This window comes from Chionomys nivalis, chromosome 7 (assembly GCF_950005125.1).
Source record: "Chionomys nivalis chromosome 7, mChiNiv1.1, whole genome shotgun sequence".
Classification (NCBI taxonomy): Eukaryota; Metazoa; Chordata; class Mammalia; order Rodentia; family Cricetidae; genus Chionomys; species Chionomys nivalis.
This window is the reverse complement of record NC_080092.1, coordinates 97450291-97509109: the sequence shown is the minus strand read 5'-3', so window position 1 is coordinate 97509109 and position 58819 is coordinate 97450291. Positions and strand designations below refer to the sequence as shown.

Genomic DNA, 58819 nt, shown 5'->3' with positions numbered 1-58819 from the left:
CTCTGGCTACACACATGCACTCTCTCTCACACACACAAGAAAAAAAAATTAGAGAAAAAATTCCCAGCATGCATCACTTCTGTCATTAAACTGAGAGTCAAGAAGTAACCATGAGTGAGATCTGCCATCATGGAAGGGCTCTCACCGCAGGGTTTCCAATGGTTTTCCCCTGGGGGAGACAAGGAAAGACACCTGGCGGGGATGGATGAGTAGACCACAGCTGACTTGGTCCACAGGCGCTGACCATGCGTCCGACGGCTTCCAGGTTTGAGTATTTGCAGCCGGTCAGAAGCAGCACTGGCTCTGCATGGTTGGAGGCGGGACCTTTGCTTCTGGTCCCCATTTGCTTGGGCTTTTGTCTCAGGAGCCCCTGAGGTCCCACCAATGACAGGCCGCTGAGTGGGGCAGAGTCGATGTAAGCACAGAAAGCACAAACAAAATGTTTGTGTTTGAGACACCGTAGATAACTGTCAACTTTACAGAATCTAGACTCACCCAGGCGAAGCCTCTCCACGGGCCTGGCTGGGATCATCCTGACCACCTTAACTGCTGTGAGGAGCCTGGTTATGAGTGTGGCAGGGCCACTCCCTAGCTAGGATCCTGGGCTGTATAAATTCAGAAAGGGCACTCTGCAGCAGCATGCAGCCATCTGCTCTCTGATGGTGAGTGTGATGTGGCCAGCAGCTTGACTTCCCACCGTGACGGACTACTGCACATTGAACCAAGGCTGAAATAAACCCTTGGCCCTCCGGGCTGCTTTTACTCAGGGTATTTATCACGGCAACAAGGAAAGAAATAGAAACCCATGAGCTCACTCTGTAGCCCAGGCTACCTCAAAACTGTGTAGCTCAAACTGGCATCAAACCTGTTGTGACTCTTCTGTTTCAGCATCCTGAGTGCGGGGACAACAGACTGCGCCACCACGCCTAGCTTTCAGCTTATGCGGGGGTGGGAGGGTGGGGGTAGCTGGTATTTAATTGTGGGTGTCTTTTCTAGAGCTAAAGAGATTCATGCAGGGCCTCTGTGAACACCTGCAGTCTCAGAAATTGCTGCGTGGGAACTTGCCTTTGAAGGGTACTCAAAATCAGGCGCATCACACCTGCCTCAGCCTTTGCTAAGGATGGAGAGCAGTCTGCAAGCCCAGAACCAGGGGCCCAGAGCCAACACCACAGTCCTGGACTCACCGTGTTCCTCTGGGCAAACGTCTCAACCTCCTTAGGCTGTACTTCCTTCCTCGCAGTGACAAGGGTGTTGGATTTCATAAGTGAGTCTCAATTCGGGGGCAGGTTTGTCTACTTAGGAGCAGCCCACAGGACCCAGGGCGTCCCCGTACCCCAGATGATAGTGCCCAGGGTTCCAGCAGCTCCAAGCTGAGAAAGCCAGAAAGGACATAAACCCCACCCACCAAGTGGGGAGCCAGATGGTGTTCCTGAGGGGCAGTGATATTCCAGTGGGGAACTCAGCCCACCTCTGGGGACCTTAGGGAGGAAGGAAGGAGGTGCTGGCCAATCTGGAGCTCAGACAGTGGACACTGGGAACTCAGTGCACCAATGAGAGGGCTAACAAGGGCTCCCCCAAATGTCCAGGTGACCACGTCCTGCATCCACCTCCTCTCTCTCCCTCTTCTGTTTCCTTGGTAAAGCTGGCCAACTACAGAAGTGCTCATTTATGCTTTCCCTACACTTTAAAGTTTTTTATGTGTGAGGATGTTTCGATTGCACGTATGCCTCTACACTGCATGCATGCTTGATGCGTCCACCCCACATGCATGCCTGAGGCCTCTACACTGCATGTATGCCCATGCCTCCACCCCACATGCATGCCTGAGGCCTCTACACTGCATGCATGCCCATGCCTCCACCCCACATGCATGCCTGAGGCCTCTACACTGCATGCATGCCCATGCCTCCACCCCACATGCATGCCTGAGGCCTCTACACTGCATGCATGCCCATGCCTCCACCCCACATGCATGCCTGAGGCCTCTACACTGCATGTATGCCTGATGCCTCCACCCCAACTGCATGCCTGAGGTCTCTATACACCATGCATGCCCATGCCTCCACCCAGCATGCATATCTGGTGCCTCTACACTGCATGCATGCATGCCTGAGGCCTCCACACCGCATGCATGCCTGATGCTTGCAGAGGCCAGAAGAGGGTGTTAGATCCCTGGGACTGGAGTTACAGAAGGCTGTGAGCTACCAAGTGGGTTAGAGTCTAGAAGAACAGTGAGCGTTCTTTACTCTTGAGCCATCTCTCTGGCTCCTTACACGTCTCAATAGAGGAAGCAACAGTCATGATTTCTACACACACATACACAGAAAAAGAGAGAGTTCTGTGTTTCTGAGACAGGGTCTCACATAGCCCAGGCTAGACTTGAACATATTATGTATCCGAGGTTGGCTTTGTACCCCTCATTCCACCTACCTCCATTTCATTTTACTTTATTTTTTGTGTAGTGGGGTGGGGTGAGGTGCACATTCTATGACATACATGTGAAGGACATCTTGGGGGAGTTGGTTCTCTCTTTCCACCATGTGGAATCCTAGGATTAAACTCAGGTCATCAAGCTTGGTGGCACATGTCTACCTGGTAAGCCATCTTGTCAGCCCCAGCCTGCATTTCTTCAGTGCTGGTACACACCCCCTTCCCTGGTGTGATTTTCTGTTCATGTATCTCTATTTTTACTTTTTGAGGCAGGGTTTCACTATTTAGACCAGGCTGGCCTCAAACTCATAGAGATTTGTCTGCCTCTGCCTCTTGAGAGCTGGGATTCACAGCATGCCTGTTTTGGTTTTGCTTCTAATTAAATCGTGTGCATGTGTGTATGCATGTGTGAGTGCGTGCGTGTATGTGTGTGTGCACGTGCATGCATGTGTGGTGTATACCCATGGAGAAGAGGGGTGTTTGATCCTCTGGAGCTAGAGTACCAGGTAGTTGTGAGCAGAATGACATAGACGCAGGAGCCAAACTCCAGTCCTCTCAAAGACAGCAAACACTTTTAACGGCTGCGCCATCTCTCCAGGCTCTGGATTTAAAGTAAAAGCTCACTAGCCTCTTCGAGTCTGCAGGGTGGAGCTCCATGCAGAGCAGGCGCTCCTCCTCCAGAGCAGGCGGCAGCAGGGCCAAGCTGGGGCTCCACAAAACCCACTGTCAAAGCGTGTTCCTCCCCGTTTTTCTTTAGAAAATTTCAAACCACACAGTTCTCTGGAGGCATGCTGACGCATTTAAAAAGGAAGTCAAAATAAATCATTTGTTCCCGGAGATGGTATGGCGTCGCTTGCTGACTAAACGCTGGCACAGGACCCACAGGGTGGCCGGCAACTTTAGTGTGAGGACCGCTTGGAAAAGAGGCCCCTCGCACGACAGAGGGTGTTCCACCACTGTGGGTCACAGGGTCACAAGGGCAAGGCTAGCCTGGGCTCTTAATTGGGATCCCGATCACTATAGACAAGGCTTCTCCTCCAAGCCGAAGCCAGCTGACCCCACATCTGCATTCAGCAGGGTCAGACAGCACAGAAACCTGCTTCTCTGGCCTGGTCCATACCAGCTGTTTCTGTGGCCCCAGGCAGGGACAGGCAGGGCACCATCACTCCCTCTGGCCTATGCTGTTTCTGGACTGTTCTAGATCACAGGCAAAGGACTGTGCCCTGTGTCCTCGGGAAGAAAGGCAAGGTCAGCTCTTAGGAAAAGCTTGGGGACTGGCTGAGGGGGGTGCAGGGGTGAGGCCACTGTCAAACCCTCCTTGCGAGGCATGCCCTGCTTTTTCCGCTATGCTTCCTCCTCCACAGTCAGTACCGTGGGTGACAGTCTTCCCTCCATCTTGCTCTTCTGGGGTAAGCACTGGATAGCACTCAGTGCCTACACTTGATGAGCAGAAGGAACAAAGGGCAGGGGTGGGAGGGGTCGAGGGGTGTTTGTTTTTAGAATCTGAAGGAAAATGAAGTCAGCCCTTCATTTGCCTGAAGTGGAGACTGTTCTGAGGTGAGCAACCATGTTAGCTGGGACAGGGCTGGGCTCCTGTCTCCCAAGCAGGCTTGTCCCCTACTAGGATCTGCGCTGGCCTTCGGGGGTATCTAGTTTCTTTCTTTCTTTCTTTCTTTCTTTCTTTCTTTCTTTCTTTCTTTCTTTCTTTCTTTCTTTCTTTCTTATATTATGTGTACAGCATTCCTTCCATGTGTGCCCGCATGCCAGAAGGGGGTGCCAGGTCTCATTATAGATGGCTGTGAGCTACCATGTGGTTGCTGGGAATTGAACTCAAGACCTCTGGAAGAGCAGTCAGTGCTCTTAACCACTGAACCATCTCTCTAGCTCCAGTATCTAGTTCCTTGGGCCTTGGTGGAGCAGAATGCCATGGCCAGCAGTCCCAAGGCACTTCCTGGCCAGTTCTTGCTTTCTCTTTTATTAGCTGAGACAGTGGGCACAGTCCCCAGGCCCTCGGAGCCTCAGTTTCCCCAATGTGTAATAAGGTTGGATCTGGAACAATGAGTTCAGGGCAGGCCTGGAGAAAGACTCTAATGAGCTGGTAGGTTAGGTTGTCTAATAGGCCATGTTCCTGACAGGGGCCTGGGGACAGCCAGGCTGAGCAAGGTGGTGCTCCAGGTGATACTTTGACAAGCCAATTTCCCAAGTACCTTTGGGCTGCACATAAGTCTGTGCAAGGCACCGGGGGACATAAAGAGACACTGGTCACTGACTTACAGCGTCATGGTGGCAGAGCTACTGGGGGACTCACCAGGTGCAGGGCATGGCCCCTGCAGGGAAGGGGTGAGCACTGGACTGTCTGAGCTGGAGTCAGTGCTGATCCAGCTCAAATCCTTTTACAAACACCACGAAGCCTTCACAGACAGCAGAGATTAGTGGAGGTCCTCTGAGACGCCGGGCAGTCAACAGAAATGAACTTATCCATTGCTCCTTTGGGGAGACCGGCACACCTTTGAGGTGAGGAACGAAAGGGAGTGGCTGAGCAGCCAGTGTGCATCTTACACAGATGGTGTTGTAGAGGTCCCCTGTGTACCAACAGTGGGCAGCAGTGACCCTGGGAAGCCTTGGGCCAGGCTGGCAGGGACAGCTGTGAGAGGCAAGCCATGATCACTGCCCCCAATCCCTCTTCCCTGACCAGCTTGGCTTCCCTGACCAGCCTCCTCTCCAATCTGGTACCTGAGTCCTGACTGGAAGCCCTGATGTGTTAGGCATCTTATGTAGACAGAAGTGGGGATGCTGAAGGAGATACGGAGGAACCAAGTGGACGCTAGCTAGGAAGGAAGTGCGTCTGGCCTTCAACACTTCATAAGGAGGCCTCGCCAGCCCCAGCTCCACTGGAGAGTCTGTGGACCACCAGCACAGGCCCACCACCCAATTTTCCTGGCTTGTAGCTACACCCAGCCATTTGGAGGGTGAAGCTTGACCCCCGTGTAAATCTCTAAAGCCTTCTAGAAGCAGTCTTGGGCTCTTCAGATGCTCACAGTAGGCTGGGGCCTGGGTTTCCCTCTAAGACGATGGTCCTGAACCTTCCTAATGCTGCAACCCTTTAATACAGTTCCTCGCATACAATTATTTACGAATAATTATTTTATGTTGTTACTTCATAACTGTAATTTTGCTACTGTTACGTATTTTAACGTAAACATCTGTGTTTTCCGATGGTCTAAGGTGACCCCTGGGAAAGGACCATCTGAAACCCTCCCAAGAGGATCGTGACCCACAGGTTGAGAACCTCTGCTCTAGGGAGTACTAAGTCTGTGGCCAGAGGTGCAAGGGTGATCGGGTCCCAGAGAGAGGCTGCTGGCTAGCCACCCTGCCCCACTGGTGGGGAAGCCCTACTCTCTCTGTCTTCCCCGTGCAGCCAGCCACTGGGCACCGTTCCCGTAAAGAGCATGGTGCCAAACTTTACTCCCACCCAGGTCGCTACAGGTAGATAAGAAGCCCTGCCAACACCTGAGGTGAAGGAGACATGAAGAGGGGGTGCCTCTCTTGTGGAAGAGTCTCTTTCCACCCAGTCCTTGCTTAGAGCTGAGGGTATGCATGGGTAGCAGGCAGAGACAGTTCAACCTTGTTCCCCATAGTGGTGGATATAGCCAATTTGACAGAATCCAGAGTGACCTAGGAGATGGGTATGTCTTCAAGGAACTTTCTAGACTGTACAAACTGAGGGGAGAAGACCCATCTTGAACTTACATGGCACCGTCCCACAGGCTGGGGTCCTGAATTGCATCAGAATGAGAAAGTGAGCTGAGCACCTGCCTTCATCTCTCTGCCTCCTGACTATAGATGCCACGTGAGCAGCGGCCTCACGCCCCTGTTACAACGGTTTCCTGTCATCACAGACTGCACCTCAAACTGTGAGCCCGGGAAAACTCTTCCTGCCTCAAGTCACATTTGCCAGGCATTGGGTCACAGCAAGAAAATAACACCCTCCCCATGGCACCTGCTGCCGATCTTGATGCAGACTGGCAGGTGAACCCACCTTCCTCCAGGGGGCCTCCAGGGGGCTGGGCCTTCCTTCCCCAGCCTTGGGATCTGCCTGCCCTCTCCGTGGGGCCCATGGTTCTCTTAGGAGTCCGTGAAAATATATTCATTTCTTTTCAAGCCAGAAGAAAAACTTAGTTTGTTGAACGCCCAGTGTGTCATGAGTTCAGCCTGGGTGACAGGGCCTTCTACAGACACCAGTAAAACACACTCGCTCACACACGCTGATGGAAGGAGGAGCCCCGGAAGGCAGAGGTACCTGGTCCCGAGGTCAGACCACCTCCTGCTTACAAGGCTAGGGCCTGTAAGAAATCATTCAACTTGATTCCATTGGAATGTCAGGGCCGCTTCCCCAGGGCAGAGCATCTCTGGCTCTAGACGGGGACAGAGCCACGAACAAAGCAGATACCCCAGCTTGGTGAGTCACACACTCCTAGGGGGGCTGATGCCCAGTCTGGGGGAGACGAGAGGCGGAGCCAGAAGCCGGGGTACAGTTTTCCCTGGCCACCCCACCATCTTCCTGTAAGCTCCCCCAGCTCTGGACCTGGCGCTCACCCCAATAAATGACCTGCCCTTTCATTCCCAGGGGCTCCGGAACCAAAGAGCCACTCCCCATGGCCATTTCATGTCTTCCCCTGAAGAGAAAGGAAACAACATCACTTTCCTGTGCTGTGTCTGACGGCTTGGAAGCTAAGAGGAGCCGGCATTCCAGTCCAAAGGCAGGACTGAGATCTGGTTGGGAGGGGTCAGGAAAATCACAAGGGAGGCAGGGGCGGGGGGCTCGTGCCAGCTTTTTAGTTAGATCTTGGCCTGATGGCATGGGAGGATATCTGATTTACACAATCCACCAAGAGAGATTAGTTCTCCTTCACAGATCCCCCTGTTGGCGGTGGGATTTGGGTCATGATCCTGATAGACCTGTGGTAGCAACCTCAGAAAGAGGCAAGTTTCATTTTGGCTCAGAGTTGTGAAGGCTTGGCCCAGAGCTGACAAGCCCCATTCCTTTTATGGCAAGATACAAAAGTACTCACTGATGGCCGGGAAGCAAGAGTCGGGGTGGGGACCCCACCATCTTCTGGAGCAGATCTCCATCACCTAAAGACTTCCCAGGAGGCCCTACCTCCTAAAGGCTGGCACAGACTCAGAAAAGCTCATGGTTGGTTGTTCCTGGTTAAGCCCGAAGGCAAAGTCAGGGTGAGCAACGATCCAAGCCTCCCCCGTGAAGAAAGGACAGCCACTGGCAGCACACGGCAGCGAGGCCCAGCTCTAACTGGGGCAGCCTGACGCCCTCGGGAACAAAAATGAGGGATGGCTCGCTGCCTCCACCCCAGCTCCTGCCCTGCACTGCTGTCCTTGGCAAGGTTGGGACATGTGCTGGGGCCACACTGGGTTGTTTCAGAGCAGCTCCTGTCCTGTCCATAACACCTGAATTGTGTGACTGGGAGAAGAGAGGCTGTGTTCCTCCTTCAAGACACACTGACCTGTCCAAAGCTCATACGAAACAGGCACGAGAAACCCACCCTCGCTATAAGGTAAGAAAGGAAATAGGCTCTGCATCATTGAAGAGACAAGTCACGGTGTGCCGGATCCACCTTGTGCCAATCACAACGGGGTCTGGACGGAGGCACTTGTCCTGGTTACCATTGGCGGCCACTTTGTGGGTTTTGGTTGTTTTTAAGAAGACAGGGTCTCACATGGCCCAGGCTGGCCTCAAACTAGATTCATAGAGGAGATGACCCTGAGCTTGTGACCCTCCCGCCTGTCTTCCAAGAGCTGGGACTATGAGTCATACATGGCTTTAGTGGTGCTGGGGACGAAACCCAGAGCTTCCTTCATGCTAGGCAAGCTCTGCCCACCAAGCCACATGCCCAGCCCCTTCTTCCTGTTTTAAAGTGGTGGGGCTTTGTTTTGTTTTGGTGTGTGTGTGTGTGTGTGTGTGTGTGTGGATGAAACAATCCAGTCTGGGCCATTTGTTAAAACGTTGGTAAGTCTATTTGACTTGCAAGAACTCCCTGCCCCACAGCTCATGACTCCCTCTTAACTGTCTAGTGCACATCGTGCCTAGAGAGCCCTTAGCTAGCCTCTCCCTGCTGCGCCTCCACATTGAAAACTGTGCAAAGAGCAGAGGGAACCTGACTTTAAAATATACCATCATTATCTGAGCAACTCGGGAGGCTGAGACAGGAGGATTGCTGTGAGCTTAAAGCTTGGTTCACATGCTGAGTTCCAGGCCAGCCCAGGTTAGAACCAGACCCTATCCCAAAACAAAACATTAGAGGTTTTCTTGTGGTTGCCTTATTATCTAATCAGGACACCGCAGAAGCTCAGAGCATTACTAAACACAATGTTTGCACACCCCCGCCCCTATTCTAAAAGGCTGTTGTGGAACACACCTGCCACCAAGCATCCCACCCACTTCTCCAGCCATTCAGTGCTCCAAGGAGACACCAGCAGCTTCTCCAGAGCCCTGGAAAGGCCCTGGGTGCAGGATTCCTGAGTCAGACCCATGACCTGCTTCCCCAGGGCCCTTAGGTACCAAAGTCAGCGTGCTGGCCATAAAGTGTGCAGTTCATTCTTTCCTTGAGAAATCGTCTTTCATTGGCTCCTGGCCTAAGTTCAGCCCTCAAAAACACCAAGCCCTCACCCACGTGTACCAAGGCCTTTTGTTAATATTTAAAGTATGTGTGTGTGTGTGTGTGTAGGTGCCTACATATGTGTAACAGAGTACGTGTGGAGGTCAGTTGATGTCTCCTTCTGCTATGTGGGTCCTGAGGATGGAACTCAGGCTTGGTGACAAGCCTTTGTCTGCTGAGTTTTCTCAACCGTCCTCCAAGGATATGCTTCATTCTGTACTTTCCCTGAAGTATTTTTTTTCTTTTTTTATATTTATTTATTTAGGATACAATATTCTGTTTTGCATATATGCTTGCAGGCTAGAAGAGGACACCAGACCTCATTACAGATGGTTGTGAGCCACCATGTGGTTACTGGGAATCTAATTCCGGTCCTTTGGAAGAGCATGCAATGCTCTGAACCGCAGAGCCATCTCTCCAGCCCCCTCCCTGAAGTATTTCTTGACTTCTGTTGTTTGAGGTCCTGGCTCCATCCCCACCCCCACTTCCATCTTCTCAGCTGTCAATCACTCTTCGCTTGGGATTATCTGTTTTTCCTCCTCACTGTGTGCTTCTGGAGAGTCAAGTGTCTCAGCGTGGAATAACTTCTTCATTTCCAGTGTCTCATAACCCACTTCTGAGCTCCTTGTATTTTCATTTACTGATCATCTCAATTCCTAGTGTTCTCATGTTCTAGTTCATTTTTTTAAGTGGGGGTGGTGGTGGCGAGGGAGAGCCACGTGTGATGGCGCACGCCTTTAATCTCAGCACTCAAGAGGAGAGGCAGCTAAGTTCAAGGCCAGCCTGGTCTACAGAGAGTTCCAGAGAAACCCTGTCTTGGAAAAACAACAAGGGGCTGGAGAGATGGCTCAATGGTTAAGAGCACTGGCTGTTCTTCCGGAGGTTCTGAGTTCAATTAATAATGAGATCTGTAGGCAGACATGCAGGCAGAACACTGTATACATAATAAATAAATAAAGCTTTAGAAAAATGTGCTATTCACTATAATGTCCTCTGTAGCACAATTAATAAAAACCCGGAGACAGATATTGGGGGTCAACCTGAAGGACAGAAAAGCAAAACAGTCAGCCACTGGCTCTTACCTCTCAGTCTGAAATGGTGATTCTGCCTCCAGGAATCTCAGAATGAGACTGTGTGTGGGAGCTGACTCCTCCTGTTTTATATTCCTCTCGAGGATTGGGATTAAAGGTGTACACCACTACCTCCTGGTTTCTATGGCAAACTAGTGTGGCTACTAAGATTAAAGGCGTGTGTCACCACTGCCTGGTCTGTAAAGCTGACCAGTGAGACTGTTTTACTCTCTGATCTTCAGACAAGCTTTATTTACTAAAACTCCAAATGAAATATCACTACAGTCCTCTAGCAGGAAAAGGAGGTTTCCTTCCTTTCCTGGTTTGTGTGGTTGGCTGTTTAAAAAAAAAAAGGAAGGAAGAAAGGAGGAAAGGAGGAAGGAAGGAGGGAGGAAGGAGGAAGAAGGAAGGAAGGAAGGAAGGAAGGAAGGAAGGAAGGAAGGAAGGAAGGAAGGAAGGAAGGAAGGAAGGAAGGAAAAACAATAATTTGGTGTGTGCTAGTTCTCAAGTCAAGGTCTCCTGTAGCCCGGGCTGCCTCTTAACTCTCAATGTAACCAAGAAAGACCTTGAGCCTCCTGGTCCCCAGTGCCTGAGATCACAGGCATGTACCACCTCACCTGTTCCATCTGGTGCCATGGATGGAAGCCAGGGCTTCCAACAGGCTAGGCCAGCACTCCTTGAGCCAACCCACATCCCAGGCCTAAAATTCAATGGTTTTTGTTTGTTTGGGGGGTTTTGTTCATTTTTTCAAGACAGAGTTTCACTGTGCAGCCCTGGCCGTCCTGGAATTTGCTTTATAGACCAGGCTGGCCTTGAACTCAGAGATCCACGCACCTCTGCCTCCTAAGTGCTGGGATTAAAGGTGTGTGCCACCACCTTGTTTAGGGTTCAGTTTTTAATGTGGGGTCATCTGCTTGGTGGATGGGGTTGGCGGGTGCCTTCTGACACCTGTTTTTATGTGGGTGTTCCAGGCGCTCACAGTTCACACAGATCCCTTTCCTGCTGTTTTGGTGGCGTTCACAACGGTAGGCCCATCTGCTCCTAGAGCCTGCCACGCAGCCACCCACAACCCTAGCTGTTCAGTGGACAACAGGCCAGGTACGCCAGTCTGCTGCTGCCCCCAGACCTGTCCAGCAAAACCCCGTGTAGAAGGAGCTGCGGGCTGCGTTCCTGCCACCCAGCTCCCGGCCGCCTGGCTAGCTTATGCCCCAAAATAAGGACACACAAACTGTATTCATATAAACACTGCTTGGCCATTTCTATTAATGTGTGTAGCACCATGAGGTGCGCTTACCAGGAAGATTCTAGCCTACGTCCATCCTGGGTCGGAGCTTCATTGCATCTGCCCTGGAGAGCAGTGGCCTAGCATCTGAGCTCACTTCCTCTTCCTCCCAGCATTCTGTTCTGTTTACTCCACCCACCTATGTTCTAACCTATCAGGCCAAGCAGTTTCTTTATTAAACAATGAAATCAACAGATTGATACGACACTCCCACATCAACCCTGGGCTACAGAGGCATTCCTGTCACAGCATCTGCCTCTGCTTTCTCCCGAGTGCAGGGGAGTCTCGTGTTTCGGGCATTCTAGCACACCTTAATATACAGTTTTGTGGCAGAGTGATAGTCACAGGAGCTATTACTGTGGGAAAGTAAAACAAAAAAGACAAAAACAAAAACAAAAACATCATTCTAGCATTTGGAGCATAGGGTTAGTTCTCCGCCAGCTGTAGGTTTTACCTTCACTGTATTTATGTGGGAACACCGTTTCTGTCTTCTCAGAATGCCTAGCTCTCTAAATCCTGTTTTCAATTTTCAAAATGACATTTGTATGTGCTGTGTGTGGGTGCACGCATGACACAGCACATGCATGGAGGTCAGGGACAGCCTGAGGGAGTCCATTCTTCCCTTACACCAGATGGGTCCCCACAATGGAGCTCACAACTGCACCAGAGCCGTCTCGCCAAAGCCCTTACTCCAAGCAGAGCCGAGTTCAGCTGGCTTGTTTCATGACGTGAATGTCTCCTCTAGCCCTGAGAACTGCAGGTACCCCAAGATCTATTGACAAGAGTGCCTCCCTTGTCCCTTCAGAACTGCAGGTACCCCGAGGTCTAGGTTTGGTCAGAGTTCCCCAGGGATCTGGCATCAAAGATCCAGGTGTGGGTATGGCGGTAAATACCTGTAATGCTAGCACTTGGGAGTTTCAGGCCAGCCCAGATTGCAGAATGAGTTTCAGGTTACACTAGGCTACACAGCTCCCATTCAGGACGAGAACAGGCTGGCAATCTGGCCTAGTTTAGGGCATGCCACTTGAAGGTGGTCCTACCTGTACAGGAAGTCCTGCTTATCCTCAGGTCGCCTCATTTCCCCAAGAACGTGAGCCTGGAGCCAAGGCTAGGAGAGACATGTTTGCCTTGAGCAACCATGGGAACCTCGGGTTGTAAATTCAGCCATGAGGGTTGGATTATCAGGGCACTGCCCAGCCTGACTGCCCAGGGAAATCATTCCCCAGCAGGACCCCCATGCCAGGTTATGAACCACACTTGGAAGCCTCCTATCCCATGTAGAAGCACCCAAGTAGGCCAGAACTCGCCCTCCCTTTGGGGAGGTTCCCGTTTTCACCCTGGCATGCCTGTGATGACCTCCCAAGCTGTGTGTGCCCTGCTGTCTGGGCTCTGCTGCCTCTGCAGACCTCTGAGACAGGAGAGCAAGAATGAGGTCACCCAGGCCTCCCCAGGTCCTGCCCCGAGAAATCCATTTGCCACTAACAAGTGTGAGAACAGAGGGAGCCAGGCTGGGCCAGTCACATCTGATACGCTGAACTGCAAAGGGCACAGCAGGACCTCAAGGGGCACAGAGTGACCGCAGCATCAACTCAGCAGTTTGGCCTCCCTTGCCTGTGGGCATCAGCAAGCCTCTTCTCGCCCCAATCTTAATACCCTGCAAAGACTTCCAAGAAGAAAAGGACGCTCCTCTTAAACAGTTCACATTTATTATTGTAACAATAAAAAATCTTTTAAAGACTATCAATATTGTATTACCAAGAGTGAGGTAATATGTTTATAAAACATTTACAGAATCTGATATGCAAATAATGGGTTCAGGAAGGAGAGTGAATTAAGACACTAGTAACAGGGAGAACCCAGAGAGCTGGGACTGGGTGGGAGGGCGAGACAGCAGCATTTTAGGACACGTGCCGGGCACTGTGAGAAGAGACTGCACGGCACACACTCACATCACACCTAGTCACCCTCCCAAGGCAGCCAGTGCCCTGTGGCCTGGGGCGGCTAGAGGCCTGTGAGTGTGTGGTCATGCGCTCAGCTCAGTTCTGAGGCGCTGAGCAGAGCCACTTCTGAATGGACTAAGGGGACAGATCTTCAGCCTGAGACATGGCTGCGACTCAAACAGTCCCACAAGCATCTCTGGGCACATGTGGACTGTTGCATGAAGCGTTTTCTTGGAGGCTGTCAGCAAAATCGCCATCTGAGACACAGAGAGAGGGAAAGGGAGACAGGAGAGAAAGAGAGAGCAGGGCCATCTTCAGGTCCTTCAACTTGGAGCTGGGAAGCCCTAACTGGAAGCAGTGTGGACGCAGTAACTATAGCCCTACTATGCTGTCTAGAAATGGCTGCTCCATGCACAGGGAATGCATGGAGAAGGGCCACAGAGGCCAGCAACGCGAGGCCTGAGCATTCGCTGAGTGCCAGGAGCCAGCAGGCTCACTGGCCAAGCCAGGCTGCTGTGGAGACTCTCCTCGTGCTTGCTGACATGCCACAGCCTCTACAAAGCTCACAGACATCCATCTATGCCTCCGAGCAGCATCAACACATGATTCCACACCTGTCGTACACATTCACGGCCGTGTGGGTTTGGCACCCATCTTTAGACACGTTTAACACACACACACACAGAGATCCTAGGCCCTTCTCATGGAGATCAGCCACCTGCAACTTCCAGACAGCTCTGTAAGCAATAAGCTTTCCCATAAAAGCTGTGAAGTCAGGGCCTGCTCAGACAGCAGGCTTTGGGAAGTGGGGATCAGAAAGAAAAAGACAAAGCCAGCCAGCCTCTGGTCTGCTTCTATAAAATGCTGATAAAACAAATTAAGTCTCACCATGCTCCCCCACCCCACCCCCGTCCCCCATGCACACAAACGGCACCTGCACACACCCCAACATCCATCACATGCCTAAGGCCACTACAAGCCATGCGCCACCCTGGAGAGCATTCTCGGAGTCTCTTTTGCCACACTTCCAGAAGGAAGTGTCACCCACTACTTCCAACACCCGCTGAGAGCTGAGGATCCTGGGAGCTATGGGGATGGGGACCCTGGGTGCTGAGGGCTGAGGACCCTAGGTGCTGAGGGCTGAAGACCCTAGGTGCTGAGGGCTGAGGACCCTGGGTGCTGAGGGCTGAGGACCCTGGGTGCTGAGGGCTGAAGGCCCTGGGTGCTGAGGGCTGAAAGCCCTGGGTGCTGAGGGCTGAAGACACTGGGTGGGTGCTAAGGACTGGGGATCCTGGGTGCTGAGGGCTGAGGACCCTAGGTGCTGGCGGGCACAGAGCTGCCCACCTGCGGGAGGAAAAACAGCATTCAGCGGAGAATAGAACCTTCCCCTTCCCCAAGTTCACGGACAGAAAAATTTTGCTCTGAAAAATATCAAAAGATTTGAGGAGGAGGAAAGAGAAAGCAATGTTTAATGATGGCGGTGTTGTCGGGAGTCGTGGGGAGCCTGAGAGTCCCTCCTGGGCAGCGTGTCTGCTTAGGAGTGGGCTGGCTCCACCCCAGGACCGGGTGCTCCTGTAGGCTGCTGAGTTCTCAGAGGAAAGGGACCTCAAGGGCTGTCCTGAATCCACAGGCCACCTCCACTAACAGGGAGCCACGAGGACTCCGGCGCAGCATAAGGGCTGCCTGCTGCAGCTTCGGTTCCGTGGGGGAGGCGGCTCGTCTCTGCAGGATGTCATACAAGTCATTCGCTAGTGGACAAGGTGGAGTTTGTTGGAAAAACGTTTTGCATCGACATGTGAGACCAATCAGTTTCTTACTGTAGATAAACTACTTTTCTCTCGAGAGCCCTTGTGCTCTGGTTTGATTTTGTGCACACTGCATACAAAATCTATGGCTACTGAGTTAAACTTAGGGTAGAGTTAAAGCTACCTGCCATGATAGTCTGGGACCAAGTGCTAGTATACCATCTGGAGAGCTAGCTGCTATCTAGAGGGTGAGGAGTCTGCGCATCCTGGGGTGGGTGGAGCACAGCAGCCGAGGAGGCCGAGGCGTCCTCCGTCCCTCCGCACTAGGCACTGGCTTCGCAGCACTACCTGGAAATCATGGAGCTGGAGTGTGATTGGCTGGAGGAGGTGGTGGCGGCACTCAGCTGTGAGAACCCACTGTGGCTGGACTCCAGGCTGGTCATGGAGCCTCTGCAAAGGAATCAAGAAAGAACAAGGAGTGAGGAACTTCCCTGAGCCACCCAGACGCCCACAATGCGTACTGGACCCCGGCTCATCTCTATCTCCTTTTCCGCACTAGCACCTGCCAAGTAGGGATGGGGCATGAATGTCCCACGGGAGGAATGCACGCCTTGTGATTTGTCCACAGACGCCACTGCACTCAGCAAACACCAGGCTGCACTCCTCTCCGACAGTCCCACAGAGCCCAGACAGGCACTAGGTAGCACGCCCCCCCCAGGAACACACCTGAAATCCTCGGACCCGATCACTTCTGTGTAGTACATCACTTTGCACTTGTGGGAGGAGACCTGCAGGGAGGCCAGCACGTCGTCCACTCGGGGGAGGTTGGTGGCGGAACACGCTGGCATGCTGTGGAACTTCCACTGCAGGATGTAGAAGCCCGGCCACCTGGTCACATGGGAGCCCTGCAGCAGAGAGCAGGGGAGCTCAGGACATCCTGCCAACCTTCAAACAGGTCTGACAAGCTTCAAGGGGAGGGTGTCCTGAGAGCTCGCCATCAGGAAACAGTCTGGCAACGTCCTTCTACCTAATGGATGCAGCCTGTGCTGAGGCCTTTGCCAGGTGCTGGGAAGGTAGCACACAACATGTTTGCTGCCCTCAGCAACCTGCAGCCTCTTGAGACCACTAGGCAGCAGGTGCCTGGCAGGGCGGTAGCTGTCAGGTGGGTCTGTGTTTTGGACAGAGATGTCAAGGCCACACTCCTGTCACTTCCCGGCACTCCGGCAATCTGTTCCAGTGACCTCCTTCCATTCTGGATGGAAGACTCAGAGGAGAGCCAGCTTCAAAGGCTCCCTACTTTAAGATGGAGGAGGACTCCCTTCCAAGCTGCCTCAAGACCACGGATATGCAGGCAGCTTGCATTTGCAAACCATACAGGGATACAGGGATGGAAAGCAGGCAGCCACGGCGTGGGGTAGAGGCATTGTGGGAGTGTGGGAGTAAGGCAGGCATTTACTGCCAGAGGCGCTTTGGGAGCCAGCAGGAAGGGAGAGGCCCGCCAGGGACAACAGGAACCAGCCCAGCACGGTACAGAGCTGTGTGTCCTAGCTAGAGCTGCAGTGACCTCGCACATGCTCCTCTTGCTTCTGCCTTGTCTCTTCCTCTGAGGCAAAGCCATGCCGAGTCCACTCAGTGAGATCACTGAGACCCGGATGTGTGCCTACAAAGTATTTCTTTCCTGAGTTTCTCGTGGCACCTGGGTGCAGACAGTCCTGGAAAATCCACACATTTCACTAGGTTCACTGCTCTGGTCTCAGACTTTCCACTGTGCCCGGGCACCTTACGGGGTCTGACTGAGCAGGCCCACCTGTGCGGACAGCGACGCAGGGCGGCAGATGGTGGCTCACCTGCACACTCTCTCCTTCTTTGCAGATCAGTGGCGACTCCACCGTGCTGTAGTCCCGGCCCAGCTGCCACACTTTGTCTATGAGCTGCACGTTGTTCCCACCGGGAGAGGTGATGCTGTGGGCCCCCAGCGCGTCCTTTTTGGGTGGCTGGGGAGACCTCTTGGAGTGATAAATATTAAAAACAATGTCCCCTTTGCACACGTCAAAATCCCAGGTGATCACTGAGGCGGCGTCCACAATCTGAATGAGAATCTGGAGAAAGAAATCCCATCAGTCACCAATCCACAGCACGAGCCCTGGCCTCAGCTGGAGCAGGAATGGCTCTAAGGGCTGGCTCTATGGCTCAGATGTGTGAGCTGGCAAAGGGGCAGGAAACATCAAGTGGGTAGTTCTCTTTGCCTCAGGCATCCAGATGCCCACCACCAGCCTACCCACTGCTCTCTCTAGTTCTGACTATGTGTTACCCATGAGGCAAATGGCTAGTTCCATGTGGATTCTGAAGTCCACTCCTCATCTTCCGACACAGGTTAGGGACACTCGTGAGCACGGACATGGGATTCCGTGAACTGCCTCAAGCTAGGGAGACATGGCAGGCCCCACAGAAGAGAGGTGCATGGACAGAAGGATGCGCTGGTAGAGCCTCATGCCTGCGCAAGGCATGCCAAGGGGGTGGAGAGATCAGATGTGCTCTGGGGGTGACTGCCGTTGGACAGAGTGCCAATCCCAAGCCTGACATCTATCCTTCATCTGAAGTCCCAGAGGGAAGAGGCAGGTCTGGGAGGAAGGTGTGAGGCTACAAAGCAGAAGCAGCCATGCAGTCTGCTGCCTTGCTCCTCCAACCCGTCCATGACCCTCTGAAGGCACACGGCCCCAGTCAAAGCAGAGGCTAACACTAAAGGGTGCAGCATATTCTCTTCATCAAAGTAGCTTGCCAAGAGCACTCTTTCAAGAGACCGTGGGCCCTGTGCCGACTGGCAATGGGGACACTCTAAGCAGTATTCTTTGATGTGTGCTTTCTTTACACCCCAAGGCAGAATGGAACTTTTACTGTCAACACTGACAGGTGCTATGCATCTCAGAAGCCACAGTGAGCCCCTGAGCCTTGCAACAAAGACAAGACTGACAGCTGCCTGGTAAACAGCTCATCCACCCCAGCCTGCCCACCACATGAGAGATGAAGGCAAATGATTCTTGGGACAGTCAAACATCCAAGGTCCCCTGCATGGGATCATGAGGGAGGGAAGCACACTGGATTTGTGCCTGCTCGTTCACAGCACAGCCCCAGGCTCACTCTCAGCGTGCCTCTACGTATCTATCGGTCAGCTGTCTGGACAGCACCTGGCAACTGAACAGAGGCTTGCCGCAGAAGAAAGCCATCCGTGGAGCCAGCACTCCATGGACGGAGGGGTCTGTTCTGTATAAGTGCTGCCTCCCACCAAGAACACAGCAACATGCGTGCCTAGAGCTAAGCAAAGGGTGGGGCAGCCATGCTCACACCACAGGAATGGGAGAGCCATGCTCACACCACAGGGACGGGGGAGCCATGCTCACACCACAGGGACAGGGGGAGGGCCTGCCAAACAGGAGCTTCGCTGCTTCTACCCTTGCCACCACACCCCATGCTGGAAAGAAGGGAAAGAAGATGCGCTCATTTCTCATTCCTGGCAGTCCCTTCAGAGCGACAAAAGCCAGCAAAGACTGCAAGAAAGACAAATGACCAGAACCCAGTCAAGAAAAACTATCGAGCAAAACTTGTCCCATAAAACCATCAAACCAAATCCAGGAGCTGGAAACAGCCCTCCCCAGGCAAGACCTGTTCTGCACGGGGTCAAGGATCTCAGGGAAATAGCAGTCGATGGGCTAATGAGCTTTCAAGGTTCACTCTGGTCAGACAGCAGCGTCCCGAGGCAGCTATTCCCTTCAGTGCTGCCATTTCCCAACACCAGTGCCAACAAAACCTAAAGCCAAGACCAGACAAAGGAGCCAAGGACCCTAAGGGAAGTGCTGCCTGTCCGGTGGTAGGTGGGAGAAGCCGAGGGCGGGCACCTCATGCGGGGCTCCTTTGAACACGCTGGCAGACTGGTAGATGGTCTCTGTCCAGAGCTTCAGGTCCTCATTTTCCAGTTCCTCTGCAGTCCTGTACAGAGATTTGGGGACCAGTCCACCCTCTGGTACATCACACTAGAAAGGAAAACATGGCAGTGAGAGACGTGTAGAGGCCAGGCAGCCCCTCATCCCACATGCCCACCTCCTGGGGCAGCTGGGTTATGGAGGACACTGGCAATGTTATCAAATACTCTGTAGTACTAAGCAAAATATTTGTGCAGCCCACTTAGATCCAAGTGTTTTTACTTTGGATAAATGAGAACTAGCTGCAGCTGGTTTAGCACGGGATTCACACTAACACGCGTGAGGGACGGAACTCGAGTATTAGACTTTACAGCGCCCTGGAAAGGAAGCGCGATCAGTTGAGCAGAGACCCATTCCCAACAGCCCCCCACAGAAACCACAGTCACTCGGGGCACAGCCCAGCGGCACAGCCTAATACACACCAGGCTCCGGGGTTCATCCTCAGCACCACAGAAAGGGAAAGAAGGAAATCAAGATACGCTAAAGCAAGCTCCCTATGTAACCTTGGCCAAACAATGAATCAGCCAAAACTTGACAAAAGACCATTACCTGAACTGACTTGAAAAAGCTGAGCTGACTCTGAAGCTCTTCTCACTGTAGATTCTCTAGCTGACCTTAATAGAGCAAACTCGCACACAAGTGCATGAAATCTAAGCGCTCCCGAGATGATCAACCCGGAAGTAACTCCACAGAGAGCAAAATTGCAGCTCTCAGCATGTAGCACAGCAGCAGCAGGGAGGTCCCTGCAGTCACCCAAGGTCACAGACGGTGGTGTAGACAGGCTACTAGTGAGGCCTGCACTCCAGCACTGAGGGTGTGGAGACGGGAGGGCTGTGAGTTCAGGGCCAGCGTAGCTACATAATGAGACTGTGTCTCAAGGAAAACAAGCACACACTAGCCTGGCCCAGAGTTCAATACCCCTGCCCACAGGGAAGTCAACAGAATTCATGAACGACTTTGACAGGCAGCCTGAGGAGGAGCCACTGGGGAGAGTTGAGAGCGGGCCTCGGGGGCTTAGCCTGACTCTGAGCACATCCCAGCACCAGTAAATACTGACGGTAGGGCGCTGAGCCTTCTGCCCCAACTCAATTCTTGTCCTGACAGCAGTCATGGCTACCACAGGCTGGCCCATGCTTTAACCTTGCTTGGGATCACTCTGGTCGCAACTACATGCTCTTTGTACTGCGATGACACCGTCAATCTCCCTCATGGAGCCAAAGCTCAGTCATTCTGTTTCCTAAATTCCTCCAGTCATTTGGAGAAACCACACTGAAAGCTCAACTCTTCACAGCCAGACAATTCCAGGACACACACCTCAGAAGACCCCCATCGGGGTCAAGTACGACAAGAGCCTGCTAAGAACTTGACCCCTGCTGCTTCCATTGCTACTGTGTGTCATTTCTGTGGGCTTCTGTTCCATGAACCCTCATGTCAGGCCTCTGGGCGCAACCTCCATGTTCTGGCATCAAACTCCTGCACCCAGCACAGGGCGGGCCAGCAGTGTCTGCTTAACTATCCGTACCTCATGCCCTAACACCCCAAACCTACAAAGGACAGAAGCAATTCCTCTATTTTCAACTTTGAGTATTATGTGGGTTTACTTAAGGAGAAACAGTCTTGGGAGTCAGTCTCCATCTCACAGGTGTTTTAAGGCTGAGCAGACGGCCCAACAGGTGAGGCAGTTGTCATGCAACTGAGGACAGAGTCTGGATGCCCAGCGCCTCTGTGAATGCTGAGAGGGCTGAGCGGCCTGCTGGGACTCCACTTCCTGCGAGGTGGGAGGGAGGGACCCTGGAGCACGCTGGCTAGACAGATTCACTCACCTGATTAGTGCGTCCTGGGTTCAAATGAGAGGCCCTGCCTCAGTTAACAAGACGGAGACCAACTGAGTCAATCTCGGGCCTACATGCTCACATCACACAGAGATAAGTGAAAAAAAAATGTAGTTCTGAAACATACACAGCTTCTCTGAAGAGTCAAGATGCGTTTTACACAGGCTGCGTGAATAAAGGCAGCTGCAGGGCATCGGACCCTGGAACACGCTCCTGAGTGTTAATGTACCACGTCAGCAACAGACTCCTCAGCGGCCTAGTCTATTCAACAAAGCAAAACCAGCAGCCACCCAGTTCAGAAAACCTTCAGTGCAAACAAGTATCCGGCCCTGGCATGGGTGCTTGCCCAATACGTACCATGCACTCCCCGCTCAGGAAATCTGGAATTATCTCTTTGTCGATGTAATCCAGCAGGCCTCCAGGGCCCTGGTAGTCATTTCCCGCATAAATGAGGAATTTCCTTCTTGTGTTGTCGTCAATAAATGGACTAACCTGAAACCAATCAGACAAAACAGTGACGTCATCTGCTGCCGCGGTTCAGGGGATCAAGCCTGCACCGCTACAGCACGCATGGTGAGGGGCGGGCGGGTCGCGGCTCTCAGGCACTCTGTGACATCCCTGGCAAAGCACTAGGACCCTCAGGGAAATCCCGCCTGTTTCCCTCTTAAAGAATCAGAAGCACTTTATATCTGGGTTTATTTGCTTTCTCCTGCCTAGCTGAGACCTCAAGTGGGAGGCAGGTACTGAGCATGCCCCGATGGCTACAGAACAGCATCTAAACCCACCAGTGTCCAGAGGACAGGGAAGACCCTGGGGGCTCGGAGGATGAGGAGGCGGCCCAATGTCTCCGGGTAGTTGGCCTCCACCACCTCGATGATGCGCAGCAAGGCTTTGACTCCAGGTCTCCACAGATGGCGCATGTTCAGTCCTTCAAGGTCTACCAGGCAGGTCCACGAGCTACAGATAATACCAAGATGTGTCTTAGTAACAGATGGTAACTTGGCAAATGGCATCCTATTTCATTTTCTTCTTTTGATATAAAGTCGTTTATAGCCATTCCCAAATATGACAGGTTTTAAAAATTAAAGTGCCACGCACTCTTATCTGTGAGCATGAAGCACAGACTGGCAATGACAGGAGCAAAGCCTGAACCACAAGGCAAAGTCCTGACAGAGCACAGCGAGTCTATGAACTGCTGACATCCCAAGGCTCAGGAAGCAGAGGCAGGAGGATTGGGAGTTCAAGGACAGCCTGGCTAATGAGACCCCAGCTCTGAAAAGGCCCCCTCAGACCTGCTCAGTGCTGAGCATCCTGATGCTGCCTCCCCCAGCCTGTCACCAAGGCAGACACTTGGCACTGACACACGGAGCGTAAACTGCAAAGACGACCATACTCGCAGGTACAGCGCCGCCTCCGGAACCGACAGGCGCTGTGAACAGGACCCTGAACATCCTGGCCCGGCAGAACTGACGCTGCTCAACCTAAGACAGGGTCTCATGTAGCTCAGGCTGGCGCTGCTCAACCTGAGACAGGGTCTCATGTAGCTCTGGCTGGTGTTGAATTGTACAGAGCTGAAGATGGCCTTGAACTCTTATCCTCCTGCCTCATTTCCCAAGTGCTGGGATTACAGGAGTGACCTATCATGCCTGGCTTTTCTAAGTGTTTTTCTTTTAAAAGTTTTCTCTGCCCGTTTTCAGAACAGTATTCCACAATTAGAAGCTGGTTCATCAGGAAGAACTGGGGCTGGGGGAAGAAGTCCAATAGGCAAACCGCACGTGGTCCTGGCTCCTAGGACCACAGACCGGCAACTCAGGGCTGACAGATATGAGATCTTGGCACTGCCCCTGGGACTGACCTTATCACTTGTTTTCCAACCTTCCAGACTGCTTGGAAACAGTCAGCTATCAGGCTGTGGTGCCAAAGATCAACTAAAAGAACTTAGTTCCTGTTCTGTATATGGACGGAGATAAGGCCCCACCAACCTGATCGGCCTGCCGAAGACTTTGGTATTTTCTTCACATCGTCTTAGGCCTTCTTCGTTTATGGAAAGAACCTGTAAGCAAATGACGATGGCCAGGGTCAGTCCAAAGGCAAAGAAACATCAAACTTAACAGAGGGGTTAAGGCAGCAAGACACAGCCACACCCGGCCACGACACCTCTTCACACCCGGCCACGACACCTCTTCACACCCGGCCACAACACCTCTTCACACCCCACAAGGCAACAATGACTGCTTCACTTGCAGAGAGTAAACAGCAGCATCAACAGGAGAAAGCAAGCAGGCCAAAGAAAACACCGGTTCAGAGTCACCTGAGCAGGGAGAACTGACGTGGGGGTGTTTGCAGACAGACTTATTCTGGACAGGAGGAGACGGGTGAGGAGTGTGGGTATACCCTGGTCTCCCCATATCAGCCAAGACAGAGGCAGGGAAAACAGCTGCGGGGGAGGGGGGGAATAAGAATTCTTGGGTAGAGCAGTAAGTGTGTGTGTGTGTTTGTGTGCACACACGTAAAAATACACATGGCTGGGGCACAGGTACCTAAAAGAATACACATCAAAACAAGAGGTATAAATACTGGGGGAGATGGGATTTGTTTTTTTATGTCTTAGTTTGTTTACAAACTGAAAAAACAGATTCTTCTCTGGGTCAGGGGTGAAACAGATTTGGGGAGATACAGGGGTGGCCTGGAATCAGGTGACAGCTCAGCAGCCTTGATGTGGGAGTGTCATATATCAATCTGTTGATTTCATTGGTTAAGTAATAAAGAAACTGCTTGGCCCTCATAGTTTAAAACATAGGTGGGTGGAGTAAACAGAACAGAATGCTGGGAGGAAGAGGAAGTGAGCTCAGACTCGACAGCTCTGCTCTCTGGAGCAGATGCCATGCTCCCCTCTCCCCGGCAGACACGATAAAGCTCCGACCCAGGATGGACGTAGGCTAGAATCTTCCCGGTAAGCACACCTTGGGGTGCTACACACATGAATAGAAATGGGCCAAGCAGTGTTTAAAAGAATACAATGCGTATGTTGTTATTTTGGGTATAAAGCTAACCATGCGGGAGCCGGGCTGTGGGAAGAGGCCCGCAGCTCTCTCAACACAGCCTAAGAAAGGGGCCATCAGACTGTAAAAGGGAAGGGTCAACAGAAAGAGATCTGGCAGGAGGTGTGACATGGGAACCCTCTCCTGGGGCCTGTGCTGTGCATCCTCCTCAGAAGCCTTTCTGCAGAACACATCTCCCCAAGCATAGGGCATGCGTACTTGTCCCAGTAGCCAGCTACGATGCCCCAGTCCTGCTGTTAACAAGCATGAAGCCAGCATGCAGCCCAGTGTTCCCCATAACACTCACGTATCGCAGCAGGGCTTCCTCTCCGAGGGCTCGCACCAAGCCCTTGGTGTCCATCTGCCCCAGTCTGAGCACATACAGCGGTCGCCCGTCTGCAGAGAGGCAAGGAGGAGGCTGGGGTGAGTGGCAGGGCATGGCTCTGAGAGGATTCACAAGGGCCAAGGAGCAGCTCCATGCCAGAGGTTCCTCCTGTGAGACCTTGTGTTTGTCCCTGGCATAGCACAGAAAGGCTGCCCAGGGAAGCGTGCTCTGTGCTCCTGCTTGAGATAAGCAAGAAAACACGTGGAGCCCTGGCCTACCCTGAGGAGCAAAGGGAGACTAGCTTCTGTGTAAGGATGCCATGGGGAGGGGCAACCAAGTCAGCTGATAGCAACTGACAGGACCTGGGCCCACACTGCTGGGCTGGGCCAGGCCAAGTGGGACTGAGCTGGGTGCAGCCGCCTGGCTCCCCGACATGAATGACCATGGCTGCTGCTGAGTTCAGTGTCCACTGCAGGGGACGTCAGCATAACCACATATTTTCTATGAACACAGAGGCTTTTTTAAATTATGAAACATTTTTTCCATAAATTATTAAGAAGTTATTGTCAAGATTTTTAAAAAGTCAGCCTTTCTTCCTAAGGACACACATCTGGAAACCCACTAAGTACCACAGCCAACACATGCTGGGTCTATGGCTCCCTAGCCCAGAGGGCCAGTGAACAGACCACCTAACTCATGATAGAATCTGTCATCACCCACCAGAGTAGAGACAACTGCAGGCCAGAGCACACCCTACACTCATGACCCTGGACCCAGGCCAGCATCCTCAACACACCAGGTCGGCTGTCATCCTGGCTGGGACCAACACCTGACCCCTGGGGAACATCACCTGCAGCCCGTATCTCACTGTGTAGCTCTGGCTGGCTTGGAACTTGCTCCAGAGATGAGGCTGACCTTGAACTCACAGAGATCCGCCTGCCTCTGCCTCTCAAGGGGTGGGATTACAAACTCCACCACACATGACTCTACTGACATTTAGTAAAACACATTTAAAAAAAAAAAAATCTTTTGTTTGAGACAGGGTCTCAGCTGTAACTCTGGCTGTCCTGTGTTGTCCAGACTGGATTTACTACCTGCCTGCCTGTCTCCTAAATGATGGATTAGAGGCATGAGGCACCACAGCTGGCCTGTCAAGATCTTATTACCAAAACTTTTTAACCTTCAAGAGTTGAGCCACAAAGTGGAATAAAAATAAATATTACATTTTCAGCAAAAATTAATAAAGTAATGGACATCAAAGTACACAGTATTGTGTTTCTGTGTTCAGGATCCTAATGTAAGAGGATCTAGAGTTCAGGGTTAGCCTATGCTACATAAAGAGACCCAATGTCAAACAGAAACCCAGAAGTTACTCAATTATATACAATATTAAAAAACAAAATCAAAAGGTGAGTTAAAAGCTCCTATTAGCTATTTAAAAGAGTTTAAGGCTAGCCTGGGCTACAGTACAAGACCTTATCCCAAAAAATAAAAACAAAAGCAAAAATTAATAAAGCTACAATCAATCTGGAGACCTACATTCCCAAAGTAAAAAACAAGGTTTTCAGGACCTGCTGATCTGAAAGGACATGTTCAGCGGAGGGAGGGGCATATTTTCTAGTGTCCTGTCACATCTGCGTGAGCACAGCGCCACCTTGCACAGCTGGCAGGCTCTAGGTCAGCAGCCACAAGGCTGAGGCGGGTGAGGGGCTGGGGGAGGTTCCAGGGGTGGCTGGCATGCCCTGGTGCTGGGCCTCGGCCCTCAGTGAGCCCTTCTGCACGGTCTGCAGCAGGAGACTGGGCCAGGCAGCTGTCTACTGTGCTACTGAGCTGTGCCGCACCCTGCAGTGCTCTCCTGAGAACAGAAGGTAAGGCCCTCACACCACGTCCCAATCTGGCTGTCCAGACTCGGGTGAATGGGCTTCTAACCACACCAGCCAGTCACGTGGTATAGGGTGACACACAAGCACAGAGCTGTGACCATGTCAGGTTCGCCCCACCTTTGTCATGGTGATGCCAGCCTCCAGCGTAGTAATCCTGAAGGACCTGGGGCGGAGTCCAGGTGTCCAGGATGTAATCCACCTGGTGCTGCTTCCGCCAAGTTAGAGACTGGCACATGATCTCTCTGGCTTTGTCAATATTAAAATCCCGGGCACGCAGAAACCGGAGAATATGCTCATCCTTCGGGATCTAGGAGAAGAGAGATTTCCAGGCTATGTGGGAGGTGCTGGGAGAAAGTCTACCAACTGTGGTAGTTTGAATGTAACTGGCCCCATAAGTTCATAGAGAGTGGCACTACTGGGAGGTGTGGCCTTGTTGGAGGAAGTGTGTCACTGAGGCGATGGACTTTGAGGTCTCATATACGCTCAAGCCACACCCAGTGAGACAGTTCACTTCCTGTTGCCTATGGATCAAGATGTAGGACTCTCAGCTCAGCTCCTTCTCCAGCACCATGTCTGGCTGAACTCCATGTTGTACCATGATGATAATGGACTAAACCTCTGAAACTATAAGCCGCCCAATTAAATGTTTTTCCTTTATAAGAATTGCCATGGTTGCCGAGCGGTGGTGGCGCACGCCTTTAATCGCAGCACTCACTCGGGAGGCAGAGGCAGGCGGATCTCTGTGAGATCGAGACCAGCCTGGTCTACAGAGCTAGTTCCAGGAAAGGCTCCAAAACCACAGAGAAACCCTGTCTTGAAAAACCAAAAAATAAAAAATAAAAATAAAAAAGAATTGCCATGGTTATGGTGTCTCTTCTCAGCAACAGAAACCCTACTTAAGACTCGTACCTACTGCCAACAGTGAGCCACACTGTTCACAATGCCAAGAAGCAGCATTCCTAGGTTGAGCACAGCTTGGAATAGAAAGCTTTTCTAGCAGGTCCATCCCTTGTACCACCAAAAAAGTTGCCAGAAAAGTCACCACTGGTGCCATAAAAAAGCAGAACTGGGAAAATCCGCCCCGACTTCAGCTGAGCAAAGTAAGGTGGAAGCAAACTGACCTCTGTTTGTTTAAGGCAAAGGCAGGATCTCACTCTGGCTGGAACTCACTATGTAGACCAGACACAATGACCCGTCTGCCTCTGCCTCGATGAAAGGCATACACCACCTCAACCAGCTGTACATCCAGTCCCAGCCCCACAGCCCCACACACACTCTGGGCTCTGGGTGAATTGTAGCAAGATCACTTTTCTTTTTTTTCTTTCTTTCTTTCTTTTTTTTTTTTTTTTTATTTTTCGAGACAGGGTTTCTCCATAGCTTTTGGTTCCTGTCCTGGAACTAGCTCTTGTTCCAGGCTGCAAGATCACTTTTCTGTACACAGTATACTTCAGGAGCTGATGTGGACAAGATGGTGGTACTGTCACACCGGAATGTTCTCTAGGATGCTTGCTAGAATGTTCTCATCCATAGGATGCTCGCCTGGATAAAGAACAAAGCTGAGGCTGTTCCCAGCCTGCTCTGGGCCAGCTATCATCCTCAAGGCTAGACACTCATGAACGAGGGCCGTGGGACAATCAGGGGTCAGGAAGTGAATGGGAACAACAGCCACTCACGGCATTCCTGGCCAAGTGAGGCAAAGCCAGGCCGCAGATGTGGTATCAATCATCTGAAAAGAATTAGTTACACAGAGGTGATTAAGAATGTGGGGGCTTGCCGGGCGGTGGTGGCGCACGCCTTTAATCCCAGCACTTGGGAGGCAGAGGCAGGCGGATCTCTGTGAGTTCGAGACCAGCCTGGTCTACAGAGCTAGTTCCAGGAAAGGCTCCAAAGCTACAGAGAAACCCTGTCTCGAAAAAACCAAAAAAAAAAAAAAAAAAAAAAAAAAAAGAATGTGGGGGCTGAGGGCCAGGTGGTGGTGGCGCACACCTTTAATCCCAGCACTCGGGAGGCAGAGGCAGGCGGATCTCTGTGAGTTTGAGACCAGCCTGGTCTACAAGAGCTAGTTCCAGGACAGGCTCCAAAACCACAGAGAAACCCTGTTTCGAAAAACCAAAAAAAAAAAAAAAAGAATGTGGGGGCTGGAGTGGGGCAGGGAGGAGGGTGCACACACATAATCCCAGCACTTGGATAGCTGGCACAAGAGGATCAAGAGTTCTCTACTATTTGGGACTGGAGATACAGATCAGAAGTTAAATATGCTATGTAGGCATACATGGAAGCAAAACACCCATAAACATAAAATAAATTTTTTTAAGAGATCTTTTTAAAGTTTGAAGCTACAATAAGACTCTCCCAAAAAAGAAAGTGGGGGAGGGGGCAGGGCCAAAGACACCGCTCAGCAGGTAGGGGCACCCTAGGACCCAGGTTCAATCCCCAGCTCTCACAGGGAGGCTCACAACTATCTTGAACTCCAGTCCCATGGAATGTGATGCCCTCTTCTGGCCTCTACAGACACTGCATGCACATGGTACACACATACACAGGCAGGAAAAACATTCACACATATAAATAAATAAAATAAAGATTTAAATAAACAGAACTTCTCGCCCTAATAAACTGGTCACCTACATTTCTTTTAAAATCAAAAGGGGGGTGAGGGGACAGAACAGGACTGTGGATGCTGGAACCAAGTGGCTTGAGCTGCAATCCTGCTTTATCATTCAGCAGCCCCAAGGCCTCGGTTACTTGCCTGATCCCTCCACTGCCTGGCTGCTTAGACCACAGGACAGTAGGAGCTGGAGCAGCCACTACACAGCTGTCCCAGGCAGCTGTTCCTCTGTGGCTGCTTCCCTAACAACTGGCGATGGGCAGCTGTAAACCCAGGCAACCAGGCCCAAGGGACCAGGCGAGCCACACATGATGCCCAGCTCCCTTTATCTGGCCTGTTATTCATAAACCTCACTCCTGTGGGGCTAGGGTCTCCCCCAATCTCAGAATCAAAGCTCCACTGTGATGGGAGGGCAGGTGACATTCTCCTGAATAACAATATCTCCTGATATACGTGTATTAAAATGTCACAGAGAAGAGAATTTCTTTATATGATAAGGCCAACACTTTAAAAAACGCTCCAGCTCCTCAACACAGACAGACACTATGTTCTACTGATTGGCATGTCGTGGGTTCTAAGCTAGACCTTTCTCTGTAAAACGCAGGGAACATGGCTACCTGCGTGTGGAAGGCATCTCAAGCGTGCCATGAGGATCTGGCGCCACAGACACACTCGTGGTATTTCGGGTGGGAGGAACAGGTCAACAGACATGGCAAGATCTTTACTCTGTAGCCTCCAGTGAGACCAGAGCCTGCAGGATCCACGGTCAGCAGCGCTGACGGCAGCCAGCACTCACTTTGCCCTTGTGCGTCTCCTGGAGCCACTGGCGCAGTCGGATGAGGCAGCTCTCCTGGAGCGGGGTCAGGTCACCCAAGTATCTCTTGATGTAGTCGGCATCTAGCTTGTCTGGAATTTAAGGTATATGGCGTTATTTCCACAGATAAAGAACCCTTCTCTCAGTGAGGCTGGAGTGAGGGCGGGGCAAGGCAGCAACTGTCCTGGGCAGCCTTTAGGGAGGCATCACTGATAACCACAGGTAAGTAAGCGGTCTTTAAGATCAGATCCCCGATAAACACAGGCAGGTTCCGAGCCTCCTCCGCCTGTAATTTCAGTACTACAAGGACAGGCTGATGGCTTAATAGATACAATGCACACTCATCTTCAACACAGGGCCTGAGTTCAAACGCACAGCCCCGACTCTCTTTCCCCAGCTGACTGTCCAAAGGCAAGCAGAACGAAAGAATGATAGATACCATTATCTTAACAATGTTTTCTGATTTCCCCCTATTTTCTAAACTTTCTATAACTAGAAATTAAAAACTTGTGTTTTTAAATATGTGCTTAGCACATAGAAAACTGCACACAAACCCTGGCCCAGCCCTATCACTAGCTGTGTGACCACTCAACTGCGCTGTGCCCAGCAAACGTAGACATGAACTGAGGCAGCCGACTGGTGCCTGGGGCTGAGGTGGGAGCTGCGCAGAGGAAGCACAGGACCTGGGTGACAAAAACGCTATCACTATCGTCAATCAAAACACACGGAAAACACTTCCTGGTCCAGTGGACAACTAGAAATAACTTCCATTTAACGAACAAGAATAAAACAGATGTGCTCTCTAAGTGGGAGGCTCAGGAAACACGGTCAGACACGGATGGGTTTCTCGTCCGTGCTAGGCCGACTGTCATGGACAGAGCTATGGGGAGGAGAGAGGCCCCGGGTCCCCAGACTGTGCCAGGCTCACCATCAGGGGTTCCTACCACAGGCTCAGACGCTGGGCCTGGGCTGCTGATGCCTTCCCCACTCAGCCCCTCCTTGAGGGCAGCAGCATCTGGGACAAGGACAGCTGCAGGTGCGGCCTGACTCTTGCTTGATGACAGTGTTTCTGATGAGGGCCGCAGAGAGGGCGGGGTCCACCGGGGCACAAAGGTGATGCCCTCCTCCTCCAGCTGCCGTAGGTAGTATTCGATGATTTCTTTCCCCTTCGAGACAAGACAGGTATCGTGTGAGCATGTGTCCACCACCCAGACATTTCACCCTCACCAGCTTCTAAGACATTACCCAAACCAGAATCTGGGGGCTGTGGACACAGCTCTGTGGTGGAATGCTAACTTAGCACACACATGACCCCGAGTGAGTTCAATCCCCCAACCCCTCATCTGTTTACCCCCAAAATAATTCTGAGAGCAGTGAAAACACCCGTAACCCTGACACATGGGAGGCTGAAGCAAGAGAATTAGGAGTTTGCGTGAACTAGGGAAATCTTGTCTCAACAAGTAAACAGTAAGCTAAAAGACAACCAGGCTGTGGTCACTCTCTCAGAGACTGTCGCCTCCTTTTCCATAAAATCCCAAGAAAGACACTCACTTTTTTAATGTTGCTGGTATATTGTTTCATGGCAATTTTTTCCACTGTACTTTCAAAACCAAAGAAGGATTTGATATCTAAACTTGCAGACTGTTCGAAGCAGGTCCAGTCTTCGTTCTCGGGGTGAACCTGCAGGCAGAGAACCCATTCCCATTACCGTGCTTGCAATGGAGGCATCACACCCGCTCCCCAGCTAGCTGAGCAGTACCCAGAAGAAGCAAGTTTAATGGTGTCACTGTCATGGGGAAAGAGAAAGACAGGGCAGAAAACTGCCCAGAGGGACTCAGACACTCCATGGCCCTCGTCACAACCTCACAACTTTCTGGAAGTGACAAACACACACATAACCTTTCAGCTCCAGCCCTTCATCCGCTCACCCAGCTCCTGTGATGCTGAACATGGACAGAAAAAGAGCCACACTGTGTGCTGCTCAGGCTCCTGGAGAGACAGATAAGCCACAGACAGGTGGGAAGGTCACAGGAGCACTATGGAGAAAGGCTAGAGAAGGGACATGGCTGGCTGCAGGGCACAGCAAGGAGTGGGAAGGAGGGACAGACAGGTGACTGTGAGGGCTCTGGGCTCCTCTGCAGGAGAGGAGGTTGTGGGCTTGAACCAAGGGAAGACAAGTGTAACATGTGTGGACTCTGTGTGGAGGGCAGGGAGGAGGCTAACCGCTGAAGCAGGGACCAGGAAGGGCATCTCTCACACTCTGAGAAAGAAGTTCCTGAAGTAAGTATATGCAGTGAGGACCACAACGGACAGATGGTCAGAGCTCTACACTCAAGGACACTCAAACCCTGGCTTCAAACACACACCTAGAGTCAAGAAGCTGGGCCAGGAAAAAGACAAACAACTTCATACTTAAAACCAGTCAGGAAGCTGGCCTTGTACTACTCACTGGCCTTTAGTCTGAGCACTTGGGAGGCAGAGGCAGGTGGGCCTCTGTGAATCCCAGTCCAGCCTGGGCTACTCGGTGAGACCCTGCTTCAGAAAATACAATCTAATCCAGAGCTGAGTGCGACGGTGCACACTTACAATCTGGCACTCAGCCGAGTGCGATGGTGCACACTTACAATCTGGCACTCAGCCGAGTGCGATGGTGCACACTTACAATCTGGCACTCAGCCGAGTGCGACGGTGCACACTTATAACCCAGCACTCAGGAGACAAGGAAAGAGGAGAGTGGCAAGTTAAGGCTAGTCTGGTCTACATGGCAACTTTCAAGACAGGGGCACAGAGTGAGTCCTTGCCTTAGAAACAACAGTCACGGCATCAGCTGGCAGTCCCGACTGTCACAAGGATACAGCATGCTACACCACTCCTCAACTGTGCCACTCATCCCAAAGGAGAAGCAGCAGCTGGTGAAAACACCAAGAGCCATCCTGTTTCAACAGTGGTCTCACATGGCCTCGGAGCCCGAGACTGGGGTCACGACTCACCGTGTAGCAGCAGTGCTCGTGGATGATGACCCGGTTAGAAAACGTCTCGTTGTGCGCCTCGATATGCAAAGTGCGCTCCCGAGAATTCAGGGAGTTTTTCTGGACAAAATAAACATAATCGACTCCTGCAATCTTTAAGAAGAGACAAGGAGAAAAAGCGTTTACTAACAGCTCTGGGTGAGCATGGGTCCACCTGCCTGTAAAGTGTCCGTCGCCAGCTACCTTCTTTAACAGCCTGGGAGCGTCGATATCCAGCTTGCAGCGCCTCTCGATGACATGAATAGCCCCATCTTCACTCTTGAATTCGCTCACGGTGTCACTGTCCACGAACATTGGGATCAAAGGACATGTAGGGAATCTCCTCTCATAGGCCTGTGGACAAACGGCAATGAGAGAAAAGAAATGGCAGCCGTCACTGCTGCGCCCTTAGACAGAAAGCATTTTGTTCACAGCCTGCAGCACACCAGATCTTCCGGAAGCGGGAAAGATCCAAGTTCATGGACTAGAAGCCTTGGCGGAGTGAGGATGGCAATTCTGCCCACATGAGTATGCAAGTTCAACACAGTGCCAAGCCCCAGCAGGCTCTTTTTGTAGTTATTAAATGAAAGACGACTTTCGAATCTATGTGGAAGGCAAAAGAACCATCATAGCTAACAGACGGGGAGGATTCCCTCGGCCCGGCATCAGGGTCATGCAGCGCTGCTGGGAGAGACAGAACACCAGTGGGCAGACAGACCTAGACACACCAGCTCGCTCCCTCTTCCTTCTGGGTGAGAGGATGAGCCCAGGGCAGTGCATGCTGAGCACCTCAGGGTTGACTGAACTGCACCTCAGGTTCTGCCTAAACCATTTTTGACAAGTGTGGAAATTCTAAGGAAGGAAAAAATTAGGATGCTCTTTTTTTGTTAAATATTTTCCATGATCTAAAACAAAACAAAAATCCTTTCAATAATCAAAATCCAATCAGAACATGAGGAAAAGCTAGGCATTATGTTGTATGCCAGGAACCCCAACATCTAAAAGGTGGAGGCAGGAGGATTATGAGTTCTTGTACAGACTGGGCTAAGCAGTGACAACATCATCTCAAAAACAGGTAAAAGCAGGAGCTAGCAAGGAGCTTAGACACATGCAGACAGCCCCACACAGAAACAAGAAGCAAAGAGATTAGTCACTGGAAGACACAGGCCACCACCACAGTGCCGTACACTGTGTGCCATCAGACGGCAGAAACACAAACAGCACACACTAATACTGAGAAAGCCATGGAGAGAAGAACCTTCAGACACCGCTGGTAGGAATGTGAATTGATGCCACCAATCTGGAAAGCAGACATGTTTCTCAAAACCGAACCCTGAACATGAAGCCACCATATGACCCAGAAGCAGCCCAGTAGGGCCATATACATACAAGCTCAAAGCAGCAACTACCACGTCCTCCAAAAAGCACACACGCATGAAAAGGAATGGCCCTATGGTTGCACACACACACTGTCCACAATCTAAACAGCCAAACCCACAGGAATCCACTTGAAATGTTTGCTTTGAGCTGAGACTGGGGTCTCATATATCCCAGGTTGGCCTCAAACTAACTATGTAACTAATGATGACTCTGTACCATTCATGAAAAGACAAATTTACAGCAATGGAAAACCAAAGGTTGGGAGGGGCTTCAGGAAGCGGAGAAGAAGGCGTGGCTGTCAGGGTGACGCGGCCCATGCACATTAAGCAGGATCTGACACTGTTGATGGACCGTATTTCTGCAACGCATTCCCACGGTGGAAACACGTTTGAAGCTCATAGGAGCTCGCCATAGTATTATTTTAATATCTTATGAATCAACAATGATCTCAAAACAAAAATTCATGGAAAGACTTGTACATCACTTATAAACTCTATAAAAGTATCTAAGCACCAGATGTCATTGGCTCTGCAGCAATCTAGAGTGTAAACAGAAACTATACTTTTGTTTCCCAGCCACCAAGACCCAAATTATCACACAGAAACTATATTAATTAGACACTGTTTGGCCCATGGTTCAGGCCTATCTCTAGCTAGCTCTTACATCTTAAATTAACCCACTTCAGGAACAGGCGGGCAGAAAAAACCCAGTCCAGGGGACTGAAAATATTTGTAGCTACATCAGAGATTGGAGAACTACGGACACTGCTGGAGGTGATAAGCAGGCTCGGGAAACCCCACACTTGCTCTGCCGTCTGCCCTCTATGAAGAAGGTATTACAAATAACACACAAGACTGCAGGTGCCAAGCCATGTAAGATTTAACTAAAAATAGGGAGAGGGAGTTATGGCAATGTCTCTAATTAACCACAACCAACAGCAGATTTCAGGAGGGAACCTGTGACACTGGCTACGAAAACACATCGGCTGCTGAGGCTTTCTGCGCCAGTGTGCACCTGAATGCTGGTGACCTCGGCCCTGAATACAGCAGGATCAACCCCTCTGCCTGGGTTATGGCTACAGCTCGACTCAGTCCTGGCTTTCCTGGATCATGACGTTTGCTCTTTGTGAAACTGTAGGTCATTTCCATCTGAAAGCGTGGTCAGAAGGGACCATGCGGGAAGAGCAGGCAGGGGGTGAGCAGCACCCATGCGGGAAGAGCAGGCAGGGAGTGAGCAGCACCCTGCAGAGGGTCCAGGACACCAGCCTGGTGGTGCAGTGGTGTGCAGACACACAGGACAGGCCCTGGTTCACTAGTTCAGGAACCCAGAGAGCTCTGTTTACAGTCAACAGTGAGGAATAGCACGTTCTGAAAAGACAGGGAACTGCAAGGTATCCCAAGGGTCAGAGAATGTGTCCGCAATGAGCAGAGACACAGGAACACATAGGTCCTTATCGCTGGTGAAGTCCTCCTTAGGGACAAGGCAGCCTGCTGAGGAATGGCAGGAGGAGGAAATGCCGATAGCAATGAGTCCCGTGTTCAGAAACCCAGGGAGTCATGTGAGGACGGCGTGGCAGGAAGGGAGCCTGCACGTGGCACTGCGGTGCTTACAGGTCTAGCTCACATGAGCTCATTCTCTGCTCCACTCAAATGCACCCTGAGCTCCGTGACAGCCAGAATCTCACATGTCACCCAGAACTGTCTCCGTGTACATGTCACCACAAACAGTGTCTGGGAGTTCGTTTACCTGCTCAGATGACTCTGCAGACATACCTCAGGAGGCCCCGACTGAGTGAGCAAGGGGTTCGGGGAAGAGCTGCCATGCTCGGCTCCCAGTGATGCTAAAAGCCTTGCTCTAGAAATGGGGCTGAGGCTGGGGCTGGGCAGTGAGCGCACACATTTCATCCCAGTACTCAGGAGGCAGAGGCAGGAGGATCTCTGTGAGTTCAAGGCCAGTCTGGTCTACAGAGCGAGTTCCAGGATAGCCAGGAAGACACAGAGAAACCCTGTCTCAAAAAAGTGAAAAAAGAAAGGAAGGAAGGTGGGGAGAGAGGAAGGGCTGGGAGCGGGCCTTGCACATTCTATCACTGACACACCAAGAAACTAAGGAATGAGGCTCCAAACTACAGCTCTTCTTTTTTGTTTGTTTTTTGTTTTTCCTTTATTGTTTTTCAAGACAGGGTTTCTCTGTCAAACTACAGCTCTTCTTAAAGAGCAAACTAGGAACCTACCCAGAAATGGCAGAGGGAGGAGGCTCTTTGTCAATATCTAAATAGCCACTTTCAAAACACATTTTTTTTTTTGAGTAGGTGGCAGTTGAGACAAGATCTTTCTTCTATTTTATTTTGATACAAGGTCTTTCTACATGGCCAGACTCATAGAGATCCGCCTGCCTGCCTGTCTCCTGAGTGCTGGGCTCTCAGGTGTGCACCAAACGCCTGGCCTTACCACTGCCGTCTTGAAGCTGAGTGGACTCCACACACATGATGGAGCCTGGAAGAGAAACCACACTGAAGCCCTTCCACTCCTAGGTCCCCCACCTGTGCAGTCTCACGTGGCAGAGACCCTCCCCCACCTGTGCAGTCTCACGTGGCAGAGACCCTCCCCCACCTGTGCAGTCTCACGTGGCAGAGACCCTCCCCCACCTTGCAGTCTCACGTGGCAGAGACCCTCCCCCACCTGTGCAGTCTCACGTGGCAGAGACCCTCCCTTGTACCGTTAGGTGACCAACCAGGTGGCACCTAGGCTCTCAGGCTCAGAAGAGGCTAAAGGGTGCAGAGCCTCTCTCTGTGTGCTCGTCCGAGCTCCTCCCCCTCAGCTCCTTCCATCCTGACAGATGGCAATACCAGCCACAGGGCAGGGACCAAATCCTGCTTCTCTTTTCATTCCCATGAAAATAAGAACCTCAATGCCTGAAACGAGGTCTTGTTAATAATCAGACTTCTACATTATGGAATAAGAGTTTCCCACACAAGCTAATGACTCCTGCCTTTGTTTCTCACTCAGCATGGCCAATGAGTCCCCAACATTGAGCACAGGAAACTGACTTCCAGGAGGGCTAAGAGAAAGGAGACTGGGAAGGTTGTGTGAAATTGGTCTCTCTGGGGACACCAACATCTAGCGTTCAGCAGCAGCTGCAGCCGATGAGGCTCCTAGCTATCTCTCACCCTAGTGGATAAGCGGCCCCTGAAGACAGACGCAAGCCAGCATCACTGAAACTACTTCCCTTACCTCTATCCTAAGGGCGGCAAGAAGCAACGACGGGATACAATCATATGTGCAGGACCCAGGCAGTACTCAAAAAACAGTTAAACCCGCCACTACCCATGAAGAAATCTTCAAGAGAAATCTGTGTGGTGGGAAGCATCACCTCAGTTCCCTAACACCCCTTATACAAAGAGTCTGGATCGTTTGCCTGGGGGCTTTACCCCAGCTCCTGGCATAAGCTTCCTCCCCTGGAAGTTGCTTCAGTCCAAATTCCACCTCCGAGAAAGCCCACCAAAGGGTGACCCCTTCCTAGAGAAGGTCAAGATCACTCCCACAGGCTATTTAAACTGCCCCCAGAGAATGAACACATGGTCTCCCCTTCTCTTTCTTCCCCTCTCCATGTTTTCCCGGGACCACCCAGGAGTAAGGTCATCTATTAAACATGGGTATCTTTTAATTCGGTCTGATTGGGATTATTTGCGTCGGCAGAGAGGTTCATTTAAGAAAAACATTTAACGCCGGGCGGTGGTGGCGCACGCCTTTAATCCCAGCACTCGGGAGGCAGAGGCAGGCGGATCTCTGTGAGTTCGAGACCAGCCTGGTCTACAGAGCTAGTTCCAGGACAGGCTCCAAAGCCACAGAGAAACCCTGTCTTGAAAAAAACCAAAAAAAGAAAAAAAAAGAAAAACATTTAACAAAAACCTAATTCTAAAAAATCCTATATTTTTTTTAAAGGAAAAAACATGGGGCTAGAGAGAGCTGGCCCAGTGGTTAAGAGCACTGGCTGCTTTTGCAGAGGACCTCAGTTTGGGTCTCAGAACCCACAAGGAAGCTCACAACCATCTGTAACTCCAGTTCCAGGGGATCTGGTACCTTCTTCTAATCTCTGCAGGAACTTTACACATGTGGTGCACAGATATATATGTAGGCAAAACACTAAGACACATAAAATAAAACATAAAAATGAAACAAAATGTCAACGTCTTAAAAGACAACAACAGACATGTCTTAAGGAAAGAAAGAAAAAAGGGAGGAGGGAGGGAGGGAGGGAAAGTCACTACCCAGGATGCCCCTGTCTTTCATGTGACTGGTTAAATGCAGCAATCCCACACAGTACACATGAAAACACACCTGTGCTTGTCAGAATCCCAGCCCCAGCAGGACAGCAGGGCAGAACCTCTCAACGTCTCCATCCGCACTCCAGTTCACAGGCTGGACATGGAGGCTGCACAGGAAGCCTCCTACTGCCAAAGCTCCATTCTACCCCAAGGGCCATATAGGAGCCAGGGGGCATCGGCAGGCCACAGAGCTGCCCCTACCAGTATCCATGGCACACCCAGCATTTAGCAACATGAAAGTCAGGAGGGTTGGGAAGATCACTTCTGCAGAGGGAAGAAATTCTCTGAGGCTCCTTTAAAGGAAGACTGGCTTGGGAAAGAGGAAGCTATTGCGACCATTTGCACACTGTGTTTAAAGCAGCAATAATAAAAACACCAGAGCCTTATCAGCTTGCCTGGCCCAGAAGGAGCTGCCTCCTGGGGAATTCTCCCTCCCACCTCCACACCCACTCTTCCACTCTCACAAGGTTCTGAGCGCAGCTCAGGGGGTGGTACAGAGCTTTCAGCCCTTAACCAACTTCTGGATCTGATGCTGACACATGAAAAGCTAGCACTGTGCTAAAGAAAACCTCGCTTAGTGAAGGCGGATCGACTTGGAATTAATGAGCTGAGTGTTGCACGGTGCCAGGAAACTTATTTCAAAGAAATTCTGTTTAAAGAACAGCTCCACCCCACCCCAAAAAGAACTGTGTTCACACCCAGTTTGGCTAACAAACCAAGCTAGCTGTTTTCTGGACAACTGAGATGTTCTCGGGCACCAGATATGAACAAAAACTGACTATCAGACAGGTTAACCCCGGGGGAAAACCAGTAAGAAAACAATCTACACCATAGCCTACCCAATGCCACCAGCAGAGAAACACCGCACACACTCAAGACTGTGAGCAGACCGCCAAAGACCCGGTCCCACCTGTCGGGAAAGACAATACAGCGGCAGGCAGCTGGTGGGCTCCAGAGAAGACTTTCTGATTCCTGTGCCAAACACCGTTTCCTGAGGGACCACAAATGTTTCTGCACCTCAAAAGCATGGGCTGCAGGGGCCGCCCAGAAGCAGAGCTTGCCTAAGAGTGAGGCTATGGGTTTGACCCCAGCGCCACTGGGGAGGGTTGAAGGCCCATGGCCAGCTAAGTCTAGACAGCTCCCCAGGGAAAAGTGCTTTAGGTCACACCTCATTCTTCTATAGGCTTGTGTGGTCCCTGACAGAAAGCCACTAGGAAAATGTACCTCTTTCCAGGCTCAGTGGCACTTGGGAGACAGAGGCAGGAAATCTCTGAGGGCAGTCTGTCTAATCTACACGGAGTGCTGGGCCAGCCAGGACTTCACGTCAAGACCCTGTGGAACCTCTACGTGCTAACAAATCCAGGTTCCAAGTCACAGGGCTGCCGATTGCTCACACTCAGGCTCACCATGTAGCCCAGGCTTGCCTCAAACTCTTGATTCTCTTGTGACAGACTGCTGAGCCCACGCTCAACATTGTGTTCATACTTAATAATACATTTAAAGAAACTAAAATTCTAAAAAACTTGAGCCTCTTTGAAAGTTATAACCTAATTAGTTACGGCACACCTCACTATACAGCCCAGTCTGAACAGCCGTATTTCCGAGTTCAACTCTACACGGCAGACCTCACAACTATAAAACGCATATGGAGTTGGCTAGGTGACTACAGTGGCCCCTCGTGCCATCGTCAGTCCTAGACGAAAACTAAGACATGCATATAAAACCTTGACAGAAACCAAGCCACTACCCCAAACCATTTTCTCTAAAATGAAACCTATGTGAAGTTTGAATATGAGCTTCATCATATAGAAACACAAGAGGCTATGGTGCTGACAAGCGCACCTCCAGGAGATCCAGTTCAGAAAAGTCCTACGTTCAACCTACAAGGCCGTCCGGGACGGCGGGGGCTTTCCAGGGCACGCCCCCCCCCCCAAGTTTCCACTAAAATGTGAATGTGCTGGGGGCCAGGGGGCTTGGTGGCTCACAGTGCTAACTGGAGGGGTGCTGGAGGGGACGCAGGGACAGGATGGAAAGACAGTGACAGAGACAGGCAGATCTCTGTGAGTTCGGGGCCAGTCTGGTTCATAACTCGAGGTCCTGGACAGCTAGAGCCTTTACACAGAAAAACCCAGTCTGATCTCAAACTTATGGCAATCCTCCTGCTTCAGCCTCCTGAGTGCTGGGATTACAAAGTCACTGTGCCTGGTTTTTTTGGGGGGGAAGGGGACAGAACTGCAATGCAGCCAAGCCTGACCTCCTGCCCACCCTGCGTCCAGGTGACAAGCACCACTCAGATCTGCTTAGGACGGTTGTGTGCAGCAGACTGCTCTGCAGCTTCTGGTTGAACTGAATAAGGACCAGTTAACTCGACAGCTAAAGCCTTATTTAACAAGGGTGTCTAGATAGTCCATCTTGAAATACTTGCATTCCTGAGAGCTTGTTAGGCAGTTCTAGCAGGGGAGTGCAGCTACGCCCCTGATGGAAGACCAGTCGTCCCCTGTTTGAGGAAGACTGTCCTCTCCAGTATGGAGCAGTGTAGTAGGAAGGGGACATCAGACTAGCAAGCCAGAACAGCCAAACCAACCTTAGCTCGCAACAGGGTGACAGGTGCTGCAGCCGGACCGACCTCACACCCAGAAATAGTTCTGGCAAGGGCCAAAGATGGCTCCATGATGAACAGCGTTAGCTGCTCTTGCAGAGGACCTAGGGTCAGTTCCCAGCTCCAACATGGCAGCTCACAGCCATCAATAACTTCAGTTTCAGAGGATCTGGCCACTGGCACCAGGCACATACATATGTGTGCATGCGTTCATGAAGGCAATCATACAGAGGCATAATTTTCCAAAAAGATTTACTTATTATGTATACAGTGCTCTGTCTGCATGTTTTTGCCTGAACACCAGATAAGGGCATCAGATCCCATTATAGCTGGCTGTGGACCATCATATGGTTGCTGGGAATGGAACTCAGGACCTCTGGAAGAGCAGTCAATGAAATGCTCTTAACCTCTGAGTCATCTCTCCAGCCCCAGACGTATTTTTTTTTTAATCTTATAAAAAAGAATTCCCAGGTAAGACCACCAAGAAATGTTCATAACAGTGACAGACTGAAGGGGGCTACTGAATAAAATTGAAAGTATAACCAAGCACGCCTGGCTAACTACATCTTCTGCTTTTCCATCTTAATTAGAAAACTCAGGCGTGTCCTCATTTATGAACCCCTTGCTGTCTGAACAGTTCGAGACTGGCATGGCAGGCACAGCCTGGAGATGCCACACCTGCACCTGTTGAAGTCCTGAGGTGACTACCCTGATATTTCTGGCTGGCTTCTCTGGGCTATGATCTCTATCTACTCTCACACAGCTCTGTGCCAGGGCTCCCAGCCCCTTTATTACCATAAGACAAAATGCTTGAGTCAAGGTGGGACGCACACCATTTATTAAGTTTGTGAGCAACATTTCGAGAAGCACTATACTGAGGTTGAAAAGAGAAATGTTTCTATTTCACTTTAAATGACCAGGACAGTTTGAATGGCAGATTGCTGACAGCCAAGTATGCACCAGGCCCAGAGACACACAGCAGAGTGCCTGGGGCGGGGAGTCATCAGGCTTCAACAGCAAGAACCACACCACACAGGACACTAGTGGGGAAAGCACAGAATCAGGAGAGAGGCTCAATGGAGGCTCCAGGGCCGGGTTCTCAACCTTCCTAACGCTGGGACCCTCCAATACAGTTCCTCATGGTGTAGTGACTCCCTAATCATAAAATTGTTTCGTTGCTACTTCATAACTTAATTTTGTTGTTATGAATCGTAGAACAGCTCTGGCCTCGAACTCAGAAACCTGCATGCCTCCGCCTCCTGAGTGCTGGGATTAAAGGTGAACTCCGACCACCTCCACGTTTTAAAGTGAGAAACTACAGCAATTTCTTCTGGAATTTGGACACTGCTCAATTCTCCCCAGGACAGAGAGACACCATTTCAAACCACAAGAGAAGGCTTGGCATCAAGGGACACACAAATACACACGTGTGCGCGTGCCCGCATGAGGGGGACACCCACAGTGTCCTGGGAAAGGTGACTGCTCATGAGCTGCCGATTTATCTTCCTCAGTTCAAAGCACTGCTGACAGATAAGAAAATGCCTGGTAGCCGGGCGGTGGTGGTGCACGCCTTTAATCTCAGCACTCGGGAGGCAGAGACAGGCGGATCTCTGTGAGTTCGAGGCCAGCCTGGTCTTCAAGAGCTAGTTCCAGGACAGGAACCAAAAGAGAAACCCTGTCTCGAAAAGTCCAAAAATAAATAAATAAATAAAAAATGCCTGGTGTTTCTGAGCCTGCCCCAGGACAGGGTCACAGCACAGTATGCTATGACTGCGCTAACTTCCCCAGGAAAGAAAGCAGGGGGGCAGCAGAGCTCTGCAGAGCCAGGAGAGCCTTTCAAAGTCTGCTGACAGCTCACAAGCTTAGGCTCTGCTTTGTGGGTCCCTCCCTGGGGTGTTGCATGTTGGACAGGTTTCCCACACGCCAGGCAAACACTTCATTATGGCACTATATCCCCACTCTTTTTCTATTGTTTATTTGGAAACCAGGTCTCCATAAGTTTCCTATGATAACCTGGAATCTGCAAAATCTCCTGCCTCAGTCTCCAGAGTAGCTGAGATTTCAGGCTAAAAACACTGGGCCTGGCCAAACTAAGGATTTCACTGAGCTGTTCTCTGAAAATACACCATATAAAAACCAAATTCACATGCAATGATCTCCCTATGACCCTAAGTGTAAGATGTAAAACCCATGAGGCTTTATTGGAAACCATTGCTTTAATATGTAACTCACCAACTGTAAGAAAAGAAACCAGACGTCAACATCAGCATCTTGGTCTCTCCCCTATCAGAAGAAGAAGCCAAGATACATTATCCTGTTCATTCGGCACTGAGACCAAAACATTGCCTTCATAGCAATGAAGGCAGCAAGGACTGCGCTCAACAATGAGCTAGCGCACGTCACTGTTGCTGACGCACAAATCCAGCCCTGAAGGTGGAGATGACAGGGAGAGCTTTCAGAATACACAACCCGGGGCTCTGAGTGATGGAGTGCCCTCTAGAATGTGCCCCTAATACAGGCCATCCTGAAGCAGGCCTGTTGCTGATGGTACTAACATTTCCCCACACAATGAAGAAACACAATCTGGACTTGTGTCGGGAACCGGGCTCTGGTGTGACCTGAATAAGTGTCAACATTAGCCTGGGTTCCCAGAGCCGCATTGGGTCTGCTACTGTTCTCAAGACAAAAGCCTTCTGGACAATCTTGCATGACTTGGTACTAGAGATTCGACCCCAGCAGCAGCATTATGGCTCCCGCTGACTCCATGAATTCTACTTCCGTCCCTCCCCCCCTACTAGCACGGAAGCCACTCAACGGCCCTCCTCCAAGGCCTGCCACTTGAAGACAAACTGGAAGGTAATGACAGACAAAATCAGAGCCTGAAACTTCCGAATGCCCTTGACTGGCATATGCTGTACCACCTAGAAGACAGAAACCCAGGGGGCCATGAAACACTGAGGAAGGAGGGCACTGACTGGCACAGCAGGGCACTGGTAAGCCTGGAGGGATCTGGGGGAAAGAGACCAAGGGAAGAAAAGTGGGGAACGCTCTCTGTTTTTCAAGACAAGATTTCTCTGTGTAATAGCCCTGGCTGTCCTGGAATTCGCTCTGTAGACCAGGCTGGCCTTGAACTCAAGAGATCCACCTCGCCCTCCCCAGTGCTAAGATTAAAGGTGTGCGCCACCAATGCCCAGCTCAAGTTTCCCAAAGCAAGACTGCAGACTGGCCCCTGGACAACTGAATGCTGCCCAACATCTAAAGGGCTGGAGGAGGGCTCGGGCTGTGTGCACAAAGGGCTCACTCTGGTCTGCAGCACACAGTCAGCGCACAGCAGGCTGGGGCAGCCCCTCGGAGGGCAGTTTCAAACCTCACTCGTGTGCGCAGCCTGGGCAGTAACGTGGCGCGGCAGCATGCTCCCATGCTGCCTCATATTCCCGGACCTTTTCTCTTAGCTTTGCAAAAGCTGGTTCAGCAACAGGCTCCCTGTCAGCCACACAAGAGCCCAGGCTGGTCTCTAGACCAAGACAGATAGCCTCGTCAGACAGCCTGTGGTGATGGCTCTGTTGCCCACTGCACACCTGTGAACCAGCACAGAGCAATGAGCTGTGTCACCTCTCCAGAAGGTGTTTTATTGGGCTGGCCGGAACCACTTCCCACCGCCCCCCCCATGACACACGGTCCTCCTTGGCCTTACTGCTACAGAACTGATATTCTCTAAGTTTCTTCAAGTTCTAAGCATTTGAGCCATGCGTGCTGGCTCGCACCTGTAACCCCAGCACTCTGGAATTTGAAGCAGGAAGGCCACAAGGTTGAAGCCAGCCTGGGCTACATGCTCTGAGAGGCCAAGTTCCTGGTACAGCAACCTCAGAGGGCCACAGCAGCCAAGTGCTGCACCAAAGGGAGAGAAGGGTCATCACACTGGCCGACGTGGGTTCCTGAAAGTAAAGCAACACCTCCGTGCCCGGGGCATGATGGGAGTCTTAGAGTGTACCCAGACTGGTTTCAGATGCTCCATCTTTACATGCCATGTGCTGAGATTACAGGTGCATGTCACCCTTACTCCCGGATAACAACCCCTTGTAGATAAGACTAGTCCTTCGATCCCGCATGCTGAGTGGTTGTTTTATTATGTCATTTAAATGGGTACCGTATCAGAAGCCCAGTGTACCAGAAGCCCAGTGTACCGGCACCTGCGCTCCTAGTCACTCAAGGAGACGGGTGGGAGGATGGCTTCAGCCAGGAGTTTGAGTCAAGCTGGCCAACAGAGCCAGAGCCGGCATCAAAAACAATCACGCAAGGAAATTGGGGGGCAGGGGCACCTTACACAAGGATAAACTCGAAGTAGCAGCACACATCCAGCTGGACATGATAACTGGGACACAGACCCATGCAGGCCCAGCTGCTCCTTGATAGAAGACACTCTCCCTGGCTCTCTCTGCTCAGCAGGCTGCGGACTACTACTCCCTCCCCTTCCCTCTGTCTAAACCCTCACTCCTGCAGCTCAGGCCCAACACAGCAGCAGCATGCTAACCCACCCTGTGTTAGCGCTCGGCTATGGCAAGAGCATTATCTGTTGCTCATAGAAAATTCAACGAAGCAACCGCTGCTGCCTGACGGCGCCTGCCACACGTGGAAAGCGGAAGATCTCTGTGTGTTGATGCACAGTCCTCGATTATCAAAGTAAAAGCCCAGCACTAGCCAGTTCCCATTAGAGACCACAAGGTCACTGGGACTGGGGGCAGCTCAGCTGGGAGATTACTCTCCTAGCTTCCGAGCCTGTAGGAAGACCTGGCCTTAGTCCAGAGCCTCATACACCAGGTGCGTGGCACATGCCTATAATTTTATAATTTTAGTATTGAGAGGAGGCAGGAAGTTCAATGGGGATCTAAAGGTCATTCTCTCCTATGCTGAGATAAAGGTCAGCATGGGTGAGAGAGCCTGTGTCAAAAAAGAAGATGAAATGGAATAAACAGAACAAACCAATATAAATGCACCTCCAACAGCTCCGCAGTCCTTCAAGTCAAGTTCCAGCCCATCCACTTGGCAGAGCTGCTTGACTTTCCACAGTGTAAAAGATAATCTGTGGCCTTCAGAAAAGCATTTGGTGTTCCAGGGAATTGCAGCTGTCAGCTTTAAAAATGTCATGTGTTTGCCCACATAAAAGAATACAGTGAGCTATGGAAACATTATCTGGTGTCATGAACCAGAATCAAAGCCGTGTGGAGTTAGCAGGCCAGGGACAGGGCTGGCGGAAGTGAGGCAAAGTTCCTACAGACATTGCTATCCATCTATTCTGCTGATCGCAGAGTCTGCTGGTCTCAGGCTTAAGTCTCAGAAGACAGGAAGTCGCCAACCCTTGAGGGGCAGGGCCACCTGTGGAAAGCCACTGTTTGGTCACTGTGGTCCCCAGTTCTCCTTATGGAGGATAGCTGTCATCGACTTCCACAGCACGCTAGGGGTCTGGCTGCATGGGGAAGCAGTACCACGGGGAAAAGGCCCTGGGTTTGAGTCTACACTACAAAAAGATGAGCTGAGATGTGATCACACCTGCCCTTGGAACGACTGACCGAGGTCTGAGTCCACCTGAGGTGAAGCCCGGGCTGGGGCTGGGCTTACTTGCACACTATAACACCAGAGCTCAAGAGACCACGGCAGGAGAGTCATGAACTTGAGGTCAGACTGGGTTGCAGAGAAAGACTCTGTCCTCAAACGAACAACACACCTGGGGAGGAATGCAATTATTACTATTTTTTGGTTATATCACAGTAAAAGTTGTCTTTAAAATGTACAATGTGGGCTGGAGAGGTGTTCAGTGGGCAAGAACACTTGCTGTCTTGTAGAGGACCTGGTTTGGTTCCCAGCACCCACACAGTGGCTCACAACAGCCACAACTCCATTTCAAGGGATCTGACACTCTAGGACTCTGCAGGCACCAGGCACACACGTGGTACACATACATACATGTAGATGAACACTCGTACACATAAAATAACAATAAATCTAACAAAACCAAGAAGAACAGTGTCAGGGCTAGCGAGATAACTCAGAGGGCCAACGACGTGAATGTGGGGGTGTTCCCTGGGACCTCGCGGTGTAAGGAAGAAATAAGCTCCTGCCAGTGTCTTCTCACTTCCACACATCAGAGACACGGGGTGAATTTTTTAAAATGTTTAAAATGTACATTATACTTCATAGCCAAAAGAAAGAAGCAACCAAAATGTTCATCAATGAATAAATGGATGTGTATATACACAATGGATTATATTATCCAGGCTTGAATGAAATTAAGCTGGATGGTGGTGGCGCACACCTTTAATCCCAATACTAGTAGAAGTAGTGGCAGGCGGATCTCTGTGAGTTCCAGGCCAGCCTGGTCTACAGAGCAAGTTCCAGGACAGGCTCCAAAGCTACAGAGAAACCCTGTCTCGAAAAATCAGAAAGAAAGGAAGGGAGGGAGGGAGGGAGGGAGGGAGGGAGGGAGGGAGGGAGGGAGGGAGGCTGGCTTCGTGTTCTAAACAGTGCTGTTAACCAGTGAAAACACAGGAGGCTGTCTGGGCGCAATGCTGCAGCACCCATTATCCTCTTATCAACTTCTGAATATACGCACCTGCAACTTTTAGCTCTGGCCTTGGCTTTAATATATGCACAGGCAAGAAGAGAAACGTGCATTTTGTGATTGGCATCACAGAATAACAGCTACCGAGGAAACAGAGTCACTAATAACTTCTCAGACTCAGATCTTTTCATAAAGATCAGATTACCACTCACTGAGTCAAGAATGTTCCTTAAGCCGGGCATTGGTGGCGCACGCCTTTAATCCCAGCACTCGGGAGGCAGAGGCAGGTGGATCTCCGTGAGTTCGAGGCCAGCCTGGTCTACAAAGGGAGTTCCAGGACAGGTTCCAAAGCTACAGAGAAACTCTGTCTCGAAAAAACCAAAAAAAAAAAAAAAAGAATGTTCCTTAAAACAAACCTTGTGCCCAGCAGGAAACAGAGAAGCAGTGTGTTGTGTGGCGAGCATGCTCCTCAGGCAGCGACAGAAACCACCAATCTCAGCCTGAACACAAACTTCGATCTGCATCCTTCTCTTGGGACATGACCCAAGTGTAAATCATAAACACAACTGACCAAAAGATGCTCCAAGGTGACCCCTGTCACAACTTTCAGGACCAAGGGCTGGGATGCAGCTCAGTGCAGTTCAATTTTCCAAGAAAAAGATAAAATCGCCTGTTCCGTCGAGACACCAGCACTCTTCCCAGGACTCACTCATTCTTAAGACAAAGCTGTTTAGTACATTCCAGGATAAAGAGCAAGACGACCTTAGTAACTGTCCAAACCCCTAGGTGCAAACAGGGCAGCATACATCTGTGAAAGACAGACAGACGGACAAAAAGCAGCTTTTTCCCTTCCTTTCCTCCCCTCCTCCAAGCAAGCTCTCACTATGCTGCCCAGTCTGGTCTCAAATTCTAGCCTCAAGAGATCCTACTTGGTATTCCTGCATCCTGCATCAGCAGGACATCACCGGCATCCTGCATCAGCTTCCTCAGCAGCTGAGACTTCCAGGAACTGCATACAATTTCCCTTAAATGAAAAGACTGCCACCCCAGGCTCCAAGCAGCCCTTTCCAAGGGGGACAGGCAGTATCTGCCATGTTACATTTACCACAGCATCACAGAAACACACAAGAAGTCCAGGCCGATTAACACAGCTGCCAGCCCACTCTAACCTGGCTCTCTATTCAAGAGTCAGGTCCAGCCGGGCGATGGTGGCGCACGCCTTTAATCCCAGCACTCAGGAGGCAGAGGCAGGCGGATCTCTGTGAGTTCGAGACCAGCCTGGTCTACAGAACTAGTTCCAGGACAGGCTCCAAAGCCACAGAGAAACCCTGACTCGAAAAACCAAAATAAATAAATAAATAAATAAATAAATAAATAAATAAATAAATAAATAAATAAATAAAAAAGAGTCAGGTCCAGGAAGGGCTGGAAGGAAAGAAGTGTAGAAAACGGCAGAGTCCAAGTGACCAGCACAAGCAGACAACTGGTCACACCCACCTCCCATAGAGCAGCCTTTCCCCAAGAGCTTCCAGAATACACTGCATGGAAACTGTGCCAATAAAGCCATGGCGCTGAGCACACGCATGCACCCAAGTCACTGGGTCAGAAAGAAACTATAAATAGGACGGCCCAGTTTACCCTGAAGACTGGGCACCTGGCCTGCACATCCATAGCACCTGCATGCAGCAAGGGAATGAACAGGAACGGTGATTTTTTTTTTTTTTTTTTTTTGATTTTCGAGTCAGGGTTTCTCTGTAGCTTTTGGTTCCTGTCCTGGAACTAGCTCTTGTAGACCAGGCTGGCCTCGAACTCACAGAGATCCGCCTGCCTCTGCCTCCCGAGTGCTGGGTGCGCCACCACCGCCCGGCAGGAACGGTGATTTTAATGTACATTTTAACCTCCACCCGCCATCTTTGGAGGATGGAAAACATGTTTAAATGTTAGATTCAGGCTGGGCCCCTCTGCCTCCTGGGTTAAGACCCAGTTTCTCTAGCAAATCAGAGGCAGAATGCAAACGAGGTGGAAAGGAGCTGCGAACAGGGGACGGATAGGGAACGGGAAACAGGCACCCAAATGCAAACCATTCTACTGGAAACAGGAGGCAAGTAAGCCAGTGATTCTCAACCTTCCTAGGGCTACGACCCTTTAATATGGTTCTTTATGTTGTGGTGGCCCCCAATCATAAAATTACTCCATTGCTACTTCATAACTGTTATTTTGCTATTATGAATCATAATGTAAATATCTGATATGAAGGGCAGCTGATAGAGACCCCAAAGGGGTTGAGACCCATTGAAGTAAGCCCTAAAACCTCTTCTTTTTAGGTAACTAAAAAGGAGGTAGAACCTATGACCAAGGAAAGACGGCTACTGACTGAAGAGGAGACAGAACACGCGATACTGAGGAAGGACAGCTACTGACTGCAGTGATAAAACATGGTCTATTGCCGGGCGGTGGTGGCGCACGCCTTTAATCCCAGCACCTGGGAGGCAGAGGCAGGCGGATCTCTGTGAGTTCGAGACCAGCCTGGTCTACAGAGCTAGTTCCAGGACAGGCTCCAAAACCACAGAGAAACCCTGTCTCGAAAAACCAAAAAAAAAAAAAAAAAAAAAAAAAAAACATGGTCTATTTAAAGCTGGAGAAATACTTACTAATACACAAGCAATCTGATTTTGAACACCAAAGAGAACAGTAGAAAATCACTGAAGATGATGACACTTAGGAACTGGGTGATGGGTACATGGCAGCCTACGATTCTCTTTATTTGTGCATTCCTGACAGTTCCCATAATGCAATGTTTGGCAGGTTTTTTGTTTTGTTTCATTTTTGTTGTTGTCAGAGTTAAATCTGATCCTGTCTCATTTCTCTACAAAAATACCAGCACCCACAATGTGCCCCCCACAGTAAACATGACTTGACTTAGAGTGCAAAGGGGTGGGGTAAAGGCGGGGAAGGCTTAGCTCCCCAAATGCAAACTAGAATGGCCCACTTTTAACAGCAATAGGGCATGGTATGCAACCTCCTCAGAGAGCACAGTACCCTCCAAACAACCCACTGGGACGCAACGCCATCAGAGGGAAGGGACCGTTCTCCAGAACTGGGCTGCATGGGTGATTTAAGGCGGTCCCCTCTGGAGCAATGTGCTCATTTCTGAGAGTAGAAATCAACTCTAGCTAGGCATGGGGAGACAGCCCTATAATCTCAGCTCCTCTGGAGATGGAGGCAGGGAGGTCGAGAGTCTAAATCCACAGGAAAAAGGAGAGAGGAACTCGCCGCACCAGGCCATCTGAAGGTCAAACAGCAGCCAACTGCAGTATCGGGTCTAATTACCACAAAACTGGAAACTGGATCAGAAACAGAAAAAGACCCAAGGATGAAACCTAAAGTGAAGGGAAGAAAACGCAGCTCAAGAAGACAAAAGGGGACTGGAGAGATGGCTCAGCAGTTAAGAGCACTGGCTGTTCTTGCAGAGAACCCAAGTTCAATTCCCATCACCACATGGCAGCTCACAACCATCTGAACTCCAGATCTGAGTGGATCTGATGCCCTCTTCTGACACACGAGTATACCAAGCACACACATCTGCACCTACATCTATGCAGGCAAACACACACATAAAAACAAGTGTAAGAAATAATAAAACAATAAAACGTTGGATGATAACATTGCACACTCAACACTGCAACTGATCTGCAGATCCCAGCAGGCAGCCCACGCTACTCACCTTCAGGGAGCAGAGCCACCTCCTCAGGATGCACTCTAGCTTAAGATTCTGCCCAGCAGCCCCAGAGTCCACAGGGACTAATAGGAAACATGGGTTCCCCCTTGTCTTGTTTACATACGGCTGGAATAACAAAGCTTAAATATAAATGCCATTTGATCTAGAAGGTTCACTGAAGAGGGGCTCATTTTTGTCTGGTATGCGGAGGTGGGCGAAGGGGTAACAGAAAAAGGCCAAGGAGGTGTGGCTGTCCATCACTGGCTACTCACAAACTAGTTGGGGCCGGCAGAATTTGCATGGAGACTTGTGCCAACCTTTCTCCTCCTTTCAGCTGTGAGATGGGAAGGGAGATGGGAAGAAACGGAGGAGGGCAGCTGTGGATGTGTCTGGTGGGCTATATGATCAACAACCACCCTGCAAGGGAGGCTGCTTGTTCTTCAACTGTGCTCCTGTGGGTACCAACGGCTCTGCATCTCACACGATAAAGAAGCACAGCACTTCATCGTCACAGAGGGGCCTTCTTTAGGGACACCCTGGACAACCTAAGGACCAGGACACTGTGCCTCTCTCACGTAGAAAACAAACGCCTATGAGAACAGGTCACAGTTGCGGTTCAGATCTGAGTTCCCACCAAATCCAGACAGAGCCCCGTCCTCGGGAAATCTGCTACTCAGGCCCCACATGCCTGTGCGCTTTCAGACAAGGGAAACATTGGCGACACCCCGCTCTGAGGAACACTCAGCAGCTTTCAAAGCAAATGCAATCACAAGCCAAGTGCCTAATGCTGACATAACACTAAGAACAAGTCGGAAGTGTGGGTGAGACTCGGCAGGCAGCGGGGCACGTGCCCAGGGTGTGTGCGGCCTGGGTTCATCCCTCAGCAACAAATGGGAGAAAAAAGAATCCGGGGGAAGGAAAGGGAAGGGAACAGGAGGCATGCCTTGAGAGGCTTCAGGGAAGCAGGGCAGGACACGCTGAACAAGATCTGAAGAGACAGATGGGGAAGGCAAACACGTGAGGCAAAGGAATATAAAAAGACATGGAGGGGCAGAGGCACCAGGCTCACAGACCATGCCAGAACAGACTGATCTTAAAGGGCCAGACACAGGCAGGCAGGGCCCTGAAGGAGCAGCAGGCAGCGGGAAATCGCCTCTTGAACCCACAGTGGTGGGGTCCACAGGAGCCCTGAAGGGCTCAACCACTGAGGAGGTAAATGAACGAATAACTGGGTCACTGTTACTTAAGGGACAAAGGCTCAGGCTGGGCAGGTGCTGGGACTGAGAGGCAGAGGGGATCAACTGTGTGACCCAAAGGCACCATCTTCAGCGTGTCTGCGCTCAGTGGCAAGCAGTCCTACCAGGGACAGAGAAACTGGAGTGTGGACAGGAGGGAAAGGGGGAGGGAGGCTGGGGCAGGAGCAGGACTGGACATGTGTGAGTGCGGGGTGGGCAGAAGTCATCAGAGCCCTTCCATTACACATCTCAGCTGTCCACGGGGACAGCTGTCCTTGACAGAAAAACAAATCAGGCTCTCACACCCTGGCCCTCAGAGTTCCCTCCACAAGTCCAACCGTCCAGCCAGCGGGTCTTTAACACAGTTCAGGAAGTACCTAAATCTCTGAGTCAGGGTCTCGCTCTGCACCCAGTCCAGGCTGAATTTGAGATTCTCTTCACACATCACTATACCTGGCCGAGCTTTAAAACCTGTGCTTTGTCCTAAAATTTCTAGGCAAAACATTGTGCCCCCCCCCCCCGCAGGATGTCAACCTTTGCCTGGTCCTGACCCCTGATCTGTGGAGCACACAGGTCCTCCCAGGAGACTATTAACCCTTTGTGCAGGCAAGGGAGCCAAGCAAGAACAAAGCCAGTCCAGGAAATGTGTCTGGCTGAACCCTAAGGATGTGGACATCATCAAGGACCAGAGCCGTCACAAAATGCGCTGGGATGCGCACTATCAGGAGCATGGGCGCTGAAAAGAACGCTGAACCCAACTCTCATCTCTCCCCCACTAACTGCCCTCAGCCCCACAGGGTAGGAAGCTGGCCCTTTCTCTGCAGCCATTTCTAGGCTAGCGGCTGACTAAAACACCTCAGAATGTCAAGACCATCACTTCAGCTCTGTTTGTTTAAATGCCATTTTTTAATTCAAATGAGCTAATGGAACCTCAACAAGATTTTTTTCAATGTTGTTGACGCTCAAGCCCACAGTGAATTTTCATTAACTCTATAGAAATGCAGTTAAAAAGTGTGACTCCTGTCTCACTAGGCGATGCTCCCCTGACAATGTTCTGCAATCCTCAATCACAAACCTGGGCTTCACAGGAACAAAGTCGCCTGGGAGAACACAACACTCCTGGGTAGCGCTCCCCTCCTCCTTGAGCTATAGTGGGACAGTACTGGTTGCCATTAAAAAAAAAAAAAAAAAAAAAAAGTTGGGCATGGGGCACACATCTTTAGTCCCAGCACTTGGATGGAAGAGGCAGGCAGATCTTTGAGTAAGGTAGGCAGCCTGATCTATAGAGTGAGTTCCAGGACAGCCAGCGCTGTCTCGAAAAAACAATTAATAATATTAATAATAGTGATAAACAAATAAAGCACAGCAAATGCTGAGGCTCTTATGCTCCAAAAGTCACAGCAGGAAAGGGAGAGTGGCATTGTGTAAGACTGGATAACAGACGATCCCAGTTCTGGAAGGAGGAAGGAAATATATTTTATTTTCACACCTAAGAAAAAAATTAACCCCAGAGGAAGTTAGCCACTGCCAAAAACATAAGCAGTTTACAGGCGACTTGACTTTAAAAACTGGGGTGGCTACCAACTTGAGTTTATGCAAAAGTCATGCATAGAATTTGCAAAGCAAACTTCCTAATTTTGAAAGCAATAAAGGCAATCAGGAAGTCTGGACACTGAGCAACCCACACACCTTTTTATGAAATCCAGGGCTAGAAGAGGCTAACCTCTGCCTCTGACCACAGACTCACACCAAGATTTTCGAAAAAACAAACTCTTTCTTTACATTTATTAGGAGAAGGGCAGTATGCTGCCAGAGCGCGGGTGTGGAGGTCAGAAGACAACTCACACCAGGTCTCTCTTTCCGCCACTTGGGTCAAATCACTGAACCAGGCAGCAAGTGCCTCCCCAGCGCTCCCTGGAGCCAGCTTATCAGCCCACGTCAAGCTTTTTCACACACCAAGTTTTAGCCAACATAACCTGCCAGCTCCATCCTGGTGCCTCCCCACACAGGTGCTCCCCAACTTCAGCAGCCTTGCGGACTGAACAAAGTCAGACACCCCAGCCTCTGTCCAGTCCCTCTCTCCCGCGTCTGAAGAAGGAAACGAGACACGAACTGGCCACTGCAACAAGAAAGCCACAGAGCTGAACTGGGCCCGAAGGCCGCAGCCAGTTCAGCAGGCCACAAGCGAGGGAAAGGAGTAGGCAGAGTGGCGGGTGGAGCTAGGTGGTCCCACAGGGAGAAGTTCCAGCGCCAGCCAACTGCTGCCAAGAGCCACCCTCCAGCACCAGGCTCCAGCCTGTCCCAGCAGGAATTCCTGAACTTCTGTGTGATTCCTACCACATGCATGCATCCTCTAACAAAACTCCCTTCAAGTCTGGTGGGGGGGTTGCATGCAAACAGAAGAGAGGGGGGAGGGGGGCAAGAGGCCAAGCCAGCATGTAAACAGAAGAGCGTCTTTCTCTCTAATCATTCACGTAAAATATTTAGGGGAAATACAAAACTATTTTTAGGATACAAAGCTCCCACACATAACAACAAGCAAGGCCCACACCTGACAAAGCTGTACAAGGAGCCGTCTGTGGTCAAGGATGCAAATGTCCCGACAGGCGTGGGCGGAGACTACTGTTAAAACTCATCAACTGCACAGCTATGTGAGGCCCTTTCACTGTGCACAGGTAATACTTCAATCGGGAAAAGAGCAAGCAATGTTCCCTTGAGAGGATGTTAGTTTTTCTTTTGCATTTCAAGGCTATTGATCTAACTGATCTCAGAGCACACTGCAGAGGAGAAGCTCCAAGAATAGGAACTCCTGAGCTTTTCCACATACAGAGCAGAAACAGGTAACAGTCACCCAGGGGCAGGAAGGAGGGCAGCAGCCAGGAATATCAGTGCACAGTTAGATTGCCCAGCACTTGGAAGCCTGAGGCAGCAAGATCATAAGTTCCAGGCCAACCTCGGATACTCATTCTGACAGGAATGGGCACAGGGCCCCAACTGGAGCAGAGTTCATGCCCTGCTGGGTGGTGCATGCTCTGAGCTTGGAGCCAAAGGCACAGGTACACCCTAGTGTGTGATTTCCACGGAAGGTACACTCTCCTGAGTATGCCATGTATGGCCATGGGGCTCACATCTTAACTGTGACAGGAAAGAACGACACGGAACGCTCTGCGGTCGTTTACAAGACACTGAAAGCAGGGCTCGGACTCTTGACCTAGTGAATGTTGTCAGCCCAGCTCAGATAGGTAACAAATAAACACTTTAGCTACCTCATTGTGGAACTGGGTTTGGATCGTGGACTTATTATTTGGTGGAAAAACTTAGGTAGCAGCGCTGCTTACTAACATGTAGGGAAAACTTCATCACACAGTACTCAATCCTGAGACTGCCGGAGGTGACTTCCCTCAGGACCAGAGTTCTCACCCAAACAAGCATCACATGGAAGAAACCATGCTCCCTGTCTGCAGCTACTTGAACAAAGAAAAATCAGCAAAATCCACAGGAAGTGCTGGGTCAGGGTCCCACTTCTGTGTTCTCCAAGGGAGAATGAGGAAAGCTCTCAGCCATCACCCCAGAAACACTGCAACAGCACAAACGCATAGCTCTGCAGCTTCAGAGGCTTGTATTTTAAAAACCATAGCAGAATCTGGGCACAAGTCACAAACACAGAAACAGCAGAGCAAAGGAAGCAATGATAACAAAGAAGAGATTTGCAGATCATCCACATTTAATCTTAAAAAGAAGCCAGAGTAAACTGAAACGTGGGGTACTTACAGCCATAATTAACTCAAAGGGGTGCTTATACACCCTCACTGGGGACTGGTATTTCTGCACCATGGTTGTAATTCAATAGCAATCTTCTTACTCCTGAAAAACAAAAATATGTGTAATAAATATCTACATTACAGAAAGTAAGAGAGTCAGAACTCACGTATCACGCCACATCCTAAAGAGACCACCAGGTCATAGGTCATAATCCCAAGAACACACTACAAAGACTAAAGTCGGTATGCCAAAAGTCTGACGGAGGGAGGGGAGGGGCTAAAGGCTTTAAGAAAATGAGAAAATGCAGAGGAAGCCCACATGGAAGGATGGAGCCACCCTGGTCTGAGGGGGGCCCTCTGTTCCCCGCATCTAGTCCTCCACACCAACAAAATCCTAGGATTCAAGGATTCGATTATTTAACTATGTTCTCTTAAACAACTTCTACAAGGACCCAAACAAAAATACTAACACATTAAGACATAAGCTTTGGGGATGACACAAAAAGTGGGGAGTGGGGGAAGCAGCTGACACGGGCCTGGGGGCGGGGGAATGACACCAGACACTGGGCAGGACCACTGTTTCTCAAATTTTGGAATACTTAAGAACTGGTTTCAAAGGGAACTTCTGTTGCTTCCTGTTTCCTAACTCTATGATCCAATTTCAGAGTCTCTCTTCAAACAGCAGGGAAGCTGCCCAGCTTCAGCTGAAGGGGCTCCAAAAACCTCAGTCCTCCAGAAGCCGTGGCCCTGCAAAGGTAATCAATTACAGGCTCCAGCCTGAGGTCAAGGAACCCTCCTTTGCATACAAAATCACTCCAGGGCTTGGCAAGGGTGGCTTTCTCTGTAAACACCCTTGTGTTCAGAGTCAGCTGGAGCGTTTTGCTCACCTACTTAAAAGAGAGGGAGAAAAACAAAAGAAAAAGAAAGAAAAGAAAAACCCAGAAAGACCGCCAGTCCTGCTAAGGTTCAATCAGTAAAGATGTTATTTTATCTAAACACGATGTAAAGACCTTCAAAAGTTCAAAACTGAGCATCTAACTATCCCAACTTCAAGCTGTTAAAAAAAAAAAAGGACAAGCCTATGCTGATATAGTTCAGAGAATTGCAATCTATATAGCTGCACTTCTACAATGTTTACACGCTTTAAACAGGTCTGGAAGTTTCTCTGCTCCGTATTTGCTTGGCACAGCACTAGGAAGAAGCAAGCAGGTTAAGCTGGAAAACCACCCTTCCAACAGTTGGAAAACTACAAAGGCTACTAACTCTGAGTGACCTCAAGCATGCCCGATTCGCCTTTCCTGATTCCATCTCTGTGAGATGATCTTAACACTCCCAACTTTCAAACCATAAGGCCGTGAGCCAAACTCCTCGGTTCTCCTCCAAACTCAAGCCTTCATTAATCTTGATTCAGGCGCTGACGCGTCCTGGAGCGAGGAGACCGCGTTCCACTCACTCTCGTAAACCTGACGATGCTGTTGCTCGCTGGGGAATGTAATCATCGTTTACATTTTTTTAATTGAGAAAATTAGTTTTCGGGTTATCTCCCAAATAAAAGGAGGATGATTACCAGGTGCTGACGGTTAGGGGAGAGGATGCAAGCACTGCGTGATGCCTGTATTAAGAAACTCTTACCCAAAGTGACTACACTGAAGGACCAGCTTGCTCGCCAGCTCCCTGAATTCGGGCAGGTTTTCGGTTTGGGGAGCCTGGTCCAGATCCGCTCCCCACGCGGGCATCCGGAGTTGACCACCGCCAAATGGCACGGGAGGCCCGGGCTGCCTCTATTGCATGATGATTGGTGTTTGAAAATCAGCCCAGGGTCGGCCCCGGGGGAGCGCCTCCCAGCAGGCCGGGGCTGGACGGAGGTGGGGGCGGGCCAGATCGGGGCGGCGGCGGCTGAAGACCCGGCCGGCTCTGCCGTCCCGGAGAGGGCGAGCGCCCGCGGCCACCTCGGCAGAGGGATCCGGCCGGGGGCGGGAACCCGGGCGCGCTCCTAGCTCTCCACGACGACGCGCGCTTACCTCTTGTCAAAAGGACAGGATCGGGGACGCGGGGCGGCGGGATGCGTTCATGCCGGCGGCTCCGCGGGGAGAGAGCCGTGCCACAGGCTCGGCTGCCGCCGCTAGACCGCCGGTTCCGGGGACGGGGGCCGGGGCGGGAGCGCCGAGGGGCGCGGCGAGGGCTCGAGTGGTTGTTACGGGTGACGGGGAGGGAGGGGCGAACCCCGGAAAGAATGCGCGTGCGCACACCAGGCCGAGGGGCGGAGGAGGGAGCGGGAGGCCGTTGCTAGGGGGGGGAGGGGGACCGCCCGGCTGGTGCCGAACTGCGCCGGCGCGAGTGCCCGAGCGGCGCGTGCGTAGGAGGGGCTCAGGAAGTCATCTGCCGAGAGGCGAAGCGAGCCCCAGAGGCTCCTCCTCCTTGCGTCACGGGGAGGGGAGGGGCGATCGCGATGGGCGGGGCTTTGCAATTGTCGGCCGCGAACCGCGTGGAAAATTCGAATGCGAACCCAGACTGGGGTGCTTCCGCGGAGCTGGAACTTGGACTTCTGAGGGTCGTCAGCTCAGCCGGTTCTCCATCTTGGCTGCTGTGCTCCTGCTCCGTCTGGAGCTTCCCCATG

General features: G+C 51.0%; 1 protein-coding gene across 2 annotated transcripts; it reads right to left on the bottom strand.

Annotated features, from left to right (window-relative positions):
• Positions 1 to 13145: 13145 nt before the first annotated feature.
• On the bottom strand, positions 13146 to 58425 carry Sec14l1 (SEC14 like lipid binding 1). Of its 2 annotated transcripts, none has more exons than XM_057774398.1 (17): positions 57835 to 58425; positions 56213 to 56305; positions 32834 to 32983; positions 32612 to 32743; positions 31173 to 31301; positions 30550 to 30787; positions 29604 to 29713; positions 26317 to 26506; positions 24299 to 24387; positions 22933 to 23003; positions 21736 to 21907; positions 21308 to 21442; positions 19035 to 19169; positions 16989 to 17240; positions 15868 to 16046; positions 15490 to 15591; positions 13146 to 13653 (listed from the first exon to the last, which is right to left on the bottom strand). In XM_057774398.1, exons 2-17 carry the CDS (start codon positions 56273 to 56275, stop codon positions 13638 to 13640), a joined length of 2163 nt encoding a protein of 720 aa, XP_057630381.1. In that variant the 5' UTR covers positions 56276 to 56305; positions 57835 to 58425; the 3' UTR covers positions 13146 to 13637. The 2 variants fall into 2 exon arrangements, with proteins under 2 accessions (XP_057630381.1, XP_057630380.1); XM_057774397.1 differs by having other exon boundaries at positions 58224 to 58425.
• Positions 58426 to 58819: the final 394 nt, after the last annotated feature.

Bases quoted from the DNA above. Each gene is read 5' to 3' on its own strand.
- Sec14l1 (XM_057774398.1), bottom strand. From the start codon at position 56,275: ATGGTGCAGAAATACCAGTCCCCAGTGAGGGTGTATAAGCACCCCTTT. The intron at 32,744-32,833 runs GTAGCTGGCGAC...CTCTTCTTAAAG, and splicing joins CTCCCAGGCTGTTAAAGAAG to ATTGCAGGAGTCGATTATGT. The intron at 16,047-16,988 runs GTGAGCCACCAT...TCTCTGCTGCAG, and splicing joins AAGAAGGAGAGAGTGTGCAG to GGCTCCCATGTGACCAGGTG.